Source organism: Cyrtonyx montezumae, unplaced genomic scaffold (assembly GCF_038088225.1).
Source record: "Cyrtonyx montezumae isolate F1298 unplaced genomic scaffold, pur_monq_1.0 scaffold_4, whole genome shotgun sequence".
Classification (NCBI taxonomy): Eukaryota; Metazoa; Chordata; class Aves; order Galliformes; family Odontophoridae; genus Cyrtonyx; species Cyrtonyx montezumae.
The window spans coordinates 21,971,015-22,042,568 of NW_027072045.1; the positions used below are offsets into that span (position 1 = coordinate 21,971,015).

Consider the following 71,554-nt stretch of genomic DNA (forward strand, 5'->3'; position numbering starts at 1 on the left):
AGGCAATTTCTCTTAATTTCTCTTCACTTGATGTGGCTCAGGCAATCAAAAATGTTGGACACTTGTGATCTAGTTCAATCTCTCTCCTAAGTAGCTAAATGTGCTGCAGGAAGAATTCCTGCTCCTTTCCCAAAGAAACTGCAATTTGTCTGCGAGTTGACTTAGTTTTACTTAGTGCAAGAACTTCTAAAGCGATCAGCCATTCTGAATACTTTCCTTTTGTTATCCAAATTAGGACATTTCAAGAAGGATCAAATTGTTGTCAGATGCTTGTAGTCGTCTCTCTAAGTATGTATATACTTTTGTTCTCAAGGATAAGGGACGCTATTCTTCTGTCTTTTGGGGGGAAATCAGTATCTTTCCACATCAGTTGAGTTACCTGGGGTTTTCCCACTCTGTTTACTACTGGTGTTTAGCATAACTGCTTGGTGAAATTATAATATAGAAAGGTATGTAGACAGCTGAGTACTGACTCATGCTGTTCTTTAAACTCAAACCAAACAGTTCAGTAATGCTTTCTGTGGAACCCACTAGTAATTTTTTTTCCTCTTTTATTCATCCATTTGTGAGCTGACAAAGATTTGTAAGTTTGGCCTAGATCATAGCTGCTATCTTTTGATAACTTCAATTTGAATTTAATGAGCTTGGGCAGATTATTCACAGACTGTGGCAGAGGTGAAAACTGAACTTAGACCCCATGAGTAACAGCGGAAGTATTTCTTTCAAATGTAAAAGCAGTAAACTTATTCAATTAATACTGAAATAATAACACAGTGAGAGGAAGAAAGATATGTTTATTAGCTTAAATCTTACAAGACTATAAAAAAATCCATATTGCTATAATGATTTTACATATTTCCAGTGATGGGAACAGGCTACGGAGAGGTATGTAAACTTTATAGAGCGAGTGACTTATTTGTTCTCGTAACAAGGAAGTATCAAGTTGCCACAGCATCAAGCATGTATATCTTACAGCTGGGAAGAAAACAGAGATGGTGATGGATGGTGGAGGGATGTAGAGATTCAGGCTTTGCTCAGCTGCCATCAGTCTGCTCAGGATCCAGTGCTAAGGACACTTAAGGACACTGTGCACTTCCCCATAGATTCTCTCAGCAACCAAGAGCTTTGGTGCTGTTGTAGGAAGATGGGTCACGGAAACTTCACCACTGAAAACAGTCGTCCAAAATAATCACTGCTCCTTGTTCCTAGATTTTCATCACCGTCATTTTTAGCTTCATGTTATGGATGTTGGTGGAGAGTGGTGATTTGCCCCGACCTGGGTCATTTCCTTGTCTTTTGAAGGGTAGAAACAGTGTGGCTGTGGTTGCAGCTGTGTCAGGCTCAGGGTTATTGGGGTGTCCACCTTACTGCTATGTGTCAGTGGACCATCCTCTCCTTCCTTTGCCTTCAGTGTTAAATAAGCACTCCTCTATTGCACCCATAGACTTGATAGTAGGGAGAATTTCAAGAAGAGTCTTAAAAATGATTTAGGCTCCATTTCTCTCCTTCATTGATGTTGCACCAAGAAATTCTGAGTGAATTGTTCTCTGCAGAGGCATTGGCTGATTGCTCCCACAGCTCCTCTTGATAGCTGATTTAGAGAGGGAAAGCTAGAGTGTAATTTGGGGTCTTTCTGCATGTGCTGAGGTTTATATAAAGTGAGTAGCACTGTTCGTGTTGAATTTATTTACACACACTTATAACAATTGCAGAATGTTCCGCCCCTGAGGTAGCACTTAATGTTGTATGCAGCCAGCATAGGAGGACAAGCAAGGAAGACACAAATGAGGATTTCATTACTTAGCAAAACTGTCTGGAGACTAAAACAGGTTTTAATTCAAATGGAGGCAGGCATAACATACAAAGACTCTGCAGAGTTAATATAAAGCAAAGCAGGGCGGTGGAACCTAGTCACTTTTTTCTTTAATTTTATTTTCTCCTCACTTCTCCACTCCACATGCAGTCATCTAAAACCTGGTTGAAGTGCAGCTCGGTGAGAACTTCATGTGAACGCGCTGAGTAGTTGCTGCCAGGGAGGCATCAGTGGTCCCAGGCAGAAGAGACACCTCCGTGTGAAAGTAGCGTTTATCCCCAGGTGCTCTGTTCTCAGCTCAAGGGGGGGTGGGTGCAGCTGGGTGCTTCTGGCCAAGAGGGACACTTCTATTTTGTTTCTTGCTGCTCAGTACTAAAAATATATGAGATGGAAAGTTAATTCTACCAGGTTTATTCCATAGGGAGTGGGATTCTGCCATTCCTACAAACATCACCCTCCTGAAACCCCTTCCTGCCATTTTTCTTCCCATCAACATCAGTCTGTTTCCATGAACTGTATTAGCTTTAATGCAAGAATGTTTTCTGACAGGAAATAATGTTGTGTCTGAATGCTGCTGCCCAACTGTATTACCTGGGTGTGCACAGAAACGTGTTAGCTGTGTTTTCAAACTCTGCAGGGATTAAGAGCTTAGCCTCATTGAAATTCAGAGTGAGACATTTTGCTTTCTGGAGACGCAGGCCCTGGGGATTGAGAACCCTGGGGTGCAGCCAAGAGAGCTGGCAGCTATCACCTTTGCCAGAGCTCACCCTCCCTTTTCCTAGGAAAACGCAGTAAGAAGTGTGCTAAAAACTGTGGGCTGAAGAGGCAGCGAGTAAAAGTTTAGGTGTGTTATGGTTCTTATGCTATTTGTGTTTCTTCCTGGGCACAGGGCAAGCGCATTTTGTTATTTGATCTGTGGTTTAGTATTATTGTTAACAATGATGGCGTGGTTAAATCTCTAACAGGGCTCACATTTATACCTGCTTTCTGTATGTGCATCCTCTCCCACACAGTTTTCAGCATTGGATCCCCATATTGTGAATTGAAATGCCTTGTCAATGTATGTGTTCTCCTTAGCTGCCTGCTGCAGGTTCCCCTGAGCCTTGCAGGGTGCTGCTGCAAGCAAACATTGGTTCAGTGTAGTGCTTTTCCCAGCACTGCTGTGTAAGAAGTGTCACAATGGGTCACGCTATGGGTCTCATCTCATAAGAGGGAGCTGGAAAAGGAGCAGTTTGACATAAGGCTTCCCCTGGTATACCTACAGAGCCTCTGGCAGGTGATAATATAGGGCCTCACTGAGACAGGTTTTGCTTCTGTATTGTCTTGGCTGCCGAAGCCTGACCTTCACGAGTCTGTCCTATCTGTTCTGAAGCCTTTCCAGGCTTTTTCTCTCTTTGCCACTCTCTCACATGTTCCCCTAGGGATGGTGAGTTTTCCTGATGTTTTTCACAATGCTCTTTCCTGGGAGCACTAGAGCTGATTTCTTTCATGGGCAAAGGTATTCCCACCCATTAAAAGGAGTGCAAGGGGAAACTGGTTAATTCCTCCAACATTTCTTTTACACCAATGAAAAAGCAGAACCAAAACTCCATGAATGCATGATAAAAGGACAAGTGCTTTGCCTCAGTCACGTCCAAACAGCTAACCCTCTTTGTAAGCATCACTGGCTGGAGGCATCACCAATAGGGGAGTTCTTTCCAGTTGCCAAAAACTTTGTGATCCGCTTCTCAGACTGGCTATATTTTTAGCTCTATAATTTACTGGATGATAAATATATCTTAGATTAGCACAGACAAGTTTTATGCTCAGAGAACCAAAGCAATAAATAAAACCATGTTTTTGAAGTTTTTCCATGTTTTCAGTGTCATTTAGAAATTGCTTGCTGAATGTAAGATGTTTCCAGAATGGCATCCATTTAACAATTAAATAACCATGCCAACTAAAACAAAAAAGAACAAAAAACCTTTTTATTTATGTGTTTTTAGTGTGCAATTTTGTGCATTTTCTGCCATCACCATGTGACTGTCTCCTTTACCCCAATAACAATGGGATTTACTGTTTGTTGCTTGTCTTAGATTTTCTTCCTTTATGGTTTATCTTCATTTCCAAATCTGAAACAAAGAGAAACCTCTTACAACTTTTAGAAGCGGAGGGCTTTGATGGCTTAGGGAATTAGAGACATCAGAAAGAAAGCAACCTTCAAATTCACGTTTTCTCTGAATTTCATGTTTGGACATCAAAAATACAGCAGCCAAACCTGTGAGAGGTACACTGCTTCCTCCAAATCTCGTCTGAGAAATGAGTCCCACTGCTCCCTGCAAAGTAATTGGTCTAATTAGGCGGTAGGAAGGAGCTTCTTTAAATTCCTCAGAAATTAAGCCGTGTCATCCGCTTAACATCTTAGCATCTGTTACTGCCTCTTGCACATTTCTCCACTGCGTCAGCCTGAAGGACACTTTCCTGGACCTTGCAGAGAAAAACAAAAATCCTCAAAACAGAAGAAACTATCCCTTTCTCCAGTGGGATGAAGCATGTAAGGCATTGCATCCCCTCCTTATTTCTCAGTTTGGTGCACGTTTGCCTGGGTGAGTATGATGATCCCTTTAAATAAAAATGTAGGAGGGTACGGGCATCACCTTAAATCCCATGGTAATCTTTACTGGTGTGGTAACGTTGTCCTGAAATATTTTCTGCGGCAACTGCTGACCCCCGCGTGATTGTTCCCCTCTGTGCTTACATAGATTTGTCTCAAATGGGCTGTTTTGAAGCTGACAGCCAGTCAGTAGACAGACCACTAACCTGTTTTTTGTTTTTTTGTTTTTTTAAACTTTGCTGTTGTCTGGCAGGAAGTAAGTAACAATTTAATTCTGGCTAATTGCTCATGCAGTAGGCATAGCGTTAAGGCAGAATGTGTTCGGAGTACTGGGTGAGCTGCCGAGGCACCGGGAGCGCTTCAGTCCCCGTTCAGTTAACGTTTTGCAGTGACAATGCCCAGATCTGACTGAGACATCCTAGAGAGATCCTGCTGCTTGGTTCGGTTCTGTCCACGTTTTTTTATATGCCCTTCTTCTCTGTTCGCTGCTGTGTGAATGCACAGTAGCACGTAGAAGTGATTGTACTGAAAGTGCCTGTACAGATAGAACCCTGAAAGTGCCTGCAGCAATGGGTACGTTGTGCCCTCGTAGTATTCCCCACGGAGCTCCTGTTTACCAAGTCAGGTAGCAGCTAGGTAACTGCCACTGATGACACATTTGTCTCTGGCTTCTGTTTTAATTACAGTTCAGGCAAATTATGCCCCCTACTTCTTCGATAACGGAGCCAGGAGCACAAACGGGAACATGGCACTTCTCAGCCTTTCCGAGGACACACCTGTCGGTCAGTATGCAAACTCGTGTGGTTAAAGTACAGAGCTGGAGCCGGTCGCTCTTTTGATTGGCAACGTGCATTCTGTCATAGGTGGTGTTAAGCAGTGTGGTCTCACACGGGTTTTCTTCTCAAGCTCTTGATTTACAACGGCGCGTTTGATTCGTAGCTGTAATTTAAAGCATGATATTCTGTCCCCTTTCCTTGGTGCACGAATCTGTTCCCAGCATCAGAGAGCAGACCTTTGGGATTTTCTTATTGGTGCTATGTTTATGAGCAGAAAGCACAGTCGCTGATAATTTTGTCAGCCCTGATGAAAGCAAGGTGTGCATTGAGAAGTAGGAGGCGTGGTTTTCTGTGAAGAGGTACCACATTCCTCACGTGTACAGCACAAATGGTAGAACGTTTATTTTCTTAGAGGAAAACTGCTTGGTAACAACAACTGTTTCTTTTTTAAACAAATACAGTTTTGTTTTACTGAAAATTCAAAAACTGATATATTCTTTGAACTTCTCGAGGCAGGTGGATTTAGAAATTTCTTTTTTAAACTAATTGCATTTTAAAAAATAGAATACAACTAATAGATGATTACTAATCAACATTTCCCATGGGAAAAGGAAAACTTCCTAACATCTAGAAAGGTTATGTGTAATAAAACGCCACGATGAAAACCTCCAGATGTAGCACTGAGGTTCTAGTTAGGCTTTGCTCATCTGTCTGTAAAGAAAAGCATTCAGTTATTGCCAGTGCAGCACCAGAACACCCACTTACTATTGCCCTCGTGCACAGAGGAGGGAGGGGGCTGCACACAGTCCCTCTTGTGTCTGTCAGGGGCTGCAGGCAGCCAAAGAAATGCTACAGGCTTTGGCTCTGCTGAGGTTACGTGTTGTGCATTAGTTACAATCCCCAGCACTTGTAGGTGAGGCACATGTGGTATGTCAGGGCACTGAAAGGAGCTGATGGTTTATCCACCCTGCTGTAGGAAGAAGCGCTTCAGCTGCGAGAACACACCAAGCTCAAGAAAAGCACATTATCCTGCTCGTGTCATCTTTTACCTGACCTTCTTTTCCCTTCTGGTATTTTGTCTGCTTATAGGTAGTTATAGTCTGTCAGTTATATACCCTATAGCATAAATTACCACGAAGAAAGCAACTGCTATTTCTATGTGACAGCATGGATTTGCCTATGTATCTTCAGATCCCACTTAAAGCTGTGGATCTTGAGGCTCCTTAGGGTCAGAGTGGCCAGAACATCAGTCGTTCCAGTGGCAGATATAAGAACTATGGGAAAAGTAATGAGCCAAAGTGGCAGCTGTGGTTTGTGTGACCACTCAGTGGGGCAGATAGGGATATTTGGTGAGGAGCTCTTTGCAAAAGAGTTGCCTCTGCACATACCAGATGTATGTGACCCTAATCAAGGTCTTACGGCACGCATGAGATACTATTTCAGGTTGTTTGCTTCATCTTACCTCATTAATCCTGTAAGCTCTTGTAGTGGAACGCTGAGAAGAGATGCAAAACAAGGGATTGAAGTACCCTTATAAGGGCTCTCTTCTCAACGTCCAGGCATCCTCAGTGCTTTGGAGATTTCTGAATGCCTCTTGTGCTTGCTTTTCTTTCTTTTTTTTCCCTATGTCCCAACATATAAGCTCCCTTTGGCTGAAAGCAGTTTGCAGTGGCACTTCTTTGTGCTCACAGCTCCAACTCCCCACTGCCTGCCTCCATCTGCCCGACTGCTTCAGATCTCTCCATCCTTCAACCTCCCCCATGGCTCCTGCAGCTCTTTAGCTGTTTTCTGGCGTGGCCACCTTCCCTCCTGAGTCAGCCAGGGTGCAGGTGGGAAGCAGCAGCAGTTGATAAAGAGCAGGTCTGGGGTCGTGGTTTGTGGTCCATGTTCCCCAGCAGTCCCTCTTGCTCTAGGGTGAGCTTACAGTCCATAGCCACCTGTGGACTTGTTGTCGATAGCTTGTTTCCTTTCCTGGTGGAGAGAGAGTGAATAACCTCAGTGAGGTGGCATGTCCATGCATGTCCCTCTTGATGCCTTGCTAACAGTTGTCAGCTGTGGTGGCAAAGGAAGATGGAGAGTGGATGCGAGTCCAAAGTGTTCCTGGCCTGTGTAACATGGCAGGCAGCGTATCTGTTTACAGAGCATTGCATATGAAGCAGGGAGATCGAGTCTGCAGCGAGAGGGTAAAAAGCAGCCCCAGAGCATGTGGACAGAGGCTCCCCATGAATAAATTTTTCAGAAATGAAGTAGAATTGAACAGTAGCACCAGAGGACAGCAATCCAGCCTGAGCAGCAGGAGCGAAGAGCAAATGGCTTTTCAGAGAAAATAATATATTTGAGACAAATCCTGACATGTCTCCTGGGAAGCAGCATGCAGCTCCCAGGACATCCTGTCCCCACCTGCTGCTCTGTCCCCCAAGCACCAGTGTGTCATTGAGGCCCTCATATCCACCTACTGTGTCCTCAGTCAAAGTCCCTTCCAGTCCTACATCTTTCTGACCGGGAGGTGCTGTTTACTTGGGATTCACAGATAATATTTTGAATAGGTGTTTCAGATAGGTGTTTCATTTATTTTCTTTTCAGCAAGTGGAGACAGCATGCTGAGCAGAGATTTTTAATTGGTATTAACACTGTGCTGAGAAGTGCTCCCAGAGTGTTAATGATATGGAGGGGATTGTGCAAAGAAATTACAATTCAGGCTAAATTAGGAACTGTAATGAAGTAGAAGAGAAAATCTGACACACAGTCCTACCTGAAAGGCGCACAAGTATCTTCTGTTGTGAAAAATGAGAAGTTTCAGCTTTAGCTGCAAAGCAAGTTCGATGTAAAGATTGACGATGTCTTTCATTATTTGCTCAGAAAGCTCAGCAGTCTCTGTCTGTTACAATATCAGTGTTTCTTGTCACTTGTACCTACAACAAGAAAATCCTGTTTTCTGTATAGAAAAGTTTGTAGAATATGCAGGTAGGACAGACAGTAGTATGAAACATGGAAGGAAAGAAAGTGGAGAAGGGAACCAGAAGCAGTGGAAGCTTCTAAAGACAGAAAAAGGATGTGATAAAGCACTGTATTTACAGTGATGTCAGTGGAATTGTGACAATTGTGATACCTGAATTCCTCATTTGGCACCAGCTGTGATATTTAGCAAAAGCTTTTGGAAAACAAGAGCAGTGCAGTCGATGCTGGTGCTGTAAGACCTTCAGCTGCCTTGAAATTTGCCTTTTTAGCAAGCAGCTCTATCAGGAGGTGGGTGTCCTTTTCAGACACTATGTAGAGCAATCTCAGCTTATTCCTCTCTTTTAGTAGATACAAAACACTTTGCATTCTGTACTTCTGTAACCTGTCTATTTTGGATAAGGCTCCCAAATCACAGCAGACTGCTATGAGGTAGAAGAAAACTACGCAATGGTGTTGTATATATCAGGCTCAGTTACTGATAGTCATGAAGTGTTTGCAGTTATTTGGATGAAGATGTTAATGCACAGTAGAATGACACCCAAGTTTAATCAAAATGATACCAATAAACACTCACCATCTTAAAGTTTGGGGATTGTAACTCCCCTAGAGTTTGTTGCTTCTGATAAAGTCAGTTTACTGTGAAAACTGGCGCTTAATTCTCAGGTGTGTAAAAATAGAAATGACAATCTTTCTTTCCCCAATGTGTGAAGGAAATAGATTGATGAATTTAGAGAATTTATTCATTGGTATGAGCACGAGTGGATGTGTTAAGCAGAGAGTTTAATGAGACGGAGGTAATGATTGTAGCTAAGCAGGAAGGCTTTTGCTTCTAACTAACTCTGAAAATGAAGAAGTCTACAAATGTCCCTATGTCTCCAGAGCCTGGGCCTTGTCCGGTGAGAATGCTGCCTTGAGCCCAGGCTCCTGCATCCTCTGGTTTATGTGAGGGCCTTTTGGTGCTGCCAGGATTATCTCCCAGTTCTACAGCATCATCACTTCAGACACACCTCGGTTGATAGTCAGGAACACGTTATCTGTGTGAATGCTGCGATGCAAACAGTACAGCTATACAGGAAAGGCCCCTCACCAAGGGAAAACAGCACTGGGGAATTCAGTTAAACCACTGAACTACTACATGTCTGTATTTCACAGTAGGTTTGATTCACAGAAGCTTTGCCTCCTGCAGGATGGCTAAGACCCTATGAAGCAGGCTGGTGAAATATTCACTGGCTGACATAACCACTGGGAAAGGCTCAGCAGCCACTTTTTCAGGTGCCCATGTGTATACTCTGAACGGAACTGATCCGGAAGGAGATCCCGTGACGTACGGCCTGACCTACGAGGCTGGATCAAGGCGATACTTTTCTGTTGATGGGAACCTTGGAAATGTGACGCTGATCGAGGAACTTGACAGAGAGGTAGCGTACAGCAAAATGTCATCACTCTACTTTAGTGCAATTTCCTTGACTTTCAGTTGATCTGTGTCTTGGAGGGACAATGCCAACTTGTTTGCTCCTGAGACATGTAATTTGTAATTCTTAGATGCTATAATTCATCCATCAGGTTGTTTTCCGGTTGACTTGAACCACTGACGCTACTGTCTTGGCAGCTGTGGGCTTTTTTTTTCCAGCATTTGCCAGAAGAGTTTATCTTTTATTCCTATCTACCCCCACACATGCACAATCAAGAACAGTCCTTTAATCCTCAGATGCAATTGAATTTCTTTAGAACTCTCCTGTCATAGGGCGAAGTAGAAATATACGTAAGCGGTGTCCGAGTACACTTCACTAGTTATGTCACGGTCCTTTACCCCATAACCATGTGGGTTAAAGATGTTCCCAGCAATAGTGTACTAAAGGAAACTTTACTCTGGAAGCACAGTTATCACCCATCATGTAGCCCATGCAGTGAAGACAACAATATTTAGTAAACCTTTCAAAATACTGCATACTAACAGAACAATATTAGTTCAAAATTATTCTATGAAGTATTTCTTCAAAAAGACTACTTTTATTTTCACTGGAGCTTTATAATACAATACAAATTCCCAGAGCATCCACTTCTTGTCCGTATCTCCAGAAAGCCCTTGAAACACTTCAGCTGAAGCCTCTGAGAGGCCTCCTCGGCCTCTGCTGTGGTGGTTCTGTCATATCAGTTGCTATTTACGTGTACCTGCTGAGACATGTTTAAGTCTGCAGTTCCTCCTCCAATAAGAGCAAAACCACCTAACAAATATCTGTTACTGTTTTACAGAAAGAAGATGAGATTGAAGTTATTGTCAGTATTTCAGACGGCCTGAGTACAGTAAGTGTTTAATTCTACACTAACTTGTCAAACTGTTCACCCTGCCGTTGTACATCCTTTCATTAATTTACCCTACAGGGACTATCTCATTTTATCAGAAAACATAATCTCATTAGAGTCTTAGCTCCTGATTCAAGAGCCACCAGACTGCCAGTACCTCAGGTCTCGCTCCAGCTATTAGAGGATAATTAAAGCGTAGCGTGAGCTGAAAGCTTGACAGTAGCCTGCCGAATAACAGCAGCTTCCTATGAAGTTCCACTGTCAGCTCAGTGGCACTCATAACTAAGAAAGAGTTGGCAAAAGAAGTGTAACACAACTGGAACCAGAGCCAGACATGCAAAAGCTGACTGGCCCTCCACCCCCACAATATTTCTCTAGTGCAGCATTAAGAAGATTTGCCAAGGCTAAGGTGGTTTTCTTGTCTGCTGTTGAACACAGCTTTGACTATGTCTAATCATTAAGAGTGTATATGAGGCACAAGCAGCCAGTCCTAGTTGTACAAATTTCCTTGTCATTTTCACTTTACAGATAGATGTTATCGTGGTCAGGATATTAGTCTGCCAGTAAGAGGACTTAGGTTCTGTCACTAGCAGTGCCACAAAAGTGTGACCTTCTAACTACCCGCAAAACTGGATAACTCGAACTCTTCCTGATCTCAAACAAACGGAGTGAGATTATTCTATGTTTGGGAGGCATCTATGATGCCCTTCAGGCACAACTGTTCTCACAATTTCTGCAAATATCTATTAATGGGATCACATCCATGTGTCCACTTTGCAGAAATCTGGGCAGCTCTGTTGATCAAATATATTTTGGTTTCATACTTTTAGAAAGGTAGATGGTTCAGATAGTAGATGGTTAAATATTAAAAGCATGCATTCATCCATCCAAATTATGCAGGCTATTGACCTACTGAGATGATATCAAGTGAGATATTAATTAATGCTCTTGGCTGTCAGCTACTAACTTTTACAGTCTTTTATGTATTCCCATAAAATGTATACCGGTAGCTTGAATGCTATACAGAAGAAAAATGACTTTTGAAAATTGGCCCCAGTGTAAAAAAGCACTTCATAAGTTATAAGTCTCCTTTTTTAGTCCAGAGATATCTGGGTGTTGTCCACACAGATAATTCTTCTGGCTTCTGTGGCTTTCTGGTTTTGTTTTTATATGCTCAGTTTTATTAGTGTGAATACATTGTATTACAATGCATATTTTCATTACCTTTGTCTGAACATCAGTAGGCAAATGAACAGGTTCACATTGTAAATCAGCTCAAGTCGTAATGTGTTCTTCATATTCCACTCCAGGTTTCAGAGAAAGTTAGGATCCTTGTAACAGATGCTAATGATGAGAGCCCGGAGTTCATCAATACACCATATATAGTCCAAGTCTCAGAGGTTGGTAAAGTTTCTTTGCATACTCTATTTCAGCAGAATGTGAAGAGAAGCTGTGTGTTTTCAGTAAAGTAACAAGACATGTAGGACTAACTCACTTTCTTTGGTTATGAGGTTTAGTCAAACACAGGGAGTTAAGTCCATATGGACTTAAGGCATGCTATTTAGTGGGCAAGTTCTACAGTGTGATTTTAGAATTTGTTTCAGTGGAAATAGGGTATACTCTGTTTCAGTAGGTTTCCTGTCCTGTTTATTCCAGAAAGCTTTACTTCCATATTCTGCTTCCCTCCATACCCTCTTTTTTTTCTGCTGTTTGGTTCCCTCATTCATTTACACTCTTCCTACCAGCACGCCCTTTCTCTGCCTCCTTGCGCGCTCATTTTTCACTTCTGTCTGACTCTGGTACAACTTTCTGGTCACAGAACTCTCCCTCTGGCAGCAGTATCTTTAAGATTGAGGCAGTGGACAGAGACACTGGTTCTGGAGGAAGCATCACCTACTTCTTGCAGGTAAAGTATTATCTGTACCTTCAAGAATCGTCTCTCATTTAAGATTCAGAGGATTGAGCAGTAGCATCTACAGAGCCAATTTTGCAGTCTGCACAAGAAAACAAGCTTTGGCAAAATGGATAGTCTGCTGCTGAGCAGCCAAGTGCAGCATGGCAGCCGAGGATTGGAGCTGGAGTTGCCACTGTCATTTCTGTGCCTCCTATCACAGCTCCTGGGGGCCCCTTCCTTGGGTTAACAGGAGAGCAAGTCTAACTTGTAACCCTGTGTTCATGTAGAATTTCAAATGCATGATATAGCTTTCTTCAGAAGGGAAAGCGCATGGAAACCCGATCTGTACTTGGATGCAGCAGGCTGGAGCAAAATGGAAACCTGTATCGCAGTACAGAGTACTATGCTTTCTCTCTGACACAACCAGTGCCCACGTGCAACCAGCCTTTCAGGTGTTGCCCGCTGGGGAAGAACTGAAAGGGTTTCATATTTAAAGCTGGGCAGACGTTTGCGTGCCAGAAGGGAAACTTTTTACGTGATGCCCTTTAAAGTTGTTCTTTCCGTAAGCATTTTCCTCCAGATGAGCTGTAGTTGCCCTTATTCAAAAGGCAGTGGAATAAAAACCCCAAACTGATTTATTGCAATGTTTACCTTAGAAACAATACAGAGAAAAGTTGGAATATATTTACGTAGCATGGAAGGTAATCTGGTTAAGAGCTCGGGCATACTGAGAAAGAACACCATTGCCTCATTTGTCGGCGGCATTGAGAACGACAAGCAACAGAACACCTTGTTGAGATTTAGTTTTGATTTCACCAATTATGAGCCAATCAAAATGCACTATGTGCAGGATTCAGTTTTGCACGGGGCTTCTTCCAGTAAGCCAATAGACTCTGAAGCCAGAAACAGCTATTTCAAGCTTCTGTGTCTAGTAACTTTAGTTATATCAGCTAAAGTAACTAAAAGATTACTAAATATGTTTATTGAAAACACGTTGCCACATCCTTTGGCACAATTCTTCAGTTGCTCAGAAAGAACAGTCTTGGTAACTCTGCTGTGGGCAGGTGGTGATGTCCACCAAAAGGACAATATCGTCTGCCAGTGACCACTGTGTATGGAAACCCAAAGTTATGCGTTTGTGGATCCTCTCCATAAGGGGAGGGAGACATTTTTAGGCCCTTTTGAAAATCAGGTGTCTTTTAGCTGTCTCTTGGATATCCCAAAAATTGATAAACTGTCACTCTAGAAGTCCTTGACAATATTCTGTGCATGCAGCATGCCATTGTTTTTCTTCTTCCTTTCTCCCCCCTTGCTTTTTTTTTCCTCTCCTGTTAAGCCTCTCTCCCTCATTCCAAGCAATGAACTGTTAGCCAAAGCTTAAGATTTCACAATGAAAAACATCTGTAAAATCTACATTGAAGCCAACTGATTTATTCTGAAAAATGAGAGACTCGTGGCTGGTTCATGAAATGATCATAAACACACAGAGGTGAAATTCATAAAATACGTTATGCTCCCAAACTGTATCATTATTCTGATCTTTTCCCTTAGCAGATGAAAAAAAGATCAATCCCTATGGCAAACTTATTTTCATACCTGTCATCTTCTGCTGTTTCTCCTTTCCTCTTCCTCTAGAACATCCATGCTAATAAGTTTACAATAGACCGTCACAGTGGGGTCCTGCGCATCAAAACGGGGGTCACCCTGGACTATGAGAAATCAAGAACACATTTTGTTGTTGTGGTAGCCAAGGTAAGAAGCTTTCCTCTGAAACTGCAGGAGGTGAAGGATCGCATTTGAGTGGGGCAGCTTAGATCAAACAGAAGTGTGACTTAAGAGGCTGTTGAAATAAGTAGCATGACACTAAGACAGCAGAGTCGCTCCCTCCGCCACGTCTGAAGGAACAATGGGTACCACAGAGAGGTGAGGTGGAAAGGTGGCCAGTGCCTGCTGCTGAGCAACATCTGGAGCAGCCAGGGGTGGATTTCCCACACTGAGCTGAGTCTCCAGTGCCAGGGCAGCAAGCTGCTCTGCAGAAAATCACACGTCTGCTTTGGGAGTTGCTCAGAAGCAAGTGGTTTACGCAGCCCCAGCTTTGGGATGTGTCGGGCCCCTGGGACTATCTCGTGCTGCCCGGTACTCACCTGTCACAATGGGGAAAGAGCTCTGGAAGAGTCTGTGGACGTTTCTTTTTTTCTCACATCTCTGCTGCGCTGTGGCAGGATCTTATACAAATCCTACAGACACTGCTGCACATCCTTTCTCAGCAGTACGGTGCCTGTGGCACGGTTGAGGATTCATAGGAGGCATTAAGAGTTTACAGATCCTGAAGTAAAGTCTCCCAGGATCCTGCAGAGAACTGTCAGACAGGTGGTCACATGGGTCCCTGCAGACTGTATGCTGTGGCCATCACACAGCTCCTGGGTTTGTGCTCCTCCACGTTGTTGCTTAACCCATGCAAAACCCCTGGGAGACTTTGGTCACATGCACCATGCTTAATTTCCCAGTAAATATGCACTACTTTGCTACAGCAAAGACTGTTGTCTTGATATTATGGCAAGCTAACTTTTTGCATCTGTTTCTAGCTTTCTCCTATCCCAAAATTCAAATAACCAAACAACAACAAACTTAAATTCTCCATCTTCTGCGTTGTTGGTAAGCAGCAATGCATGACTGCATATTTCATCAAAATAGATTCTTAGAAGAAATTACTTTTAAGACTTCACAAGGTGTCTCCCTAATCAGAAAGAAAATGGAACAGATGGAAAAGAGAAGGGAATAGGGCAGTAGAGTTGAGAGCGTGTTGAGAGAAATAAGAGATTCCTGGAACTGTGTTTGTGAAGGCTTGTGTGGTACGTACAGTGCCATAAATGAACTTGCCTGCCTGCTCCAGCTGAGAGACCTGACAGTGACTTCTTTTCTAGGATGGTGGTGGGAAGCTCAGAGGAGACAACAAAGTGTTCTCAGCCACAACAACTGTTACTGTCAACGTGGAGGATGTTCAGGACACTCCTCCCATGTTCATCGGGACTCCCTACTATGGATACGTCTATGAGGATACACTTGCGGTAAGCACCCCTTAGAAGGGCAGTCTTTCATGTCTCAGCCAAGGTAAACACATGCTCTAGGCTGTTGTGCTATCCTCTTGGCCGAGGTGAACCTGACATCTGTGTAGCGCAGGATGCTTTCTGCTCAGCTAGACAGGCAGAAGGGCCCAGGAAATCCCCCCAGGCCTAAATCCAACAGAACATGAAGCAAACAGAGGCATACTTAGGAGAGCCACTTAAGCTAAAAGTTCGTTGGAATGCCTACTTACGTATCATGAACAATCCAAGGAGTACAGTGATCTCTGGGCTGCGCCGTCATCTCAGAAGCTCCTCATGTCAGATTTGCCTAAAAGAGAGCATAGAGTTTAGCCAGTCAGTGTCTTTTATCTATTTTGGTGCTTTTAGCCATACAGTAGTCTTGATGTTGATGATGCTTCCAGCTGCATATTATTCCTGAAGCTGCAAACAAAACAATTTTCTCTCTATCTAAGCAGTGGCACAATACTGAATATGATCAACTTTCACCCTGGTATATGTTTGAATTAAAACTTTCTTCATACGTAGGATAAGAAATGTTATCTACTTATGAAACTACCCACCCTTAGACTACTATCAGTGCGTTAGCACCCTTCGTCTTGTTCTTCTCCTGAAACAGTAAAGTTCACGGCTTTACTTTCTGTCCAAAACTGCAAGGAAATGTGTGACAGAGTGCTGCAGTTCAGTTCACAGGCTGTTACATTTCAGCAGGGTAGAGTAATGCTCATGTTCTTTGCGGATGTTCAGAATGTATGGTACGTTGACTTATTCTGAGTAAATTCTACATAGATCTTGAAATAACTATTAGGTGCGTACATAAGTTAGTACTTACCATGGAAATAAGAATCATTAAATGTTAATTATAATCCATCCTGAGCTCATAGCTTAATGCCATTATGATGTTCTAATGATGGAAGCACAAACAGGTCCTTCCCAGCGTGAGCTTTGCTATTAAAAGGAACTCAACAGAGAGAAGTGGAATAAAAGACTTCAGTGTTGATTACATGCTCGATGTTAGTTTTCTAAACTCGCTTTTCTTCTTGGTGGAGTTGTCAGCATTAAAGCAGACTGCACTGCATTTTGCCCCATAGGCAGACTTTATTGCAGCTTCCAGTGTGAAGGGTAGTAAAAACAGTTCCAACTGCTCTAACAGAACCTTCCTCTTATTTGAAAAATTCGCTCAAGGGTTGTCACAAAAATGTTCCCTGTTGTCACTTGAGATTGTCTGACAGTTTCTTCAGTGTTTTCTATTTTTGCAGTCCAAAACAGTAGCACTTCAGTTACCTACACCGTGCAACATGTGGCAACTTGGTGAGCACTTCAATGCCAATAGGCATCATCCTTTTCAGTCAATAGAAACAGCCATTGGAACAAATGGTCTCCAGCATGTATCCATGTACATAGAGCCCAAGACCATTTCATTTACATGGAAAGACTGTGAAGGATTCATGGACAGTTAAATCATCACAGTTTTATGTCCTGAAAGTTCAGTGAGGCAAGTTGCTTTGTGATCCTTGGCTTGTTTCTGCTGCCTGTCTGCACCTAATTCAATGGTGCTGAGATCTGATTCTTAGCAGCTGTGTGGGTCTCCACATGCCACGGGGCACACAGCAACAGCAAGAGTTCCAGCAGCTACCAGAGGGCATCTTGGTAGCAAACTAAGGCAATCCTTAGGTCTCAGATTTGTCGCTCAAAATCTGAAGGAAAGGACAAGAGGCTGGGAACAGGGCAAGCAGGCGTCGTCTCTTGGCAGGAGCATTCTTCTCATTGGAAGTCAATGGACTTTAGGGGGTTCTCCATGCAGCAGGGGCAAAATGAACCGCTATTCCCTCAACACCTAACTGCAGAAAGACTTACTGAACTTCAGTTTATTAATACGCCATTGCCATGACATTGCTTTTTTATCTCAAAACACAAATGGTAATACCTCTCCCCAGGGCTCTGAGGTACTCACTGTTGTTGCACTCGATGGAGACAGAGGAAAGCCAAACAGTATTCACTACTGCATCGTGAATGGTGAGTAGACTTGGCTTATATTAAATCTGAAGGGAAGTCAATTCTAGATGTGGCATTAAATTAGAGAGGGAGTAGCCCAGAGTTAAATAAAGCTGTGACCAATGCAGCATCACAGATCTCAAACAACTCCAGGGCCCTGTCTGCCCGTAAATAAGATACATTTCACTTTGCTTTAGTATCCACTCCACAAAACCGTGCTTGGAGTTGTTAACATAGCTGATTCGTTAGGCAGTGGTAGCCTACGAGTTGCTTCAGAAAACATAAAGGGAGATGCATTCAGTGCCACTGAACATCTCTATCATTTAACCTAGGAAATGGGAAAATGCACTGGGAGACCCAGGCATGACATTATGAGGACTATTTCTATTAATACTGTCGTTGAAGTGGGTAAATGGCTACATCTCTGGCTTCTTGGAAGAAATGATACTTACTGGTGAAGAAAATCTGTCTGCCGTACTGTAAGAAAGTAACGCTTTTCATTAGCTCTCCCGAGGGTGTTTGTAGCCTGTCTTTTAATAGCATAAATACAAAACTTACCTGAACTGATGTCTCATCAGCTGGTGAAGTCAATCACTTAGCTCCAAGGTAAACCTTTGGGTTTCGTTCGGCTCTCTCTTCCACGATAACTAGGCACCCCAACTCCCAGGACCCAAAAATTTCATACAAGAAAAGTGAAGTTGAGTTGCAGAGCTGTTCAGGAAATTCTTCAGTTGGTTATGTCATCTAGAAAGCAAAATCTAGAGTGGATGGGAGAGGGTTGCAGTCAAGATTTTGCCCTGGCGTAGAATGGGACCCACGCTGATGTCCCTTCTCCCCAGATGCAAGGGAACGGGTTGAATAGGGGTTGCAGAAGAGAAAAACAGGTGAAAAATGAGAGAAGTCAAAAAGAAAGGTGGAGAATGAGAAAGAAAAACAAAGAAATGGGACAGAAAGAAGCTAAATCAGGGAGAAAACTGTTGAAGGAGAGTAAATGAAGTCAGAGGAAGCAGGGAACAAGCATGTGGTGCATTAAAAGGAGCACAGCCACCAGGTCAAGGGAGGTGATCCTCCCCCTCTACTCTGCCATGATGAGGCCACATCTGGAGTACCACGTTGAGTTCTGGGGTCCTCAGTTTAAGACAGAATGCTTCTAGTGAGAGTCCATCGGTGGGCCACAAATCAGGGGCAATGGAATCAGAGCAATCAGACAATCAGGGGCCTAGAACGCATCCCTTACGAGGAAAGGCTGAGAGACTTGGGACTGTTCAACCTGGAGAAGAAAAGACTGAGGTGGGATCAGAAAACAGGAAATTTTTAATTCTTCATAAGGCTTTTGTATCCAGCTTGTGTAGGACTACTTTAGAAAGTAACTAATCCTCTAGAAACTCCAAATGGAGGAACATGTGCAGTGCTACGTACCCTGAGTTACCAGTTTCCCTGTGGTACACAAACAATAACATGAGGTAGTGTGGATTGAAACTGCTCCTTCTTCAGCTCTTCCACTGACTTCAGCTCCTTCTCAGGCAGGACGGCGTAGAAAGCACAAGGTATCTTAATAACCGACCACGGTCGGAGTCAATATCTGTTCAAGGTTGTGTCTAATGTACTTTATAGAAGTTGCAGGCATTAGCAAAATGGGACACTATCAAATGGTTTAAAAATTAGCACTGGAACTGAGAGAGAATTAAAAATGACTGGGCTTTTTTCTAAAATCCTCAAGAGCCTTCATTTTAAGAGTTCTTCCCTCATCCCCTTTCAATGGCAGGCTCTGTCACAAAACAGAGAACAGAACCAATCCTCTGGCCAATTCTATATGTGGGACAGGATGCAGGGATGCATAGTGTGGGACAGGTGCCTCAGCTGCTGGCTGTCCCTTCCCTGAGCAGCACAAGTTCACCAATTTTAAAGGGATCAAAGCCCCTTAACTGTTCCATTCAGAAAGATGGAAGTCACACTGCATGGACCAAAGTCAGCCTGCAGCCCTGTCCTACCTGTAGGGCAGCCTCAACCTCTATGAAAAAAGCCTGGGCTTTACTCTAGATTCTCCAAAATCCCTTTTCACGCAGGCCAGCCTTGTGAGAGGCCAAGAGTTTTCTTAACCAACTGGGTGCCTAAAGCCAGAAGACGCTTCTCCCAAGATGCTGTTTCCAGAAAGAGTGACTGTGCTTCTTTAGGATAAGTTGTCAAACATCTCACCTTAGCTGATATTAGTGAGAGAGATGTTCCTGTTGTTCAGACGCAACTACATAGACATTGGCTAATTCAGATGAGAACTGCTTTTTTTGTTTTTGTCTAAACCAGCATTCAAAAAAGGCAGTATAGTGGAAATGAATACCAATTGTGCATGCCTGATTGCTCAGGCTCAAAGGGAACCTTACCAAGGTGGGAGAGAGGACAGTGAGGGCAACTGCCTGCAGGGGCAGAACTCCACCGAGCTGCTCCCTAGGGGAGCAAATTCTTGTCGCCCCTTGTCTGTGCTTTCACCCACTATGACCAGGCATAGAAATAATTCTTTTCTTAAAAGGAGTGACAGATCTACTGATAGGAGTGGATGGACATACAGACTAAGATATACTTAATGAAGTGTATGGTTAGTATATCGCGCTTGTACAAGAAGCAGAAAGAGTGGCATATAACTAGAGTGTCTCGGTTTATTGCAGGAAGCGAAAGGTCATTTGAAATCAGCAACACAACTGGAGCCATTTCCGTTATAAAAAGTCCAAATCAGCTCAGGAAAGAAGTGTATGAACTAAGAGTTCAGGTATGTACTGATGGAACCAGCTGTGCTTGGTTTACCCTGCTACCACCCTTTCCTGGCAGACTCCTTAAGGGGAAATCGCCCAATAGTCGCTGTTGTTGATGTGGTTCCTTAGCTTATTGAGGCCAGATGCATTGCAATGCATTCAGTGATACATATGGGAGTTTAGAAATAATCTACAAGGTTCCCCTGTGATCTAGTCAAATTAGTATTGCACCTTGCCTTTTGCTATCAGTTGTAACTGCACCTACTTCAAGAAGACCATTTTTTTCAGGGAAATCAATCACATTGCAGAGCTGTAGTACCAAATCAGTGATCACCCCGATTGTTCTTAAGTGAAACAACAAGAGTTGTAAGTAATTTGATTTTGCACTGCTAAATTAATTTAGGCTATTTTACCAACTTAATTGAATGATAATTCTTCAGAAAGGCACAGCAGACTAGCACTGCTGTTTTTGAGCACACTTGACAGATGTGTTTTGTCACAGCAGACTTTCTGTTCTGACAGAATAAACGTCTTAGCATCAAGGAGGTGAATTAGTCCTCATGTTGGAATCATTTAACTTAGATTCCATCTTTCAGTTCATAAAAATGCCAGCTAGATTTGCTCATCTGTACAACCCATACCCAGTTTAAATTATGCTAATCTGGACAGCAAAGAGGAATTGTAAATCAGAGAATAAATCTGTCATTTGGCACTTTGAAACTTCAAGCAACCTAAGTACAGCAAGTACAGTTTTCCCTCACAGAGTTCCAAAGCTGTTGCCCTTCCAGGACCGTGACAATCAAATACCTGTGGTACCCAGCGCATTTCAAGTTCATCTTCCTTTCCTATTTTGTCAACGCTTTGGATGAGCAATTATCTCATCTCTACTGAGTTTTCTGTCTTTAGAGAATTGGTTTTACCTAGGGTAAAATACAAAGCTCACAAAATGAGAACTCTTCCATTAAAGCTTTGTTGGGGCTGGATTATTACCAAACTTCCTCATCATCATAAACTCCAGCGCAAAGTGGACCGAGACCGCTACAGAAATGCAAGGCTGTGAATGCTTGTCCAAAACTGCTGTGTCAGGGTGACTTGTGCATGCAGAACAATACCCAAACATGGAACTGAGGAATGAGCCAGCTGCAGCTAAGAAGGGAATACTCCCTCATCATTGTTCTCACTCTTCTACTTTCCGCAGGCATCCGAAGTCAGCCCAGGAGGCAATGTCTCAGCACATGCCTTTGCCACGGTGACTATAAGGGTGGTGGATCTCAACAACCATCCGCCGACATTCTACGGAGAAAGCGGTCCCCAGAACAGATTTGAACTGACCATGTATGAGCATCCCCCAGAGGGAGAAATCTTGAGAGGACTGAAGATTACAGTCAACGATTCAGATCAGGTACATGGAAACTGCATGAGTTTCCCTGCCCTATTTTTCCAAAGATAGAAAGGGATATCAGAGTGGCAAACATAAACCTTGGCTTTTTTTGGAACTCCATTGTTTCACACACGTTCCCAGAAAGCTTAGGGCAGGCAGAATATCCATGGGGTCCATTACCACAGACAGTTTGGATTCTAAGGCATATTTAGTCTGTCAGATGTCATTTATTCTGAGCATTATGTCAAAGAGAAGAGCGGTGGCCCTGATTCTGCAGCCCAACTCTTGAAGCAACTGAAATTGAAGAGCCCTCATGTATTCTTTCTGTCTATGGATTATGTTCAATTGCTGTCAGCCTCATGTCTGGGAACATATTCCCTTTACATATCTACTAAGAGATCCCAGTGGCTTTAGTAGCTTCAAGAGCTTTCAGTTTTTGTCTCTATCTTCTCAAAGCCCTCCAGAAACCATACAGTCCATACCCTCATGTTGCTTTTAAAACTGCATATTATCCCTCTAGAGCTTATGTTACGACCCAAGTCTGTAACTCTTGCTTTGATATATCATTCCCATTGATGTATTTAGTGCTATTTTTAGGTTATCCTAAAAATTTCACTGGACCCAAACTAACTGTAACCAAATAGAGCAAAAGAAAAGACGACTCCATCCATCTCGGCCTGACATCTAGCTGACCTCTGATACCCACAAATACTGTAGCAGTGGTTGCTATAGGGATCCCTAGTGCTTGAATGGCATCCATCTGAGTTGCCTCAGGTTAGGTAGTGACAAGAGAAAGATTAATGCATCTGAGAACTGTACTGCTATCAGAAAGAGCACCCTTATATAACTGCTCAGTATCGTGCTTTTTTGACTGTATTGTACTCTATCAAACCCACTAGCTTCTTCCCCCTCCCTCCCACTGCTCCACAGCATCTGGATAAATGACTGCCTTCAAAGCAGCACTATGTCTATCCTGCTATCGTCACAGAGGATGTTGCTGCAGAAGAAAGAAAACAAAACCCATCTTATCTATTTGGAAACCAAATATATGTATCACCTAGATTTACAAAATATTCAGGGCTGCAAGTTAGGTTATAAAATAAGCAGAAAACATGGGCAGTTATTCTGGCTTGGGCAGGTCTGTTGCCTCCCCTTAGCAGGAAACAGGAGAAGGCAGAACTTCCCTGCCCATGTGCAAGCGATGCCATCCCTCTCACCCACACTGGCTGTCAGTGCGAGGCACGCAGCTAAAAATTTCTTGCCAAAAGAGTGCTTCTGCTAGCCAGTCCTGCTGCAGGGTCCTTCCATTATGACTGGAAGAATAACCAAGCTTGTCAGTCTATTTACAGAAGGGCTATGTCTGTCTTGTGACCAGGCCTGGACAGATTATGTAGCTAAGCTTCTTAGCAGTCTCCTCCCTTGGGGGCGGGGAACAAAGGGCTCTAAGCAGTAAGACTGATTCTAATTTTATACAGCTTGAAGAAACAGAGCCAATGTAAGCTGTAAGAAACGCATCACCCACCAAAGACAACACAGTGTCTGCTTTTCTTCACAGGGTGCCAACGCTAAATTCAACCTCCGCCTTGTCGGACCCGGCGGCATCTTCCGAGTTGTTCCCCAGACAGTCCTGAATGAGGCTCAGGTTACAGTAATAGTGGAAAGCTCTGCTGCTATTGACTACGAAAAACTCAAGGTGTTAACCTTCAAGGTACTTCTGCTTTCTGGATCCTCTCTGCCCACATGTCTGATACCTGTATGACCGCTTACATATCTGATGGGTTTTATCTCCTCAGTCCACCTGGAGCTATCTGATGACTTGTCACTGACTTGATATTCCATAGAAAGGAAGTTCATTTCCTCCAATGTTTCATCAACTTCCAAAAGGTTTAATGGAGCCATCAGTGGGATAATTTACTCTGGACAGTACAAACTGTGCAGTATTACATCTCAGTGGAAACTGTATACGGTCTGAGTCATTCTAGAATGAAATCTAAGGGTGTTACTTCTGTTCTCACAGTGCTTAGTTCATAGGGAGACATTCTAATTTCACTGGAGCCAGAAATTCACCTGCTTAGTCAGAAACAATTTAGTTGGCTATAATACTTTGAATGACTTTTGAAGTAAAAAAAAAAAACCTGTCAAAACTAAACAGCTGAGTACAAACACATGCTAACTTCCATTTTTTATACCATGATAATATGAAAGAAAAAAGCTGCTTACCTTTAGAAAGTCTCACACAGGCAGAGAGCTCCAGCAAAAAGCCCCCTTCTTGCCACTGCTGACCCTTAAATGAGGTCTGGGAAGGGGTGGATCCTGGCTCCACCCCTTGCTGTTTCTCAGGTACATTGTGTGCACCTGAGCTCCCGTGGGCCGTCCCTGCCTTCCCACCACGTGTTCCATCACTGTTTGAGGCAGTGACAGCATTTCTGCTACGTATACAAACTGGCATTGTTACTCCAGAAGCCAGTCTTCCTGGGTTTTATTCTCCTCCTTGCCACACGATTTGTATAGCATCTTTAGCGAGTCATTGCACTGCAAAATGATTCATGTTTCTTCTTGTAATGCTCCTTAGCCATTTTGAGCTACATGGGTTGTAGATACTACAAAAGTATGGTGCATCGTTATTGTATTAAAATGGAAGGTTCAGAAAAGGCTCTGAAGTGCTACCAAATCTAATTACAATAAGCATACATTTATTCAGGTTAAACTACCAACAGACCAGTAAAGACATTACAAAGTCACCTCATGAATACTAATAGAAATCAAAGTACTTAATGTGGTTGCCTTGAACACTGGAAGAACTAATTACTTGGAAAAATGATATACGTGTATGTGTATGTATATACGTATATATTTAACATGAGCAGTTACTAGGTTTGAGGTTTGCTTTGTTTTATTTTTTTTTCTACAGAAGAAATATTGTATGATTTTGCCAAAAGCTCAGAGCCTTTGTCTTAATTCCCAATGTGAAGGTGCAGTTGGACGATCTGGTAACATTGTATTTGAGTGAATACTTCATAAAGACTTCCTTACTTTCTCCGTTTCCCTGAGAAGTTAAAATTGCTTTCTACCCAGTTATAGTTGCTAATGTAGTCTAGTCATTCTCGATAGACTGTAGGGTGAAATCGGTTCTTATTTGTATTCCACATGTATCCCTCAGCAGCTTTGAGAAGCTATTATCTTCTTTTTTTTTCCCGTTTCTCTGGTTTGTTGTTAAACAGCCAAATGCCAGAGAGGTATGACAGCTGACTTGATGGGGAGGTGCACCGACGTACTACCCGAGACAAAGGCTGCTTGAGAAAATACATCTTCTGTTCAGGGATGGCTTTTAAATGCCATTGGTTTTTGGGACCTCCCTCATTTTCAGAGCACACCTCTCCTCATCAGGAGCCTGAAGCTGCCCCACGCCATCTGCAGACACATCTCCTGCAGACTGGGACCACACGCAGTTGCCAAAATCAAAGTCTTTTTTAAAGAATCTCCTGCCAGCTTTAAGATTCCATCTGTCTGCCTTTCTGGCACTTGTATTAATTGCTGCTGTGCAGTCCTGTGGAGTAACACTCTCAGCTATTTTTTTCTCTCCCTGCTTCTAATGAACAATATAGCACTGCATAATGCATTGCAGATCAGAAATCTGACAAAAATCTCGCCCCGCGGGAAGATGTTGCCGGCATGCTGACGTAGCTGGACCGTGGCTGCGGAAAGAGGGAACAAAACTGAACGTGAAAACAAACTGAAAACATTAAGCTGTCACAGGGTGTTTTAGGATGGGCGGGTTCTAGCACCGAAGATGATTTCCCTGCAGATGCTATGTTACAGCACCACGTGCATCTTAAGCGGTGAGATTTTATCTGTGTGCTGTTCAGGGAACCGAATGCTCACAAGCAGGTTTGGTGATGTCTCACTGTACCTCCAAAAATTTATTTTGCAAAAGCACCCTCTGAGTCTCCCGAACACATGAGTTAGCACAGGCACAGCAACAAACTTCCCTCTTAGAACACACGTGCACTGTGGTAATTAGAGCACTCCTTCAGGTTGTATGTCTTCTGGAATCCTGTTGCTCTTTATTCCCTGCCTATTTTAAACTGCTCGCTCCCAGCCTCATCACCTGTGGGTGATGCAGCCTTCCTCTGACCTAGCGGCACATGGGGAAGAGGAGCACTCGCAGCCCTCAGCTCCAGTGCTGCACCGAGCAGGCAGGAGTGCCACTGCACCATCTGAAGCTCAAACTTTCCACTAGGACGTTCCTTTAAAAAGTAATAATATGTACTTCAGAGTCATTTTCTGTTTCTTTTTCTGTAGCTTCTTGCAATCGAGGTGAACACACCAGAGAAATTCAGCTCGACAGCTGACGTAGCGATACGCCTGCTGGATACTAATGACAACGTCCCAAAGTTCTCCTCTGACTACTACATTGCCAGGATACCTGAGAACTCTCCAGGTGGCTCAAACGTAGTTGCTGTAACTGTAAGTTTTATTTGCTTGTAAATAAATGTTCTCTTCTCTAGCTATTTGTGCAGACAGCTCAAATGCCTGAAACATCATCGAATCATGGAATTGTTTGAGTTGGAAGGGACCCTAAAGGGCCATCTTGCCATTTAACTTCTGGATTTAGCTTCAGTTCCTTTCCAAAATCAAGATAAGAAATAATTAAAAATATATATATTTATTATGTTGTGGGCAACTCTTTTTAAGAACAACAAATATACTTTTTTAGATTTTTTTTTTTTGTTTTTTACATTAAAGTCCATCTGCTTTTAGGACAAAACACATGATCTGTGACTACTAAGAAAGCTCCAGTCAAATCCGTGTCCGGCAGAGACTTTTCAGTTATGACTGAGTGGAATTGGATTTATTGGATTTTTTTTTGCTTAAGTACAAGTAAAAAGAAAACAAGGTGGCTGGTTAGTGTGCATTAGTCTCCTCCTCCTGGGAAGAACCTGACTGCTCCGTGCCTAATTAGGCAGTTACTGAAGGCAAGAATCCAACACTGAAATGCTTAGAGCTGGGAAAGAAAGATTCCTGAAAGTACTTCCTTCCAGAGGGAAGAATATTCTCATAAATTGTCTTGCATCTCGCATTTTCATAGAAAGGTAATCAAGGTCTTACAAGGGCGCTGTGCTGGAGAAGCTCTTCCAGCCATTAGATGCAAGGTGTACCTCAGGTGTACCTCTTTAACGCAGCTGCTGGGAAACACATCTCGTGTCCCAGCACTCCTGGCCGCACAGGGAACGGCAGGCGATACGAGTCACCTCACCTCCAAACACCACTGTATTTGCAGCAAGAAGAGTAAGCAGTTCCACAGGGTGCATAACAAAATAAAATAAAACAAAAAAATATGGTAAGTTTGTAAAAAAAGCAGAACTAACTGAGGCAAAGTGAGCAGGACAGCGTGGCTGAAGAATCCACGTGAAGCTTATTTTCCAGTGGCAGAAACTTAGTGCTTGACCTGTATTCATCAATATAGTTCACAAAGTGAGACTCTCTGGGTGCCCAGGATGACAATTCCTGCAGAAATCCTGCTTATGCAGAATGTTTCAGGAAAAGGTAGGACGTGCCGAAATAGACTGTGAGGTGAGAGAAGCTTAAGACATTTACCAGCAAGACTGTTAGGTGGGAATCAAATACTTTGTTCAAAAGAAGTAACAAAGATTAAAAACAGGAATGAGCTGCCCCAGGAATCCTGATGGCTGGGAACAGTGGTTTAACACCTCTTCAGAGCTGTCAAAGAAAAGGAGCTTACGGAAATCACTGTCACAAAATGGGTAGCTTCCCTAATCTTGAGAAGGGAGAGCAACAAGTGTCCCGAACAGACATCATCTGATGCGTAGTATCTGCCTTATTAAAAGTGATTAATGTACAAATAAAGCAAAAACACTAAGTATAGCTTGAAATGTTTGTTAAGCATTGCTTTACACTGATTCATTTAAACAAACAGGCTTAAAAAAATATTTTGGTAGGGTAAATAATTTTCACCAGAGAATGTGCATTGATATAAGCGATAATTGGGAAGGCTTGAGAGCGGGCAGCTTGTTCGTGTCATTGAGAGCGGCTTCGTCGCTTTGGAAGGGAGGACGGGTTAAATGTCAGTACGCAGGGCCATCTAGTGGCTTTCTACCTGCCGGAGCCTCCGGCACCAGCCTGGCCGGCAGACCGCTGACGTCTTCGCAGTCTCCCTGGGAACGTCCAGGGGCATTTCTTCGTGCTAACGGAGAACATTTCCCTGCATTAAAATAAATACATAAATAAATCACGGCAGTTTTCTAGGTGCACGACTGTTAATGCGGATTCCCCCTGAAAATGTTTTGGCGTAAGGAGGGAAAAATCTTTTCATTAAGTGATTTCATTCAAAGGGAAAAGGAACGTTTCTTTTTGCAATTAAAAAAAAAAAAAAAGCTGTCTCTTCTATTTTTAAGGCTACAGATCCAGATTCGGGCCTTTGGGGAGAAGTCAAGTACTCTATCTATGGAACAGGAGCAGATCTGTAAGTAAGAAAACAAAAACTAAATAACATACAAGCAGACTATTGCAATAATTATATTAAAAATAAAAATAAAATGAGGCAGTGAGAGCAGGCTCATTTTTGATCTGATAATTTCCAAGGACATTCATGCCATGTTCTTTATGAGTTCTGTGAAAAAAAAAATCAACATAAATACTGTGGTGGTCATTAAACATCTGCTTCATTAGCCCATGGAATTTTACCCACAAACCCCCAAAGAGACATGCAGATAATCAAGTATGAATACTGAGGATCTCTCTCCATTTGAATTTCAATCTCCATTTGAACTGAAACATGGAACAGAAATGAGAGATGCTGGTCTAGCTGTGAAAAGTCTTTTTTTTTTGGAGGGGTGGAAGAAATACTGCTTGTTCTCTAGCTTCCCTTCGCATGTAGCAAATACAAATAGTTGAGTTTCAACTTCTGTCCAAATAAATCAAAGTCAAGACTTTCAAAGATGTAAACCTTAACTTTGAAGGCCAACTGTACTGAGTGTTTAAGCACCTTGTGTATTTAAACCTTAAATACTCTACATCATCTTGATGCTCTACATCAGGGAAGAATTGAATTTGAGGCTTATTGATACTGTAATGAACTCTGGTTCCCTCTCTCTGCTTTTAGGAAGTATGGGGGTAAGAACATCCTCATAAATTGCTCCCATTCCAGATTTGAAATTTTCAATTAGGAACATGTTTCTTTCTGTCTCAGTGTTACAGCAGCAGATATGCAGTTATGTTTGCAGAAAAATGAATTTTACTTTAGTAAGAGGAATGCTGGTGGCTGTAGTATTCCCTCCAAACTGACTCTGGGAGTGGGGTATGTTGCTGCAATATCTTCACTCTCTGTGCTTCTGTTCTTCCAGTAAAATGTGGGTGGTGAGAGTCCTTTCTACACGTTTCATTGGGTTGGGCATTAAGAAGGCAAGAAATGGAAACAATTGATGAATCTGTTATTAAGTACTTGTTTGATAATCACTGTAAATTGTGCTCACATTTGCAGTACAGAAAACATTTTGTCATTCCTTACGTTAATTAAAGGGTGTATAAAACCTTCTATTTGTTAAAAACCCTGCTGGTTTTTTTTCAGCCTACATTGGCAGCCCATTTACTGAAGACAGCGTATTAGTATCTTCTCTATAAATACAAGCTTTTGCCTGTCACTGTTGACAGTGCCTCAGTAATTACAATTGTATAGAGTTGAACTTGCTTCAGATAAATCTGAGCACCCACTCCATCCCAGGGCCAGCCTGTGGAAAAGTGATTATTTTTGGAAGAAATAATATAGCCTGCAGTTTTGGGTGCTTGAGAACAACTATTTTTCTTATGCACTCTAAGAAGAAAAGAGCTTAAAAATGATATGCAGAAAACTTCCCTTAGCTATCAAGGATATATCAATTAATTTATTCAGAACATGATCTAATACTTTACACTTCTTATAAACTGAAGGAATAGGTGGTTCCTTTATGTTTCATTGCAAAAAAAATAAATTCTGGGAGAAAGCCAACATGGTAAGTGTTTATTCAGAACAAAGCCTATAAAGGAAAATGCAGCTGAAATGACATGAACAGTGAATAGAAAAATACCAGACACTGGTTGATTTGTGATTTACAGACCTGAAAATAGGCAGAATGAATGATTTGGAAACATCAGCCTGGTGTGAGGTTGGTGAACAAAAGCAATCTTTGGAGAAAAGCATTTCAGTGTTTAGAACCCACCTTTACTCTAGACTACAAACACATACTAAGCAACCAAAAAGGAAAAAGAAAAAAGCACCCATAAATCTCTCAGTGCTTCTTTTCCAGGTTCCTAATCCACCCATCAACAGGTATAATTTACACCCAGCCCTGGGCTCTACTAGACGCTGAAGTGAACTCAAAGTATAATTTCTACGTGAAAGCGGAGGACACAGATGGAAAATACAGCTTGGCTGAAGTGTTTATCACTGTGCTAGATGTCAATGACCATTCTCCAGAGTTCAATGAAAACATCCAGGAAAAGACGATGATCATTGGGTCACCAGTGAGGATAGAGGTGAGAAACAACACAGTGTGTCACAAAGCAGAGTGCTTTGGCAAAGCCCCAGCTATGCAGTTTATTGCTCAGGGATCTTCATGATGAATGCCTTAAAGCTGCCTTTTCCTGAGGCTTTATTCTTCACATCCATTTGTATGTAACAAATGCATTACAGCATGGAATAATAGTATTGACAGACTTCTGAGAAGGAGAAATAACATTATATAGGCAAAAGATACAGTTCTGTTACAGCATTTGAATCATTAGGTGGTAGAGAATCTTGGATTACACAGTGATCATAAGAAACCCATACACAATGAGTGAATACTTAACATTCCTGTGATGCCATTGCACTCTTTCCCTTGGTTTTGCAGCATTGCACATCGTGATGCAGTGTGGAACAGAGTTAAAAATAATTCCAGTAGCAATTCACAGGCAAAGGAGGAGAACATACAGTGTTACTAATCTTTGAACTCATATGGTCAAACCTGAGTATGCAACACCTAGCATGAGTAGAATAAATACTACGGCACAAAACTTAAAGCACCTGTAATTGAAGTTCTCTATTCATTTCAACTTTTGCCCACAACACTGCATGAGATAATCCCTAGCAATGGACCGCCTGCATTCTAGTTTCCCTTCTTCTTTCCTCTAATCTCAGATAGATATTATTTACAGAGTGCTACAATACTAGTGCTGATGTTTTTCACTAGAAAAAATAAAGCATAGCTGATATCAGGAAAGGGTAATTTGTTTCCAGAGCCAACCTTAAACAGACCAGTAATTTTACTGCATAGATATTACCAAAAGTGAATGCTTTGAAACTTCTGAAGTTCTGTCCTTGGGCAAAGACATAAGCGACGACATGTTTGTTGTCCACACTTTCCCTATCAGGCTATTGATCAAGATGCAGAAGAACCAAACAACATTGTGGATTATTCCATCATGCAAGCAGATCCAGCCAATGTGTTTGATATAGACCAAAGCACAGGGGAAATCAAGCTGAAGTCCTACATCCGTTCCCTGGACATCATACACAACATTACAAAGAACAAAGACTGCATATGGTCATTGGTGGTGCAGGCCAAAGATAGAGGCTCCCCATCCTTCAGTACCACAGCAGTTTTGAAGATTGATATCACGGAGGAGGTAAGAAAATATTTTAGAAAAATTCTTAGATGGGCAGATTCTTGACAGGTACCAAAGTGTAGCTATTGCTTGTTCCATTTCCAAGATAACTTCAAAATCATTTCAGGAATTGAAATCAACAGGAAAAATGTTGCCTGCCACTACTTCTCCTTTCTTGGTAGCTCTGTAGCACAGGACATTCTACAACCACAAATGTAGAAGGTATTTTGGTCAGGAAAATGTCAAAGTTACAAAGGTACGAGTATAATGGGATTGGGAGCTAGAACAGAATAGTTTCAGTTGGAAAGGACCACAAAGATCACTGAGTCTAACTGTCTGTCACAGTACTTTGAGACTGACCCAAAGTTAAAGCAGATCCTTGAGGGCATTATTGAAATACCTCCTAAACACACTCAGGCATATGGGGCATCAACAGTCTTCTAGGAAGCCTGTTTCAGTGTCTAACTACTCTCTTGGTAAGTAAGTTTTTCCTAATGTCCAATCTGAGCCTCCCCTGATGCAGCTTTGAGCCATTCACATGCATCCCACTGCTAGATAGCTGGGAGGAAAGAACACCTCCCTTTCCACTTCCCCTCCTCAGAAAGTTGTAGAGAGCTTTAGGTTCACCTCTCAGCTTCCCCTTCTTCAAGTTTAACAATCTAGTGTCGTCAGCTCTTGTTATGGGACATGCCTTCCAGCCTTTCAAAGATGAGTTTCTTGCAAAAATATTTTTCTCCTACACAAAGTGAGTGGAAAGTGGCTGGGGCCAGAGTGAGATATGTCAGAACAATTTTTAATCAAAATTAGTGCTGCAAGAGAAGTGAGGGAATTGTATAGAATTTATTTAAATATATAGAAATTTGAATATGAGTTTTATAATTGCAGTATTATTTGCAGACAAAAGAAGATGATTCTAAAAGATAACACACGCAGGTTGACTTTCTCATTAGTCCAATGTTACTGTCTATCCAAGAACAGGCAGTGATTTATGGTGAGCAGTATGTGATTCCTATTACTGCCTTGCCATGTCTTTAAGTAGGCACCAGCAGGGAGGAAATGGGCTTTTATGTAGATGAGAACCACACCATTAGCCACTGATCAGGCAGACGCTGGGTAAACATACAAGTTTTTTCCTACACACAGTGCCTTCTCTTTTTTCTTCGGTCAAAATGCAACCAGATAAATTTTTCTGTTTTCTCTGCCTCCTTTTTTCCACTGATATTCCTTAACAGGTGGATTTAGAGTCCTTATTTATACTATAGAATGTGCTGGAAGTTAAAAAAGTTTCAGCAGGCAGCACTTGTGCTCATCAACAAGGTAAACTAAGTACCAAGTGCACAGGAGGAGCTCCCCATCCCTGCTCTTGGCACCAACCCACCAAGTCTGCGGCACTGGGGCTCCTTGGGGGCGAAGGGGTGTCAAGGGGAGTGAGAGAGCCCCACGTTTCCTCTGCTGGGAGGAGATGATATGTACCTGAGTTGAGGTTTTCACTCTCTATCTACACTGGCTCATGATGGATATATCTGGAAGGATAAAAAAGAGTATCTAGTGCTTTGGGATGAAGAGTTTCTTGGATTTCTTTTTAAGGTGTGAAGCAACATAAGCATCTGATGTAAAGAAGGGGCCTCCTACAACAGCCCCTCTCTGCTTCCTTTCATCCCAGGAATACAAATCTGGCACAAAGTGAGGGAGACTCTGTCCCAGTAGTGTAAAGGAGAAGCAGAGAGGGCTCTGAAGACATGGACTCTTCTCAAACACAGCTACTACTTCTGCCCATGCTCTTCTTCCTCCCAAGTCCTAATGCGTAAGCTGAAATAGTAACAGCATTCTCTTTCTTCACTTGAGTTGTCTCTTCAGCAGGATCTGCAGTACTAATTTGATGTAACATCTGTCCTCTGCAAGCTTCTGTACGTTTCTCCACTGCTTCTTTCATTGCTTGTAGTAATTTGACAAAGCACTTACAAATTTCAACTTCCATATCAGCGATGTATGGTGGCAGTGTAGAAGGCTCCTGCTCACTCCCTATGCCCCAGAGATTTCATGGTTACTGCTAGCACTTGGTGAAGAAAGCAGGTACTTTCTATGCTCCAGCTGAAAAAAGGTTCTTTTAGTTAGCTGTTTGGTGGGCATTTATGTATTAATGATTTTGGATAAGGAAGATATTTTGAGTGCATTCTCTAAGGGGTTTCTTGCAGTGTTAATCACATCAAGCAATTAAACAGGCACATTTTCTGATTAACATTTACCATTGCAATTAATGCAAGGCTGTGCCCTTCAAGATAGGTGCCTTGTGGCTAAGTTCAACGATATTACACATCAAGAGGAGTTTTTGCTCTTGAAACAATACAGCAATAAAAAAATTCCAAAGGTCTTTTAATTTAACTGAGTTTCATATTATGGAAATTGGTATTGAATAGCATCTGTTAACCTATCCTTTCTCAACAGAATAAGAATCATATGCTGAAAAAGCTATGCTTTTTTCACCCTTACATCACACCAAAATATATTCCTGCTGCCCAAGATTTTCACTGGTAGCAGCTGATCCTGAAGGTTGGCCTGATGGGGGATCCCATTGCCTCTTTCTTGCAGTCCTGCAAGGATATGGGGGTATTTGTTTACAGCTATCTGGGGACTGAAGCTTAAGTCCACATTTAGACAGCATAATCTGTGATACCTTTGGACCTTAATAGATATGGCCACTGGTTTAGACTTCTAAACATAGCTAGTGAGTCTTAGTTTTAGAGGCCTCTAATTGAAAGTTTCAACAAAATATCGACTTTGAATTAATGTATTTCCTCCTCTCCCATACTCTGTGACAGTCCCTGACACAAGGGTAGGTCTAATCTGAGGGAAAACTCAAGGGATGTCGAAAAGGTGGGAGTGGAGTCCTCAGAACCAGGTGGCTGGTTTTGCATTCCCACTTGCTCAAGTTGACACAACCTGACTTGGGTTCTTAACAGCTTTGACTGCTTACGTAAGCTTCTAAATATATCCAATGAGCCGTAACAGCTCTCTTGGCTGAAAACTTAACCACATGCTTCTCCTGCTGGGTCCTGCTTCTGGATGTGCTGCCCACTCACTCTGCTCACAGCAACCCATGCAATATGACAGGCTTTTGAGATGCTGCCAGGCATGTACACATTGTGATGTCTGCACGCTGCAGACTTTTGTGGCAGAAGAGTGAAAAACAAAGGAAATAAGTCACAAGTTCAGTAACAAAAAGAGACATAGGCATCCTCTTTGGTTATTTCAGGTTTTGAACTGTAATTCACAATAATTCAAATTGTAAAAGAGCAGAATTCTGATCTCTCAAAACCGATATACAGCTAATTCCAGACTTCTGTCACAATTTAGTAGCTGTCCAGCCATTCTCACCTTTTCTCTGGGCCAGTTCTCATTATAGCCATCTGATGGAATTTATGTACACAATATCCATGTAATACAGAATGGCAAAGCTCTGACAGCCATGGGCTGCTCTGCTTTTGTTTTCTAGCTAGGATTTGTTGCTGATTAAATAATGGAAAACCTCTTTGCACAGCAAAACAATGAAAATTTCTCCCTACAGTTAATATAAGATGGTCCATGACTTTCGATAGCATTTATTTGCTCATTTCTTAAGGAATTGAAAATATTTAGTGTATGGCAACAGTGGTCTCAGAGGTAGTTTGTGAAAATACAGAAGTAAAGTGAAGACACTTAGCTTTCTTTATTTTCCATGTTCTATACATGTTTTACCATACTTCCATAGTTCTATTTATAAAAGGTGCTCACCTTTCAAATATAACTGTGCTTGGGTTGACCGTTTTTCTTATTTTTGACATTTCCAGATCAAGTCCAGGGTAAAAACCTATATTTTAGGCCTCAAGAAGCGTCCATGGACGATATTTGGAATTTGCATGAGTGGCGTCCTTTCCACCATTTCTGTAACAATGGTGATCTCCACCATCATGTACTGGAAAAGTGTGAAAAGATCCAAGCTGCACCCACAGGGCAAAATCCGCAAAATTATACGGGGACCTCCAAGACGCACATTGTGCTAAGCTGCAAAGTGAACTGGTCATTCATTTGTCCTTAATATGCCATATGTAGCTTATGTTTTTGCTCATTTCTTTTACTTCTAAAAACAAAGCTCTTTAGTACTACTCATGTCCCCTACCTCAAAGAGTTTTGTTATGTCTGTAAAAGAGTACTTGAAAACAGAATACAACACATATCTGCTGATTACTCATTTGCATACTAAAACTTTATAAAGCAAAGCTTTCTCATACTCTTTTTTATGCCATATTCCTTAATACTCCTGTAAAGTAAATCACTGTATCACCTGTGGCTGTTTTTGAAAGATCATTTTCTAATCATAAACCTGTATCTGGTTTAGCACTATTATTCCTAGGAAATTAATTCTGCAATGTAGTGCAACAATACTGCTGTAGTTCCCAGAGCCAATAGTTTTCTTGCTCAGTTCTTGCGAGTTAAGCAAATGCTGAGTGATACACATGAGCCCACCCTAATCTGGCGGTACTACTCCTGTACACACATTCGGTGGCCATCCTTCTCGCAGTACTGCAGGGCTTGCCCAGCCTCTAAATTGCCCTTTGACTCCATCTTTTCTTTAGAGACATCTTGCAATAGTAATCCCTGCTCAATACATATTTTGGACAAATGAAATTTCTAGGTCACTGTCTGTCCCACAGTGTAAGTCATGTGTTTTCTTTGTACTCTTTTACAGACTCTTCACAAAGGGCCTATGGCCGCCTTTTTGATGCAAACTAAAGATAATCCCATGAAAGCCTTAGGAGTGCTAGCTGGTGTCATGGGCATAATGGTGCTGATAACTATCATGATCTCTACTGCCATGTTCTGGCGCAATAAGCGGTCCAACAAAATCATGCCGGTAAGAAGGATCATAAAAAAGAGACAGACCCAGCAGTCCCGCACGGTGAGGATGGAGTGGCTGAAGTTCAAGAGGCCTAGTAACGCCGCAGAGAAGTTTGTCGTCGAGGATGATGCTAAAAGCCTGCAGAATGAGAACAGCAACAACAATGTCCAGGCAGCCCCTGTGCCCCCAGCTGCACCCTTGCCCCCACCGCCCCCAACCCTGGCCGCCAGTGGGAACCCCGCAGTGTGGCGGGTGCCAACTGTGTCCGGCTCCCTCACTCCCAAGTTCATCAACAAGCAGCTGAAGAAGAGAGGTCATAGCAGTGCCCACAACGCCCTGGTGTCGGAGCTCAAAATGAAGTTTGAGAAGAGGAACGCAGCTATGGGTGAGCCACACATCTAGGCCACGTCTACGTGCTCCTGGCAGCCCCAGAGACTGCAGACTGTGACTGCATGGGCACGTTACATGCCGTGGTCTTCCCCGTGTCTCTCAATATCCGTGAACTGAGAGCAGCTTCTCACTGTGATAGCCGTCCCTTAACTTCCAGAAGAATTACGTGCTGTGGAGTTGCCCCGCTTGTATAAAATGCCGTGGTCTGTGCCCAGTTAGGTCTGCAGTTCCTTCATCCCATGTCCCAGTGCTGGTTCTACCCTGCAGCTGTCTGACCAGGGTGCTCCATATGCCCTCGTATCAACCAGAGCCTCCCTAAGTGAGCAGGGCTTTGGGCTGCCCCTAGCCAGTGCTCGGGTTTTCAAAGTAGGAGCTCTGCAGATGCCACTTCTGATCTGGTCAGGCAGGTGGAAAACAAGCATCCAAAAACCCATCACTTCAAACCCCATAACCAGTTCAGAAGGTGTTGTTCTGGCTGCAGCACGAGGGGTAGTGTGCAGGTCTCCTTCTGCAGCAGCTCACAGAACACCAAGAACAAGTTGTGTGTGGGTGAGACCTGTCCTCAGGCATGATGTGCAGTGCAGATGCACAGCTGGTGGAATGATGTGCTGATGGCAATAGTACCTTTCACCCTGCAGGTAAGCATGCAGGCTTGGAAAAGTTATTCATTTTCCAGCAGCTTATGCTGGATTTTGCCAGAGCACATCGGCACGATGCTGTGCTTCCCTTCTGCCCTGAGCTTGCCAGCTAACCTGGGGACAGGAGGACAGCTGGAACAGGATGCAAGCACAGGAATTCAGTAGCAATGCTCACCTGATACTGCCTCCTTCTGACACCACATCCCCTAATGAGAGGCAAGCCAGCAAAAGGATGTGATTCAAGTAGTGGGGAAGATAAGGCAAAACCAAGATAAAAATGATAAGTGAAAAATAGAAACTAAGGGCTGGAAAGTTATGTATTTTGGTCAGGGATGTGTCTGGAAAGATTATTTGGCTCTGTACAATGCTAGCAGGGGGGTTCAGAAAACAGATTTCATTACCTCTACTGGCTTGCTCTAGGGACTGGTGAGTGCAAAAGGAGGTTTCCATAAATATTATTGCTTGTAATAGCAGCACATTGCCTGAATTATGCATCAGTTAACTGGAATACGGTTTTTTCCTGTTATGTGACAGTAAAAAAGGCACTGAAGGCAGAGCAGATTTTTACTGGATCTACCCTAGTTTCTAGGTCACACTTGTCTCTGAAGAGGTTTTTTTAAGCTGGGCCAAGGGAGAAGCCAGAGTGTGCTGGTCTCACCTGGGAGAAGCAACCTGTCTTAAGCCTTAGGTCTGCTGTCATAAATGGACACCATGAACTTCAAGATGGGGAGCAAACCCTAAATGACAGAAACCTGTGTTAATCCAAAGGGGCTGTGAGACTTCTCAAACAACTGCGTTGAGTCCTTTCAGCTGGACCAGCAGCCTGGCCCCTCAGGGGTTCCTCTTCCCTCACTCCATTAGCTGATCTATTCCTTCCGTTTGCACCAGGACTTCATCACCTGAGGAGCTAATGTGTTGAATGGGAAGTTACTCACTTAGAGGAAACAGTCCCATGTTTTTTAACTTCTATTCAGTCCAGTTCACCGTACCATTTACTTCCCCTCATTGGGCTGATCTAGGAGCAGTGGAGTTGTGATGCCCAGTGCTGTTCTGCCAGTGGGCCCAAGCTCACGTGGAGAGTGCAGGGGTCTGGGCTGCTTCTCTGCACCAGGCTCCGGCAGCACCAGGAGCACAACACAGTGGGCCTAGCTCCCAGATTGTGCTGGGGAGGCACAGTGGCTCAGGCCCCATGTAGATCAAGGGACTGAAAGCTGCAGAGCAGCAAGGAGCAACAGTCTGCCTGGTTTTGTGGGGGATCACAAAATAATATACATTCACTCATGAACGCACTTCTCTGAGGCAGTTCCCAGGTTTAGGACTGCACAAGGAGCTGTGTGAGGAGCCATGTGGCTGCAAATCTCTATCAGGAGTTCTCTAAGAACAGTTTAATCTGAGTGCAAAGCCTGAAGCCAGAAAAAGCCACAGACCTTCAGTGGAGCGATGAATGCTCAGCAGGGAGGAGTGGCATCGCAACAGCCCTTGCTGGTACCACACCACCTTTCCCACTGTGCCCTTCATCACTCTACCATTTTCTGTCCTTCCCTCAGGACCCACTGCTCACCCTTCCTCCTGGCATCAGGCCCTTGCATCATGCATTACATCTTCATCCTCTGGCCACAGCCAGTTGAGAGGGGCAATATAGCCTCATCACCACTGCTCAGCCCTGGTCCCACATCCACGGCTCCACACGTGCTCCTTTCTTTGGCTTGTGTCTCTTCCAGGCTCTGCTTCATATGCTTCATGGGGCATCAAAACCTTGTGATGTATCCCACTTTCCACTTTTTCCCAGTGTTGTGTTGAAGCCATTATTCAATGTTCATTCTCCATGAGGAAAGCCTATAAAGACCATTCAATTAAGTGAGATTTAATTAAGTGAGATTTAGCAGGAATTATAGGCTTATAGTCTTAGAGGTTATATTTAAGAGGGAATAAAGATATTTTATTACTATGTTGTGAGAATTTTCCAGTTACTCTGTATTTCAACTTCGGATAGTTTTTTTATAAATACAAAAAATATATATATAGAAAACTTCTCGTGGTGTGTTTCTTTGTGATTTGTAATGACAAAAGAACAGATATGAAGCAGAGAACACTGCACATTCTGAAAACCAGTTATGTTTATTACATTAACACTAAGACAAGACTACGAAGCCCTTTCAGGTATGACAGTAAAAGGCAGCATTGACAAAGCATGTCTGTGTTCAGAAGCCATGCAGGTGGGGGTGCAGGTAGGGCCCAAGTTTAGACAGCACAGAACTTTCACAGGAAAGCTTAGCTTTGGTCACCCAAGCACAACTAGAAGCCAAATCACTACATTCTAAAGCTCACCTTTTTTTTTTTTTTTTTTTTTTTTTTTAGCTCTGGCTATAGCCAAGGTCTCTATTCTGATTTGTTAAACTGTTTTGTGTGGGGTTTTTTTTGTTGTTTTTTTTTTTCCTTCTACAAATAATACATAGAATGAGGGGTATGGGTCTGTCTGCCACATGATTTGATTGGGCTGGAAATCCTAAAGACAAAACAATAAAGAAAGAAAGAAAGATGAGTTCTGTGTCCTCAAACCCTCCCCAAAAAAATGCAACTGCACTGCAAGTTTGGGCCAGTTGCTCCCACATGAATATTTGGGTGTTTTTTTGTTTGGTTGGTTTTTTTTTTGCAAGAAGGCAAGTATTGTCTGTGAAGCATCAGGAAAAGCTGGTGGTGCCTCCTTGTCTGGGGTGGGGGACTTGCTGCTGCCCATACTCACAACATTCACAGCAACCAAAGCCTCACAGCCAAGGCCGTGCCCACACAGTGTTGGCAGCCAATGTCCCCATCACCTTCCCACATTACCCCCACAGCCACTGCCACAAGACTTCCTGGGGAAGGTGAGAGAAGTGGTTGGGAGAATACAAAGGAAAACAGTGGTTGAGTAGTTGTCCACAAAAGCCAAGATGTTCATTCACCAGCTCTCATTCTTAGCATTAAGATATAAACTAATTAACAAAAAAATTGTGTAACAAAAGGTATTAGATGTGCAGCTTTTTGTTACACAAAAGCATGGCTACGCAGGAAAATAAACTGCACATCTAAGACACGTTTCAGACACAAGTAAATGTTCCTTCCCTCTGTATTACATACAGCATTCCCATCAGAAAACAAACAAAACACTGCACTGCCACCACATTATGTCGATTCTCAGAAGTAAGAAAATAAACAAAGGAAAATTAAAAACAAACAAAAAAGCACCCCCAAAACACAACCGCACCTTCTTATTTTTCCACTTAGCATCCAACAGGAGAAGTCCACACCTGGCGCAGGGCAGAGCTGAAACCAGCCTCCATGCCTATCACCCTTCTGGGTGGGAAAAATAAAGAAATAATAATAATAATACTTAAAAAAACCCCAAACATGTTTATGTGGAGATGAGCAGGCAGCTCTGGCCTGTCACTGCGCATGATTTTACTGAGCTGCTGGATCTGTGGTTTCATTAATGTTTGTTTCTTTGCATGCCAGATCGAAGCAGTCACACCAAGGCTTTAAAACTCTCCTTAAGGAATGACTGCAAAATATTTTTCCTATATTGTTTGTTAGGTTGATGGAGTGCATCTCAATGTGTGTGTGTGCCAATGGATGTTGCTCTGTGGCAGTGCTGGTCAGCCTGAGGTGCTATGGTGAGTGCTCCACAGTCCTGGGGCACTGAGTCCGCTGGAGATCCTGGCTGTACACCCCACCACACCCCACATCTGTGCCGTGTGGGGATTTTCACTGCTCCTTTTCAAGAAAGCCAGCAAGTTGGAGACCATTCACCAGGCATGGGGCGGGGGCTGTGCTAATAGAGGTCAGCACTGTTCCTGTGGGGCAGCCGGGCCTTACCGGGGCGCTCGGGCTCTTCGCGGGCTGGGGGCCGCCGGGCACCACGGCCACCATCAGGGCGGCAGAGTCCATCCTGGCTGCCACCGGGCAGGCTGTCCAGCGTGCTCTCCTTGCTGCCAGGACCCGGCAGCTTGTCCCCACGGCGGCGGCGGGGCCAGGCGGCAGGACAGCGGGCCAGGCAGCCAGGACGGGCCTCGGCAGTGCAGGCGTACATACCAGCGGGCACAGCCAGCACCATGGCGCAGACAATGACAACTATATGGATGAGCTTCTCACGTTGCTCCAGCTGGCTGACATCACTGCCTGTGACAAAGACAACGCACTGGCCCTTGCGGGGCGCTTGGTTGCGGACAGCCACGCAGACTTCATACTTGGTGGCGGGCAGCAGGTCAGTCACCGAATAGGTGTTGACACCAGGGCCAATATAGATGGCATCCTTCTGCGCAGTGTCATAGCGGCCCACTAGCAGCGTGTACCAGATCTCCCCCGGCTCTGCTACTGCTGCCGCTGCAAACCACTCCAGGGTGATGCCGTAGACAGTCTGCTTGGCTATGCGCACCTCCACGTGGGCACCTGGCTCGACAGGGGCAGCGGCAGCCCAGCCCGGCTGTGTGGCAAAGGCTGGCGGGATACCCACATGGAGCGTGATGGCCACCGAGGCATTGCCCAAGAAGTTGGTGGCGGTGCAGGTGTAGTTGCCTGCATCTGCCGGCCGCACAGCCGGGATCAGCAGGTCTGAGCGGACGGTCTCCTCACTGACAGGCTGGGTGGAAACTGCGGGACAGAAGGAAGACATGTCAGTGGCTTGGGTGGCCATATTGTAACCCTGAGACCATCTCAGCACAGGGTGAGGGTTAGAGGGCCAAGCAGTTCCTGCCCATCCTGGAGAAAAGGGTACAGGAGTGCGGCCTTTGCAGCCGAAAGAGCCAACTCTGTCCTGGGGCCATCGGTCACAGCACAGCTAACCGGACACAAGAACTGACTGGCCCACTGTACTCAGCACTGATGCAACCTCACCTCAAGTACTACCTGCAGCTTAGGGCTCTACAATACAAGAAAGATATAATACTGTTATGTTGTGTCCAAAGTAAGGCAACAAAGACACTCAAAGAACTGAAGGGCATGACTTCTGTGGAGCAGCTGAGGTCCCGTGGGTTGCTCAGTGTAAAGAGGAGGAGCCCTATGGGTGCCCCCACTGGCCTCACAAGGGAAACAGAGAGGCCAGCTCTCATCTCAGCACTTTGGTGACAACAAGATGCAAGGTAAGGTTCTCCATTGGGACTGGTCAAGCACTGAAGCAGTCTCTTGAGGCAGTGGTCAGAGCACCAAGTATGCTGGAACTCAGCAACTGCTGGGACAACACTCTAAGTTATGTGGTTGAACTCTTAGCTTGCCCTGTGTAGAGTCAGAAGATGATATTTGTGGGAGCCTTCCAGCTCAAAATATTCAGTTAACCTAACCTGAGAAGGACTTTTCACTGAGCAGATCCTAAGTGCCTGAGAACACTCAAACACTGGAGACAGGAAGGGCTAAGTCACCAATATGCTATTTGCCCTCCATGTCTCCAGGCTGTAAGAAAGCAGGGAAGGATCTCCAGTTTGGACATGTGCTGCATCCTCCACTAGACTGGAAACTGAAAAATTCCACTACCAGGTGGCTCTGGACCAAAAAAAAAAAAAAAAGAGGCACATGAGACCAATGAAGGGTTGAGCTGGACAAAAATGGCAATCTTAGTAACTCTGTGAAATAACCCACCATCTACACGAACATGGGCATGTGGGTAAGGAAAACCTGCAAAATTAATCCAGCAGGTGCTCCCAGAAATGCACAAGTGCTGCTAAAACAGAAGTAAATCAAACATCAGACCAAGATTAAGGGCTAATGCTGCCTTTCTTATGTAGCAGGATCACTAGGGCTACACATAACCTGCACAGTGGCTGTGTCTCTTTTTAGCTTGGAATGTATTAAAATAGCAACTTACCCTGTTGAAGGCTGACAGCAAAAATAGCTGTGAGAGAGGGCTTGTAGGAAGCTAAGAGGCAAGCTGGACAGAGAGGAAGGGAAAAGGCCTCACAGCATGAGGTCCTCAGCAAAACATAAATTAGTGGGGCTTATGCAGAACAACAGCATTCATTTTGGTTACAGAGTGCAAGTGGTTAGTGTCTAGTGATGTGGCTTCAAGGGTTTGTGGATTGCATGGATATTTCTTGAGAAAACATATGGGAACAACCTACAGGTGTATATGTGTTCACATGTGCTCCTTAACAAATATATAAATATATGATTATATACAGAATGATATATGTATACAGAATGTGTACATAGAGGCTATATATGAGAGCCATATCTAGTCATACACACCTATGTACTTATATAATTATATATTACGTAGTATAGATTACATATGTATCTAGATAACTGCATATTTAATATATATGCATGGCTGAGGTATTATTTATAGTTCTTATATCATTTGTCATGATGGAAGAACTACTAATAAAAATCCACACATCATAAAGTAACTGTGGAAAAATTAAGACCTGTTCCTTTTATCTTTGACCAATTTCCTACACAAAGTGCAATAATTAAGATCATGTGGATTCTTTTGCAACCACAATGACGATGATGAACCAAAGGGGCAGAGAACTGATATGGTGATTAGATGGCCTAAAGATCCGCATCGGCAGATGTAGCAAAACATAAATAAATACAAAAAAATATAATAATAATAAAGAAAAAAAAAGAAAACAGCTTTGCTTTGCTTACCATTAAATGCCCTTAGAAGTTTGAGTGCATAGGTCCACCAGATGGCTGGGGCAGGGCTAGCTTGCACAAAGCAGGTCAGGGTGATGTTCAGCCCCACTGGGACTGTCAGGTTGGTGTCAAGGGCTGAGGTTTGTGGCTTCATGCAGCTGTTGAGCTCCACTTCATGAAAAAACTTCCCTGACCTGAATTTTGGGCTTGAGCAAGTTAAATAGGAATTCATCAGAATAATAGGAGGGCCAACCGACTTGATAAACTGGACAAATCCCCTCAGGCGGCAGTCACAGATCCACGGGTTGTCATGGAGGGCCAGGACGACGTTGGAAATAGCTTCTCCCTGCCCTGCCGCCCTCTGGCTTCTCTGGTAGATAGGCCAGCTGTAGAAGACATCCCTGGATATGACAGTAAGCTGATTTGAGGATAGATCTAAATAGGTCAGGTTGGATAGATAGCGGAGCGCATGTTCTGGAAGGACATCCAGCCGGTTGTGCTTCAGATCCAGAATTTTCAGAGCTGGGGTGTCTTGAAATGCTGTCCATGGCACTGAACTTAATTTGTTCCCTTGCAAGCGCAGCTCCTTCAGGGCCGGCAGGTACTCCAGGCTCTTGATGTGCATCACCGTGATGTTGTTGAAATTGAGCCAGAGATACTCCAAGGCACTAATGTTCGCAAATGACCCACGAGGCAGTTCTGTTAGGTGAGAGTTTTCTATTCTAATTTTTCTAATGTCTTGAGGGATGCTTTCGGGAATCTTCCTCAGCAGTGCAGACATGCAGAGTAAACTCCTGAGGAGGAAACAAGAAAATTCTCTAAGTTACGTACTGCTTTCATGGCTAACAAATCAATTCCCTACATAGGTCTACAAGCACCCAAAGAATTATAGTGTTGCTTTCATGGCATGCAGAAGCAGCACATCCATCCTTAGGTTTGGTTTTGCACCCATTTTTCCCATAAGGAATACTATCAAAATGATTTTAAAAAGCATTAAAAAGATGCTACACATGCAACTACGCATCTCAAGGAAATAAAAGATATCTCATCATTATATCTTCAAGCTAGTAATGTGCAACATCAGTTTTTGCAAAGGCATACCATTAGGCCACTTGTTTTTGATCCTCATCACAACAGCAAATATATATCGGAATACATAAATAGGATTCTCTGAGCTGCTTCACTGATGCTACAGCTAAGGTAACCAGCTTTCTTACCTTCCAAAACTGTCTTGAGAACAAGAGCATCCTGTGACACAGGTTGAAAAAGAAGGATTTATCTTGTGGAAGGCCAGAAGAAGAAGAAAAATGTGATGAATAGTAGGGTCCATGTTCTCCTTTAAGACAGCACTGTGCAGGGTGTTCACCAAGCATGCCAACAGCCTCCAAGAAGCAAATCCTATTACCTGTAATCTTCCTTGACGCAGAAATAAATCCTGCTGGGGACCCAAGCCTAAAGAAGACATGTAGTATGGTTCACAGCCTATGTCAAAGGGTTAAAAATCACCCCTGGGCTCACTCCTGGCCACCCCTAATTTAGCCATGGAGATGATAGATTTATTTGGATGGTAAGATAAAGCTCAATAGATTTCTAAAGCCCAAAACTCTTCTGATTCCAAGTAGTTAACTAGGCCTGTTTACCTTTCTATTATTTATTTGCTTGTTTGCTTGTTTGTTTTCAAACCACTCTGCTTCCGTCTCCTATGTTCTAATGGCATTCATCAAGGCAGAAAACCACAGTAAGGGCCAGACCTCCAGGTTGTGGTTTGGAAGCACATAGTGCAAACTGCACAAAGCATCAGGCTCCAAAACCTGCTCAGAGCTCATTGCAGGGTGCACCATTACACGCTGTGGACAAGAAAGCTACTAAAATATTACTGAAACTGGGCGCTGGTTCTTCAGTGAAACAACTACTTTTAAATAAATAAATAAATGTTTTTCCCCCTCGTTATCTTCATTCTTACAGATCTGTAATGAAAACAGCAACACAAGTACAGTCAGTCCATGGACTTCTCTGAGAAAAAGACTGATTTTAACATCCATCAAGATTGTATAAATATTAAATTTCACTGCTGTTGCACTATTTTAAGTTCTTGGGCAATGCAAGACGTGCGCCAATTGCTCTTTGGTCCCCTTGCAAAATTCTGTCTAAATAATTTCATGATAAGAGCTTTGTTTTTGTTTTTAATCCAAACCCAGCAGTTTTCAGTGCTAATTTCCAAGCAGTACCGTGTTCTCTTGGGGCCATCTAGTGTGCTTGGGCATCATTACAGCCCGCTGAATGCAGCAGCCGCCAGGAAAGGGCTTAACCTCGGTACCAATACATGTGAAGCTGGGTCACAAATCAAGATTAGCCTGAACCTACTTAACCTCTAACCTGCGGACCAGGATAGAAAAATATTTATAGCACAAAAGCTTAGATCCATACATATCTGTTGGGGCACGCGCACTAGTGTAGCTGCTGTAAGTCTCCAGAAGATGTAGGGCTGATTCTATAGATTTTAAAAGAGCAGGCACTTTGATTCCAAGGCTAATCAGAAAAACAAACCAGTGGAGAAGGTTGCTGCTGGGTTTTGTTACTGCTTCCAGCGCCCAAGGAGCAGGTTGCGATTAATGAGCCCATTGGGCTGCCATTGCTGTCTATGCCTAGCAGCTAACCACAGCCATATGGACACATTTTCACCACGAATGCTTACCACGATGCTGTACTTGATATTTCAGAGAGTGCCCTGCACTCTTATAGGTCATTAGCAAGCCATTACACGAAAGAGAAAGGTTACTGGTCTGTAGTGCAGCAGGGACAGCAGCTACTAGCCCCTACCTGGTGGCTGCAGGGACGTCACTGAGATATTCTTGCAGTGTGGAACCAGCACAGATCCCATAAATCAGTATAGGTGTTCCTTATCCCCTATTAATGTAGCTTAACTGGAAAAGTACATCCCATTGCCTGGTGTCCTGGAATGCAACAAGTGAAATTTCACACAGGCTTCTATGGTCACAACAAATACATAATTTAAACATAATGGTTAGCAATAATTAACAGGTAACAATTGTGGTTGTTTTCTTGGTTCCACTTCTCCCAGTCCCACTGATCTTCTACAAGGCTGAAAAATGACCTTCAGAGAGCTGTCTGTTAATACCATGAGCCAATACACAGGCTGTTTTCAAGTTGGTATTTATTTGCTACTTGAGAGGCTATTTAAATAATTCCCAAATAATTCCCAGAATTCCCAAGTGTACTCATAAGATTCAGTATTAACCTGAGGAACTACTGAGTAATTATATATCAAAATAAAATGAACTGATGGGTAGGAAGTACTCCTTTTATAGGGTTGAAATTTGGAAGGTAGGAAAGTGTATACATCTTCCAAACAGTTTTAGCCACAGCCTATATGTTTCTGCTCCGTACTGGAGTAGGATTTTTTTGCCTCTTCAATTCAGCTGAGTTTATGTCTGCCTGTAAATTTAATGGTTGCTTTTGTGACAGCAGATGTCCACTCAGTTTAGCTGCTCTTTACTGTCATGCAGCACCATGATTGAAGCCAAACTGCAGAACAAGCTGTCTAAAACCCAAGCTGTCAAAATAAATTTCCATAGTGATATTGTATGCCAATCCATGGGAAGTGGAGTTTAAGAGATCACACTCATTGCCAAAGCAAACGTCAAAGGGAAGTCCCTTGCATGCCTACAAGCAATGGCAAGGGATCCGAACTCTTTCTTTAAATGATGGGCATATGCATCTGTAAGAAATCAAGGCCAATCCTTTACAATTAAAGTCCCTCTGCCAAGGTTATCACAGCTAGAAATCCCTGCTAGATAAGGCAGATGAGGTAAAGGCTGCAGTTGGGTATTTCAGACACAGTGCATCTAACACCAAACAGCACAGGACTGAAAAAGCAGGTGTCGAAAAGAGGACAATGATGTGAAAGGGAAGAGGTAAATTCTTTTGCAAACCTTCTACAATAGCTATACAAACATGCAAAGCTTTCCCAAATTTATCAGTAACTCAACACCCCTGGCAGCATCCCTCTGGGATTCCTGGCACAGAGCTGACCTTAGCACAGAGAGAGGACAAGGTGGCCACTGGCCCTTACCACCCCAGGGGGAGGCAGGGCTCCATCTCCTTGGGGAAATGCAGATACTGCTCCATGCTCACCTGGTCTGGCTCTCTGGGCTGTACACATTTATTTCACAGTTTGAATCTTGATCAACAGTTTCTAACTTCTTTCTTTTTAGTTTAGAATAACAGGGAAGTAAGCTAGATGCAATTGTTTTGCTCTGCTTTTGGAAATGACTTGCATTTTCTACTCAGGAACTCAGAAACTAGTGAAGCTGCTAAGCCACCTTACTGTCGCCCTGAATGTTGATTCAGTACATCCCAAAAACATCTCCAAAACACTGCTGAAACTGTGGGATTCTGATGCCACATTCCTCAGGAACATTTTAGCCTTTAGATTCTGCTTTAGTGCAAGAATACTTTCACAATCATTCTTCGAGAGCAATTTTTTTTTTTAATATCTTGAAATATGCTTTTTTGTCCTTCCTCACATTCTCACATTTTTGGGTTCCTCTTTTTTTTTTTTTTTTTTCCCCACAAGTCTGTACATATACAGATGCACACTTCCAGGTATGATCTATGGGTTTTAATCATTCAGAAACCTTCCTGTCTAGTTCTTCTGGGCACACAGAAATAGGCGTGTAGGTGACCACATTTATCACAGTTCTAGACTTTCCAAAACCTTTAGATTGCTTAATGAAAATGATGTGGGTTTTGGCCAGGACATTATCTTGCATCTGTGGAATTTTTATACATATGTTCCATTAAAAATATTTCCAGAGACTTCATAGTTCAGAGCCCATACTATTCTTTGGATCTGTACATCAGACATCCTGGGCACTTCTGAACATGTTTGCAAAATCATTTTTCAAAGCCTTAACCTACTTTTTTACCTTTCTTCTTGGACTTTAACTACTTACAGTACTTCTTTTTAATCACTTTTTTCATACTATTTCCTTTATATTTTGCTCAATTATTTTGATAGCCGTTTTTCTCAAGGTTCTTTTGATAAACAGTTTCTGTACAATTCAGAACTATTGGGATCCATTTTTAGAGCGCTATTACCTTCTTTTCTACACCTTATCTTTAATATTTCTCTTTTGCACCAGTAGAATTTGCAGAATAAGTATTGAAAGATCCTGTAGGAAGAAAAGCTTGTCTGGGCTACGTAACCCATGGAATGCCCCTCGAGGAGGGCCTTATACTGCAGCCAGCACAGTCTCCAGTTTAATGCAGGTGACAGTAACTGCTTTCCTAAGTAGCAGTAAAGTGGTCCAAAGCTAATTGGAGAAGAAATTGTAAGAAGGTTTAACGGTAACAGTAGGGAAATACTGACCTCCAAGATGCAACAAACTGGTCAATTTGACACAAAGAGATTATAAACAAATGAAACATTTTCTAAGGAAAAAGAAAACCAAAGTGAGGGGCAGGAGAAACTATCCTTACAGCACTTCTGTCCATGGACTGAACTTAACAAAGTGAGAAACTCTTCCCAGGGATGAGCTCTGAGCCAGCTCTGCTTGTGTGTGCTGTGACCAGAGGGCATCACTTCCCTGTGCTGACCCTGCTGAAAGGAGGTTTCCTAACATCCATAGGTTAAGGAAACAGAAAAGTGCAATGAGGTTTTTATCCACAGATAAAAACAGAGCCTACAGATGTTTCAATCTGTTGCCTACCTTATGCGAAACACCAGTCTGGTACATATATTCTGGTTTTGGAGTAGTAGCTGAGCTGCTAAAACATTTTGCCTAACCTGCAGGACAGTGAGAATCACCATAGGAAATAGAAACGGATAATCACATTTATTCCACTTGTGAGTGTTATTTATTCAAGTGCAAAAATATCCAATAGTCTAAAGCTGAACACACCCACAAGGAAGGCTATGAGATGACCTGTCCTTCCCCTCCCCACAGGTAAGGAGTTATAGGGCCAATTCAGCCAGTGCCCTTCCCACTCTGTGGTTGCGGACCGTGTGTTGGAGAGGATGAGTGCTGTTCCTTGCCAGGACTAGGTGTGGCAACTTATCCTGCTCCTGCCTCCAGGCAGCTGAAAGGTAAACACATCTTACTCCCAGACAGCTGCAAACCTCACTTGTGGGAAAGTCCTTGGGCAGCAGGGTCACACCATTCACTGCAGGAGAGCTTCAGGACAGCCTTGATTCTTTATTATTAAAAATAGCCACCCATGCTAGGTTGGACTTCTGTTGCTGATTTCTGCACAACCCAAAGCAACACCGCGACAGATGAGGGCAGGAATTGGGTTCAAGAAAATAACAGTCCTTTCAACCCGTACCAAAACCTGCTACTGGAGCACTGTTTTTATTCCACCTTGAAGAGGGAGACTTAAAATCAATCCTGGGAAACAAATGTACAAATAAACAATAGCTCTATTACATACTACCTATTTCATCAATAAATCTATCATGTTAAAATACATTTTGAAAAATGTTATTTGTAAACCTAAAAATCTATGCAGTACCATGAATTGCTTTATAGAGGGACTGAAAAGTTTTCCCAATACAAGAGAAGTTCCTTATCATGAATGTCAGGAGGACAGGGAGTCCTATCAGAAATGATAGTAGTGCACTTGCTATTGCTAGCATTTATGCTGGGATCAAATGATTTGGATATTTTTTTTCCAGCAGGTCAAGTAGTCTGACATTTCATAAATCCTGCAGGACAAGGACTTGCAAAATACAGAGTGGCATTCCAAGTACTGAGTATTGTAGATCCACATTGTACGTACACATCCAGAATGTGAGTGGAGATCTTTCCAAGACATTTACAAACATACATTTCAAAACAATTCCAAAAGACCGAGGCTTCATCAATTATCACTTCAGCTTGGCTGGATTCCTCCCATTCAACATTTGACAGGTCATACAGCATTTTCTTCACTAAGAATATTTATTACATACAGAAAGCCATTATATTCAGTATTACAACTGATGGGACAAGAGTGGAAAATTACACAGCTGGGAAGTGCTTTGTGATAAGAACTTAGATTCAAATTCCCAAAGAATTGCAGGCCTGAAATAACAAATAACTCATCAGAAAACTGGTAAGAAAAGCACATTTAGATGAATATTAGTCTTTTTTTCTTCTTTTTTTCCAGAGTTCTCAAACTTGCAAAATGTTTGAAACCCAAATATCAGCATGGAGCTTTTGTCACCACTGCTGCCACGGCAAAAGTACAACTGAAGCATACCTGGTCAGCAGTGCTACCATTGCAGCACACACCTCTGCTCTACAGAGAGCAAGAGATTTTCACAGCCAAAATGCAAGTGCCCAGCTAAGCCCTGTGATTTTCACTGCCAGTTTTACCAACGCAGCCAGCAGCAATGACAGAAAAAATCTCACAGATTTTTGCAGAACTAACTAATAGAGGTTTTGCATAATGGTTACAAAATGTTATAATGCCATGCATCATCTGAAGAATAGGTTACTGTGTGATTTTTAAGTAGCATAGCTGATATAAAGCATACTGTACTAATTACAACACCTCTAGAAAATGTCAGCTAGGTCTGGTACTGGAAGATCTGCGTGATACTGTTCTTACATGTTCTTAGGAGTCGATTGCTTGTCTCTTGAGTCATATCTCTTTGCACATTTCTTTGAACTGAGAATATAAAGCTGTTGTTAGATGTACTATAAACAGTTGCTGTACATCTGTATTTAGCTATGTATTAAGCATGAATTTGGCTGTTTCATGCAAGTATGCAGTGCAGAAAAGGTAAGACTATCTTCCCATTCATAAATATTTGTATTAAAATTAACAAGTACTCCCCAATTTGTAAACCAAAGAACCATAAAAGAGTTGAAAATAAAATACTTAGCATATTGCAGAGCAGGTACTAAACAGCACTGAGCAGAGCATGCTCAAAAGTGTTGCTTAATGTCCTCACACTCAGTGTGCATGCATCATTTTATGAAAATAAGAATGGTCCAAGAGAATGAGACCATTAGCTCAGAAGCTTTTGAATGAGTACAAAACATCAAACCCCAGCAGGTCAAACAACACATTTCTATATAGTCTGAACAACTTCTACCTTCTTGCATCCTCCTCCAGAGTATGTCCAAGACACGCACACTGACATAATGGCATGCAGTGTTAGAGCACAGTCATATATACAGCCACACGTTTTCCACCTAGCAAGCCAAAGACCAGCCTATTAACTATCAGCAAAAGTATTCATTAGGTTGCCCCTCTATCTTTGGTATTGCTTCTGAGTCCACACTGGATCGGGCAGAGAGGAGCCTGTTAGACTCATCAGGGGTATGCCTAGTCAAGTATTCTCCTTCCACTCCTTTCACCTTGGCCCCAGGAGAAAGACTTTCAAAGGTGACGTAGGACTCCTGAATTTCCTTGGGTTTCCTCACGAAGAATTTTTTGCAGCGTCTTTTGAGTGCTCCACAGCAGACCACTAGTGTCAGAGGAACGGCAATGACACAAGCTACACTGATGACAACCACGTTGATGAGTTTCTGGGTCCCTCCTGCACTAGCAACTTCATCTGTGGAAAATATGATGCACTGCTCCTTCCTAGGAATTAGCCCTTTCACACAGACGCACACAATGTATTTGGTCTTTGGTAGCAGCCCATAAATGTTGACCTTAGTCTTCCCCGGTTCCACATTTATACGACGCATATCTCTCTCTCCAAAGACAGCGTAGAGGACACTGAACACTGTTGTGTTCTTCGCCAGAGGCGCCTTCCACACCAGGGTGACACTCTGATCAGTGTCTCCTATCACCCTGACAGATCTCACAATTCGTTCTGGCTCCTGCTGACCAGTAGGTGGGCTCACCAGGAGGTTTTGGGGGTTGCTATCTTGTGCTCCAGCTGGGATGAGGAGATCCTCTCCGGTGCCTTCTCCAGCCCCTAGGGTGGGCACGGTGGAGGTAGTGATAACATACCTTGCCACTAGCTTGTCATTGTAGGCAGCTGCCTCCATCCCACTCGCCTTCCCACTCCACGTGCCTTTGGCATTGGAGTTGGGGTCGTCCGTGCTTTCTGAATCCATGATGATGAGGGATATGAATGCTTCTGTTGCCCCCAGGAAATTCTTTGCTTTACAAATGTACTCTCCAGAGTCAAGGTAAGAAACTACAGGTAGGCCCAGGATAGACCAGCTCATCCCATCACTAGAGATCTCTTGGTGCACTGCGGAGAAGGAAAAATGTAAAACAGTCAGTGGCCACCAGAATTAATAATGGTTTGTGAACTATTAGGATTCAGTCAACAGAATATCTGCCTGATACAGCAAAATCATCATTTATTTTGGCCACCAAGTATGTTACAATTCCAAGAAAATGTCATGAACACTAAAATTTTGTTAGGATTTAGTCTGCTTCAGAACAAACGGATGCCAAGCATTGCATGCTATTTCCATTTGACATACATCATGAAACCTAAACAGAAAAGTTTCCTCCATTTAAAAAAAAAACAAACACTGAAATTTCACATATGCAAGTATAATATTTAAAGCAGTAGAGGGAGTGGGCTGTAACATAACCTAGTTGAATATTAAATGCACTTCTTTGAGACACAGAAAACAAAAACATTGGAGATTTTCTTCAAGAATAACACATAGATTAATCTAGAATATATAGAGCAAAGCAGCTGAAAAACAATTTTCATTTTATTGTGAAATTAGGGCTGTTTTTTTTAACACAGGGAAGTCTGATCAAAGCAGACAGCTCCACTAAGCAGTATGTAAGCAGCTGAATGTTGATTTTCTCATTTCTTTTACCAAGAGGCTAAAAACTAGCATTTTTAGCCATTTTCTATTTATACAGAAAAAAAAGGGGGGATAAAGCAGTTTCACTATTATTTAACCAGCCTCCTTAGGATGAGAATACAGTCTCTCTCCTTCCCCATCAAAAGATAAACAAAAGAGATATTTGAAAGGAAAAGGTAAGACAGGATGAAAATCTCTCAAGTCCACATGGTTCAGGATCCAGCCTTAGCAACCAAGGCATGTTCCAATGGCAATGAAATAGAATAGCAGCAAAATTTACCTTTTCCATTTCATTTTTTTCTGAATGGGAATACTAGAAAACAAAGGTACTGGTCTTTCTATGGCTCTTCCCCATTCATGTAGATACTGAGTATTTCTCACTCCTTTGTACTCAGGACGCCACTGTTCCACTGATATAGCAACACTGGCACAGGAGATGCCATTGCTGAGAAATAACCTGTTTTCAGCCAACTTTTTACTAGATGGAGTAGTGAGCTTATAGACAGTAGACAAATCAATTTGGTATGTGGGAAAATAGTGAAAGGACAAAGGGAAATGGTTTTAAACTATAAGAGGGGAGATCTAGATTAGATGTTAGTGAGAAATTTTTCATTCAGAGGAAGGTGAGGCACTGGCACCTGCTGCCAAGAGGTAGTGGATGCTCCATCCCTGGAGGTGTTCAAGGCTAAGCTGGACAATGCAGATCTGGGTGAGCTGATCTAGTGCCCAATTTAGTGACTGGCAACTCTACCATGGCAGAGGAGCTGGAACTAGATGATCTCTGAGGTCTCTTTCTAACCCAAGCCATTCTATGATTCTAGAGTGAGTTATAGTGAGTTGGTTGCACCCATTCCTTTCTTCCTTTTTTTTTTTTTTTTTCTGGGTCTTTTGTCAGTGGGAAGTTGCTATTGTAAGTTTCTATATGCTTTGCAGCCCACAGAAAATAAAGGTGTAGGACTCGCTCGCTCAGTCCACACTGAGGAAAAAAAGCTTAAGCTTAAATGTACCTGTGCCATTTAGTGGAGCACCATCAGCCCTTCTCCAGCTGAGCTCAGGAATGGGCACCCCCGTTGTCCCACATCGCAGTAGCACGGTGCTGCCCAAGATGGTCTTTACTTTGGCTACAGACGTATGTACGACAGGGCTTTGACACTTCCTTAGCTCAACTTGGCTGAAGAAGACTCCTGCAAGGCTGCGAGGGGTGAAACATTTCAGCCTGGGCTCAATGAATGCTATGTTAGGAGACTGGAAATTCAGGAAATGGACCATTTCGTACAGGCTGCAGTCACACACCCAAGGATTGTCTTGCAACCCTGCCAAAACAAACAAACAAACAAACACAGGACTAAGTCACTTCAAAAGTACTTTTAGCTTCTGCCAATTTTGATTCTGTTTTTCAGCAGAACAAACTGATGATTCCCAGGCTGTCCGTAGAAAAGAATATTTATGGGGATCATCATCATAACAGGCCTCTGCTGCTGTTCGTTGAGGCTGAAGGATCTCACAGTAGATGGGAGCAAATAGGGTTTGCTAAGGTATCCCAAAACCTGGAGATTAAATCACACTCGTGAAGCTCAAAGCAAGGTAAATTGTACTATGAATATGTAAAAATTTATGCATGAAATAAAGCAAAACAAGTATTTTGTTACAAAAACTTTGGAAAAAATAGTCATGGGAGTGAGTAGGTTATTTGTTTTCATTTTCCTAATAAGACACATGCTATGAAATTCTTCTTACCAGTGATCTTTAAAATATTATCCAGCTATAGTCAGGCTAACTATCAGGCCTACAACAGGCTTATATGCATATATTAAAAAGAATCTACATTAAGATATTACACATTGAAGGAATATATTAAATAAAACACTCCTGCTTCACTGCCCCAGAATGTTGATTTTTTTCTGTTTTTCTGCTCTTTCAGTATGTGCATATTGAACTCAAATTCTAAAAAAAAAAGGAAAGAGATATTACCTCATTAAAAATAGATTTGTGAAGATGGTACTGAAAGAGCAAAATCAGATCTGGAGCAATGCACGACAGCCATATACAGAAGCCACTGGATTCGAATTAAATCTGTACATCAACATTTTTTAATATGTTCACATTTCCCTGTCCTATGGACAACGTTTGATCTTTAACACCTTTAGCTAGCAGCGCTGGCATTGGGGATTTTAGTCCAAATCCAGGCATGCATTTGATGCCTAAGACAGGAGCTCAGCATCCCAGGCCTCTCTCCAAGTAAGCTTCATGCTCTCTTTTCAGCAGTCAGCCCAAGGACAGGCTCACGGCCAGCAGCAGCCTGAAAGTAAGGAGCACTACTATCCCCACAATTCCCAGCAAGCAGAAACATCTGCCCACACAGCAGTGCTGCTATTGTTGGCCCTTGGGGCATGGCAGCAGCAGTCACACAAGCTGTGGCTTTTCAGCAAGAAGCAACACTTGGCACAAGCACAGTGTGTGCAGCACAAGGCTCCATGAGCATCAAGGGGATGTTCAAATTTGCTAGAGTCAGCAGAAACACAGGGTACATCAAAAGACCCTGATGCCTAAACAAACTGTTTTAATGATTCTGCTGAAAAATGTTGTGCTGAGAACATTGCACACCATCCTCCATGACCTGAACTAGAGTCTGCAATTGGTGGCAGGAGTGCACCACTAATCAATTAATATATTTAAAAGCAGACCAAAGAAAGAATGAGAATTAAGATTTTATTCCAGATATTCTGGCAAAATTACAGCTTTAACTTTCTGTACTGGCACTTTGGTTCCTGTGCAGACTCATCGTAGCATAAATAATCAATAGAGTCATCCTTTGTGACATTTCACATTATAAACTCTGAGATCTGCTTTTCCTCTTTCACAGGCAGTTCACACGGGCAATCCTCACACACAGAACCTTGCAGCCTTGGCAAAGAGTATCAGACAGCAAGCTAACACGGAAACCTCTTTTTCTTGAAGCAAAGGGGCCTGAAGAGGATTCACAATGATACAGTGTAGACAAGGGAAGGGACTGAGCAAATTCTTTGCTGTTCGTGGATTTTTCTACGCCTCCTTATAAAACAGTCATGAGCAGAGGAAAATAGAGATGTGCAGCTGTGTACTCTCATTTTGCTTCTGCAAAGGGACACATGTTTCTCCATGGGTGTCAGTAGAATAGGACCTAGGAGGTGGCATGTCTACACATTACTGTATGAATGCTAGCAACATACTCATTTGCTCACATGAATTTTTTACCATCCTAGGACAGGCAACCTGTGTGCAGCTGCTTCTGCAAACACTCAGGTTGGCCACGAGCAGCAACATGATCTGTTCTTCCTGACAAAACACTCTCTTACATATCGAGTGGAAGGATGCTTTTACAGGCAACTTTACTCTGAAAAAAGTAAATAAAGGAAAGAAAACGATCTCAGCTGTGTCTTGTCTTGTTTGTGTCAAGACACAAACAAAATGGGCAATCCCAAACATTGGGCTTCAAGAACTTGATGTCACACTTGATGTCAAAACATGATGGAGAAACACCTGCTCTATTCCGGATGCTAATCAAACCTTAACATCTGCTAAGGACCCTAGAGAAGTTTTTAGGTAGAAGGTTAGATTATTTTTAAAGTTCAGTGTAGCTTTCTGCTGCAACCTGGTTTTAAAAATTGTATCTCTCCTAAATCTATTGAGAGAACAAGAGCAGATTTTTGCCAAACACTTCCCAGAGTGAGAGGAAAAGTTTCTGATGAGATTATCAGCAAGTACCTGAACTCACACTCACGGTTTTAGAGGCAATTCCTGCAGATGCACACATCCCATGGATTAAACAGTCAGTGGAGCTACATCAGCTCATAACTAATGAAGACAGCAGATGGCAACAGCTCCGAAACATCATCAACCTCCTGAGGATTTGAACCAGCGTACTACAGATAAAAGGCTAAGCAGTAATCCCTCGAACTAGTAAAGTACATTTTGAGTAAATGTACTCAAAACCTCATTTGAGTATACACAATTTGGAGGAATTAAGACAGTTGTCTGTAAAATATTTGCTGACACAAAGTGTACTGCTGATCTGGACCATACTTCTGAGGAGACTAGAAATGCCACCAAAAATAGATTCTCAACCTTTGAGGCAACATTATATTAACAGCTCTGGGGAATCTGAAGTTTTAATTCTATGTGGAGAGATAAATGAGACTCTTAAGACACACACACTAGGATAAACTGACTGTTCTGACACAGACTTTATGCTCAGCAGCAGGTTTATTCCTTTTTAGCTTGGACATAAGTATCCATCTTCTTATCTAATGCTGCTTAAAGCTGATCAATTCCATGTTAGCTTTTAGTAGAAAAAAGCACTTGAAAATAGAGCTCTTATCACCTTTGTATGTTTGTTAAAAGTGACAGTATTCATAAACAGAAAGCTCTTGAAGAGGAGTAACTGGTTTTGTATAAGAAAACTTGAGTCTGTGATAATGGTTAGGGTGCAATAAGCTAGATGTGGAAAGACGAAAGGTTCATCTTTCACCTACCGCAAAATCACAGTCTTTCTTACCTAAAATGATCTTGGAGTTATCATTGGGAAAGTAAGGGACTGCCTGCAGGTTGGCCCAGGTAGAAATAAGAGCCTGAGGAAGAGTCATCAGTTTGTTGCTAGACAGGTCCAGGTAGGTGATATTCTTGATGTATCGAGCAGCATCTGGTGGGATTGAGGTAAGTTCATTGTTGTGTAAATCCAGAAGCCTTAGCTGTGGCATATCAGACAAGGTTTCCCAGGGAAATGATATTAAGTCATTTCCATCTAGCCTCAGCTCCAGCAAGCGACGAAGGCCCTTGAAGGTGATCCCACTGAGGCTGGCCAGGGAGTTATAGGGCATCCAGAGGTACTCCAGGTTATGAAGTGCATGGAAAGCCTCCCCCGGCACTCTGCGGATGGCTGTCTTTTCTATTCGAAGCTTGAATGTATCTACAGGGATGTTTACGGGGGTGAGGGTCATCTCTGGGTCATTACACAGCACTGTCCTGGAGGGAAAGAAACACAGATGCAACTTTCTTGCATTTTGAGACATTTTAGAATCATAGAATTGCTCAGGTTGGAAAAGACCTTCAAGATCATCAAGTCCAAATGCAACTAAACCATAATTCTAACCACCCACCACTAAATCATTTTGAAAATTTCAGTGCAGTATTTCATCTGCCTTACTTTATTCAAAAGCTTTATTCTTGTCATTTCTTACTTGCTGCTGAATCCTACACCATCACTGTAAGAACATCAGTTGGCAATAATTTATATGTACACACAGATTTTGGCTGCAGTGATTGCACTCTCCCGAAGCGGCATGAATCTGAGTCTGGCTCATATTGCATTCCTGCTTTTTTTCTCTTTCAGGTTTTCAGGGTCCTTATGGCAGACAGCAGTGCCGACACACTACAGAAGATGCTAATGCATGTTAGAATAAAAGGATCAACAAACATAACATTAAAGGACATATAAAAAGAGGCCTTAACTGTCTGATAAAGTTTAGTGTGGGTGAAAGTAATACAGACCAAATACAGCACAGGTTCTTTGCTCAGGAAGTGAGGAGAAGAAGGTCAACTGGTAGTACTCTACAACAACCTCTGATTTATTGTGAAACTGGAAGGCTTATAGGGATGCACTGAACACTTCACCACAGGGATGTACCATTTATGAGAGCAAAAGGGTAGAAAACTAACCCTTTGGAAAATGCTTTACCAAAAGAAAGGTAGATTCATGTGTCCTAATCATTCTTTTCTATTTCTTATTTCTGAGGCTCAAATCCTGAAAATCCCATGCTGCATTTTGCAGACGTTGTATAAAAAAAGCTGTATCTCTGTCTTTGACAAGATGAAAATAAAAGGCAAGTTCTTAAATTGCAAAGCCACCTCAAAAAACATAACAGGTTAGATTGACATGTCCCACTTCACACATTAAACCAAATACATCAAGAAATGAATGTGAACAGTCAAGTACCATTTTCTTATCACTCTGCTTGACTGATAAATAGAATATTACAAAGCTGCCAAAATCAGATTGATGTTGGCTGAAAGCAATTATTCCTCTACTGTCTGCAACAATAAATAACATGGCTAAACTGCTCAAGTTGTTTTCCTGGAGTTAAATGTTATTTGAACCTCCAGTTTATTTATAACAGCAACAAAAAAAATGTATTTCTGTCATCCAGCGCTTCTATCGTGGCATTAAGTCCTGCCCACTCTCAGCTGAGGGTTGAGATATTGTGGAAGAAAAGAAAGATGTCAAATAAGAAAAAATCAGAGATCATCTCTCAATACAACATTTGGTTTTGTGTAAACATGACACAAAGCATTCAATAGTAGAGATATTATCACAGTAAGACTGTGCTCTGATGCTTCTCACAGCATCCCTAAACTATGTTGCTAAGCAATAAACAATCTACAGGGTAATCTTCTACTAGTGAGAAATACAAATCCTAGTGCAGTGAAACATAACATGCTCTTTAGGAAACTAGCTTTACTATGCATCATCCCATAACACACTGCAGCTTTTTCCAGTCACTGAAAGGAAGTTCTACCAGGAACCACGACACTTACAAAGCAATAATAGGTTCTCCTGCTATCTTGCTCCCTTTTAAAAATTCTAAACTATTTGTGACTCTACTGTGCTTCCCACTGGGACAGTTTCTGGGTTTAAAAGTATGCCGCCATAAGAGAGACGAAGAAGATGCACTTGATAGAGATCCAAGTATAGATGACAGCCTTTCACTGCTGTATTGACATCTTGTCTAGAAAAAAACCTTTTCTTATAAAGGAGTTATCAAAGGTACTGTGTCACAAACCTCCTCTACTGTGAACTACACCTAGCAAAAAAGTAGCAAGTATTCCATTAGGTCATATCATTAATTTCTGATTATCCTTCAGAAAAATTTCTTTTCTTACTGTAGTCCTCCAGTGAAGCCTCTGTATAATAGTGCTGTTTTCCACAGCAGATACCCTTCTGGCCTTACATACCTTTTCAACTGAAAGTTTCCAGTCTGAGAATTTTATTTTTATTACCTTCTTTTTTGTTCATTGTTATCCAGAGTTGATTATTTCACCTAACATCTCCAACCCAAGGATTTTTTAAGTAAAAGGAATAGATTGAAGGCTTTGGTACCACAAAATAAACCTGCTTACACTTTAAAATCAGACCAACAGAACAGAATAAAACCAGTATATTCAGCATGAAGACAAAAAAAGGAAAACATTGTTTTAATTGTATTCCTTTTTGCCATTGCCCCAGCAGTAATTATGTTGCTTCTGTTTGCACAGAGGAGATGCCCAAACGCTTTCTCTGAAATCAGCTTACTGTGTTTTCAGAAGCTAATCCTCTGCAAATAAAGCTGGAGTGCAAAGTGACTGGAAAAAATAACAAACATGAAGCCTGGACACAATATTTTCTTCTGTGAGCATCCTTAGAGAGAAGAAATAAACCCCCCAACCCCCCGGAGGGTACCAGCATACCTGGCTTTCGTCCCTTCGTTGAGGCTGTGGAAGGCACAGCTGCACTGCGATGGGCATGAGGTGTCTGCCCATGGCAGCCCCCCGAGCAGCAAGCAGCAGAGCAAACTCACCACGATCCACATGGCTACCTGTGCATGGGAAGGACACCTTGGCAGTAGGCAATGTGCAGGGTCTTGCCTATTGTTTTAGCCATTGACTGGTCACATCTTGTTAACTCCCTTTCGTTTTCAGCCGCACTGTGATCTTCCAGCCCTCGCTGAGTCCATCAGATAAAAAAGGATAGGCAGGGATTAAGGATGGGGACTTGAGTTATTTTCATGTAGGTGCTTATTGCTTCCTGGAACTGTATGGACAGCGTCGCTTCCCTTGGGGAGCCCCAAACTCTGCTCCTCAGGAAATCTGTGATTCTAACATGAGGAAAAAGTAAACATATTTTACAGGGATATACATCAGAAAGAAGATAACTATTATCTGACAAGGAATTAGTAATAGAGTGCTTCCTCAGAGTGACTTTGGGAATAATCAAAAAACAGTTTCTTGTGCTATTGGAATGTAAGCCTCCTTTAGAAGAATGTTAAAAATACATAGCAGTACTGTTAAAATTTTTAGTTTCTTGAAAATACTCTGACTTGTTTACTGGTTTTTTTTTCCCCTCAACAATTATTGAGCTTTTGGAATCATGCCCGATATTAACAAGCACTGAATAACCCAGAAAATGCACAGAAGTTTCTAGCAGGACTGCAGCACTGAGCATTGTGCTCTCACTTGCTGACACAGCACAGTCTGGATAAGGGGCCGTCTGAGGAAAGCATCACCTGAAGCAGAGCTATGGCAGAGCTTCAGTATCACTAAGAAAAACTACTTTTATCCACTCCCCCTGAAGACAGTAGTTTCCCATCTATTCTCAAGGGCAGCCGTATTGCAAAGCTGATGGAGATAACTCATGTTTTCAGCCCTCCAAAGAACTGATGATGAGAGAAAAGTGGAGACCATATATGCGCAAATTAAGCTTAAGCAGTTACTCTTAGAGATGGAAGCAAAATTTAATTCATGTGAGCCAGGATATCTCACTCTTATAAGGGCAACTATTTTCTGGTGAGAGTGAAAGTATGCAAATCAATTACACCACAAATGTGAAACACTTTCAAAAGTAAAAAATATTTGTCAGAACTAGTAGGTGATTACATTCAGCCTGATCTGATTGCTACTCTCACACTTAACCAGTACAGCTGCATGCTGCATAATAGTTGTGGCTCGCCTGTGTCAAACACGAAACATAAAGTACAGGTTAAAAATGTTAACATAAGCGAGGAGTGATTGAACAGAGCTGAAAAGCTAGCAATAGAGCACTTACCAGGCACAATTTCTTCTTCAATGCTTTAGGAAAATATTTCTCATATTTCCGGAGTTCATCATCCGATATTTTTATACAGAGGAGAGTCCCAAATGCCTCACTTCAGCACAAAACAAATGGAATTCTACCAAAATCCCAGACCTTATTAAATCAATAGGAACTCTGAAGTCAGATTCTCACAATGAAATGGAGAGAATTTCATGTATCTGGCTGAGGCAGAAATGAACTGGCATCCTATTGACTTTTCAGCACCAGTCACTTCATCTTCACTGTTCTTTAGCTGAGATCAGAGGAGAAAGAGAAAGAAATTAAAATCATCAAGATTTCTATAAAAACTGGGTTTTGTTGGACCTTAATTATGGTCACATTGTTCAGAAAAAATGCCCGAGACCAACTTTTCTGTTCTCTTCTTATAGGTTAATACCTAAATTTGTATATCCCAGGGAGAGAACTACAGCTTTAAACCTTTTGAAAAGCACAGTTCTACCTACAACTGCCCTTCTGCAGAGTATACGAGTGTCAAATCATATGAACTACCATCACACCAAGGAGGAAATAGAAACAATCTCACCCAAAAGACATTTTGGAGTTTAGAAGGAAAATAAATAAATAAGTACATAAATTTAAAATAAATTAAAAAAAAAAACACAAACAAACAAAAAATACAGATAGCACAGGTGTTTCAACATGTAATGCTTCTGCCTGGGAGTGCTATGAGATACAGATGTATTTTGAAGAGCTGCTGTGGATGTTATTTTTAAAAACTCTAATCTCTTCCACGCTTTCCTGCAGGTAGAAAAAGCATGAAAGACCACAGCCAGACAGATTTCTATAGATCTTTTCTAGTCTTCAAACCTTTGCAATCTCATGGAAGGAAAGCAATCTAACTTTGTGCAACTAGCTTGGATCCCTAACTAGACTAAACGTAGGTAGTTGTCAAGATGACCTGGATCTTCCAGAGCAAGTGCAACATGGATAGCCAGTTTCTGAAGCTGATCTCAGCTCCCATTGGAAACAGGAAATGTAGGAAGCATAGCTCCTCAGCTAAGCTTGGAGCAAAAGGCTACATGGTGTTACTGCCTTCATGTCTCCACTGCTTCCCCACTGTCACCTTGCTCTTCTAGTTGTCATGGACATATTGATTCTGGTTTTTCTTTCAGGTATAAAGATAGCAGTTACTAGTCAAAAGTGAAGCAATAGCATACTTATTCCTATGTGAAACTACCTGAAAGTTGATGAGTATGTTACAGCAGCAGAGCAAGACATCATTCTTAAATAAGATTGCCTAGTAGTTTTTGGTATATAGTTATTTTCATGCAGAATTCATCCCGCGTTCTTGTGATAGTGTTCCCCTCCAACCTCCTCTCTCCAGCATGATTATTCACCATCAACATTGCTTGAGTGGGTGGTGAACACAATATTATTTGTTGCTTTCCAGCCTAGGCTAGAGAGTGGAGAAACTGGCACCTTACTCAAAAGCTGATGGCTAACTGAGCCAGCCCAACTTCAGCCTAAGCACATTGCTGGACCTCCTGGTCTAAAGCAGACTTTGGAGGAGCTAACATCTAGCTTGAAACTGCAGTCCATATACAATATGGGTATGTGTCAATTACCTTACTCCAGGAATCATAAACAGCCCAAGACTATTGTGAACTCTCCTGCATGGCAGTGGGATGCACAATAGGACCTCCTCTTCAGGGATGCCCATAAAAGTGGGTCTACCAGGAAAGAAACCTTTTGCTGTGAAAGACCTTTGAAAAATGATTAATACCTAGATTCTTGAAAATTTGCAAGTAATTTGTTAAGGATGTTTTAGTGGGAAAACCTAGGTAAGCCACTCACTGATCAAGACTGGGGTAAATTGGAGACTGAGTGGATTTGGCTGCACACAGACTCCTTCGTGGAAGGGTCTGAAAAAAGCAGAGTGTTTGCTCTCAAGTCCAGGAATGGAATAGGATCCAATGACTTTTAGACTCTTCAGAGTCCAGAAGACAAAAGGAACTCCATTTCAAATCTCTCAGACTCAACAGGAGGCTATTCTCAATAAAATGTCATCAGTTCTAAAGTGTATCCTTGGTGTAATGCTGTATGAATGGGTTTTCTTAGCAGTTTTTTGTAATATGTAATCTCTTTCATGCAATGCCCTTTATGTAATTTACAATTAAATGTTCCTTGATGCTTTAATAAATAATCAAGTGCACCCTGCTATCTCAAATCTTTTTAAGTTTGTCTTGTTTATAATTAAGTTTTGTTAGATCACCATATTACATCAATAAATATATTGCCATTTCTCTCTTAAGAGTGAAGTGTATAATTCTATACGCTTCCTCTTCAGCAGAATGAAAATATGCTGACAATTTTTCAATAAATCTCGGTTTCAAGTTGATCTAGATGTGTTTTGGGGCTATTAAACAGACATTTTATGGTGCCATAGTTTTGCATAAACTTGTTCCACAAGTAACTCTGATAATTAATTAAGGCTTGTAGAAATCACTTACTGAGAGGATGGCCGCAGGGATTATTTTTCCCCATGCTATTTCCACATACTGTTTCCTGCTCTTTGAAAAGAAATTCAAGTACTTAATTATCTATTTCTGAAGAGATGAAAACATGATACAGTGCACATTAAATATCCATAGTTGTTTTCTCATCAACTTCCATTATGTCCCATTTTAAGATTTAATGATTTATCAGTTCTCTTAATAGCCAAGATCAAGCTCATTTGCTTTTTTAGTGCACTCATTGGTCAACAGGCCTTGCTTCCCAGGCACTGCCTCAGGTCAATATTGGCAACACTGACTAAAACTCCTCTCTACTCACTGAAGTTAAATTCTACTTGAAAAGGCAATCCAATATAATTAACCTTCTGTCTCTAATGTCTTCAGTGCATTGGACAAAGTGGTTTCCCTCCACTGGAGCTCTGGAATAATAACCTTGTAAATAGTAGCCAGTGACTGTATGGTAAGATTTGCTTTCAAGAGCCTCAGTTTTGCCTCACTAGTGAAACATCTTAAATTACAACTAAATACCAGGAGTGGTAGAAATAAAATAAATGCGTAATAAAAAAGGGAAAGAAATAAAGCATACATTTTAGCAGATTCTAATGCTATACACTTCGCCAATTTCGTTGACACAACTGACTTGCTTCTAAACGAGAGAAGGACTTCATACATACACCTCCAGTGAAAATGGTGGGTTAAGCTTCAACTCATGAATACAACCATGTTAGGTTTGATCTGAGTGGTAAAGAGAGTACAGTGGGCACTACCATGAGTAAAGTCTCGAGGAATTCATCAGAAATTGAAGAAACTAACCTGGGCAAGCTCTAGACACAAAGATCTGGGTAAGATGTTGGTGCCAAGAGAGCAGAAGCTTTTCCCTGGTGAACAGGCTTCATAGCTGCAATAGAAAGGAGCAGAAAGGTGAGAGGTGGTAGAGGAAAAAAGGAACTAAATGAGATGCCTAGAAGTGCAGTTTCACATGCCAGAACTTGCACGTTAGCAACAGCATGACATGAGGCAGAAGCAGCAAGTTGACTGCAGAAAACATAGAATCATAATCATGAAGATTGGAAAAGACCACTAAGATCATATTACCTAACCATCAGCCCATCCCCACCGTGCCCACTAAAACAAAAAGTTGTTCCTGATAACATCCATGCTCCCTCTCAAAAAGATGGCAGAGATAAAAATGGAAGTAAAATCTCGCAGTGGTGTTCAACTAATCATGCTAATGTATATGCATGTCTCCACTCAGTTCTGGTTTGCTTAAATGACTCGAGTACAGTGCAGCAGCTTTCAAGATATTCATGGCATTTTTAAGGCTTAATTGCAATGCCTCCTCCTGACTACTGCAGAGACATTCACAAATTATGCTAGAAAATTTAAGATTAATGTTCTTTAGCTAATAAACTTGTGGTTGCAGATGATATTTATATGAATTTTTTCTAAATCAGTATGAAATTTTTCCAATTCCAAGGGTATAAATGTAAAGTAATAACATTTTTTTCCACAATGGACAATTGCTGCCCATAATGAAGACAATGAATGTTAGGCCCCTCACTTCCAAGAACGCAATTCTGCACTCCAAATGACAAAAGTCATTCTCCTTGCTGCTACCTAAAAAGATTCTTCACTGCTTTCAAACGTACAAGATTTAATTTAGAAAATATTTTTTGTTTTGTTCCTAATAAGATTAATTACTTGATATTACAGTCTCACTCAAGTGACCATGCACTTCTGACTCATTCTTTTTCAATATCGTCCCTGGACAGAATTTATTTTTATTTCTTTTCCCCATATGCTTAGAGAAAGATGGCATAAAGCAAATAAAACAGAATACTTTATAATAAAAGAAGGCTATAAGATATATTATTGCAATGATTTTGACTGAAAGGTTTTAGTAGCGGGCAATACGGACCAGACACTACATCAATTTCATTAAGTAAATGCACCTCCAAGAAGCTTCTGGCAAGGCATATCTCGTAAAGTGGAAAATCCTTCCCACTGATGTAAGTCAGAGCACATTAATGCATTACGTCATTCTAAATTGGATCTTGCACTTAATGCCAATGAAGGCAGCTCCTCCAGACCCACAGGACTGAAGTCATTAATAGACCTCTAGGCCTTCTAAAGAAATAAAAGAAACCTAAACAATTTTTGGCATCAGGCAATACAACTCTACCAGTGGTATTTCTTTTATGTACATTCATCTTGATTGTTATAGCTAGCATAGAATAGTAGAGAAGAGCACAGACCTGAGGGGGGATCATAAATGCATACACCTTCCTCACAAATGCAGCACTTGACCCATTTCTTTCTGCACAGCAGAAGCCAATTCACAATGCCATGTGACAACCAGCAGCGCTTAAAATGAATTCCAGCAGAAGATGGAGGTGCACACAAAGCCACTTTGCCTCTCTTCACCTTGGGCTCACGCACCCAGGCAGGTCTCACCATGACTGATGTAGATTTACAATGCTGCATGTCCCTGGTATTATCACACACAGGACCTCTGGGAACAGGAAAATGTTCCTTCAAGCCCTCATGCCTGGACCCAGTGTGGAATTGGTGCCAGCAACTCCTGCCCTATGACCTGAAGGGAGAAGAGGGCCAGTCACCACAGACATGGTTTTCTTACTTCTCCAAAGGCCCCACAGCAACAGGCAGATGCTTCTGGTGTCAGGACTCTGGAGCAAACCACTCTGAGACAGACTCTCTGAGCTCCTCCACTGAGGAAAACCTCCAGATGAACCAAGCATTTCTTTCTTAAAAGCCCTCGCTAAGGGTGTCTTCAAAGCTATTAGTCTTGAGAACTGATGAGAGAGTAAACACGTTGCATTGCCCACTAGATAGGAGCAGGAAGATGGTTTTGCAAACAAGAAATAAACATCCAGAAACTATGTATAATTCCATAACAGCAAAAGCTATAACCACCATAAAAGCCTCCATAAAGCTACCGAAAAGCAATCAGATTGCCATATATGTGAAAAAAACAATTGAGATCAACAGGGTGAATCTCTCTAAGGGTATTGATATTTCTGATTCATTTGTTACACTTATGCAAAGACATTAAGTTCAAAATAAGTATCATCCACACACGCTAAAGTCATCTATCAGCTTTATTCAATGCTGACTTTCTTGACATTACACTGGAAGAAGGGGACAAAGAAAAACAGGAAAGGAGAAACATTGCAGCAAACACTCACTGCTGGAATGCATGGCTTACAAAGCACTTAGTATTTCACATTTATGAAACAATGCCCAGGAGCTCCATTAAGGCGCATGCACTCAAAAAGTATTTTTTGAAGATCTATGCCTGTACCTCTGCTGAAACACAATCAAAGAAAACAAATTGAGATACAAATTAAGTGTATCCCTGTACATGTAGATATATATACACACACACACACACATGCATAAATATCCAGTCTTAAATCTTCTTTCTAGTTATTACAAGAGAAAAAACAATAGATATGCTCTGATGGCTATCTTCTATTGGCAAATTTCACAACATACAGTAGCAAAACTGGAGTTATTACAAGTCCTTGAAAGAGGAAAACTAACTAATTAAGACTGAAGAGATATTTCAGCACCTGTGCATACACACAGACACCTACAGAGTTACCAAAACACTCCATAAATTTGATGTCTAACTGTATCAACCTCTCACTCATTAAAATTAACTCTTCTCCCTCAAAGTACTGCAATGTATATCACTCCACAGTGATTTGTCTACTCTGATGACTGGACATACTATAATCATATCTGACACACCTATTTAAAATGACTAAAATTGTGTTAGTTTTATACTCCAGGCCCCCCTTCCCTAGCTTGTATCTTCATTCCCTAGAAAATGGTAAGGTTTCTGTTTCTGCAGTGTAACAGAATCCTCTAACTTTGGGCTTAGTAGCCTTAGCTGTATGACAGAGTAGGCCATGCAATAATGTTGCTGACTGCAACAACCTTTTCTAATTTGGATCTTAATAGCATTAGTCTAAGCTCTGCAGAGTCACCTCTGCGTAGGAAACAGTGCCTGTTTTATTTTGATTCTTCAGGCATGCAAAAAGAATTAAACTTCCTGCACTGTTTATGTGGCTCCTAAAAGTAGATGGAGCATTATGTTTTTCACAGCAGCTTTCTGACCTCTTTCCAGGCTGATAATACCCCATTTTCCTACTTTGATTTGCCTGCCTTCAGCCTCAAGAATTCACAGGCTGATTACATGCCCTTGTGGCAGCTGCAGTAAACTTCTTGAAGCTGCAAGTCTTACAAACAGGGATCAAGAAAAATAGAAGGAAGAAAAGAGAAGGAGGGGAAAAAAGGTAGGAGGAAAAGGAAAGCTTCTGCTGCCCTGATGTATCTATTTTCTTAACATTATTTTTCTCAAAAAGCTTCTCTCAATCTACTCAGAGATGCAGGGTACTTATACATATGTATATGTATGCATTTGTTGGGGTCATAACATGAAAATTAAATTGCTCTTGTAATTAAACTATTCTGATTATTCTTGGATTAAATGCTTCATTATATATACTTTTTTTTTTTTTACCCAGAGATGTTGATTTTACAGCTTACAATAGTAGCGTGAAATGAGCGGGGGAGTCTTCAGTGGTAACAACCAAAAATCAGGAGGGCATGCCTCGGGAAGCCCCTCTTCACCACAGCTGTTCTGCTGACCCACAAAGGGAGATACCATCCCAGAAGGGAATGTGCCATGTTTCACTTCTTATTTGTATTACAACTCATCCTACATTTTTTCAGCCCTCTTAAGGTATGTGACTGGCCCTATTTTGATTATCCATCCTTATCAAAGTAAGAGTAAGGAAGAGAGGTGAGAAGATGGGGGAAGCCTACCTGGATGGGGAGCTTCCTCTAAGCTTTGACTTTCTCACCCTGACGTCACCCCTAGGTGCAGTAACACTAAATCTATGCAGACTCACCTTTTGAAGAAATCAATTCACTCTCAAGCATCTTCACTTGGGCAAATATGGCCCTACAGTCCCACTCAGACCAGGACAAATGTGGAAGACTTATGCTCCAAGGGCAGCAACAGGAAGTAGCACTAAGTGTGCCAGCCTGCAGAAAAATGTATGATGAAATGTATGAAGTTTAGCACTTTCTCTGAGGAGTTCCCACAAGAGTGAAGGTGTGGACTTTGGGAGATGCTTATCCTCTGGAGAGAGCTCAATCATCTGTAACAATGGACAACAAGCTTTTTTTACCAGTATGTTGAGAAAAGGATACAAATAATCATTTATTGCCTTCTTGATTGTTTACTTTTCAGTGCCTGTATTTTAACCTCAATGATCCCAAGCAATTCTATGCTACTAAGTAAACACATCCATTAAATTAAATCCAAAGCATTAAAACAAATATAGAAGTGGTTGGCAGGTTACTGATTATGATGGAGGCATATGAGAAAAATAATTTGTTCTTTTTCTCTCTTGCTCCAACTTGATAGATTGCCTGTAAAAAATCCATGTAACATATGGTTCATATTCTTTTCTCTCTGAAAAGCAGTTCCACAGTCAAGATTTCCCCTTCATGGAAAGATTCTGCCTACCAAAAATTCTGTTCAAGTATTGTCTTTTTCAGCAAAAAGAACAATTATCAAGAGTAAACTAAAGAAAATCTGAATGAGAGAGCCTGGAACAATCATTTACAAATGACATGCTTTTGAAATACCTCTTCTTTTACACTAGCTAGCCAAAAACAATAATAATAATTCAGCAATGCTTTTGCATTAGAGATGAGAAGAGCACAATTGATCCTGCAAAGACTTTGCTTTCATCATGATTATTGCTGTCTCACAGAACTGAAGTAGAGTTTTTACAAGTCTCATCTCACCATATTATAAAAGGCAAGAGCTTCAAGAAATTGCTTATTACGCTGACCTTAAAGAACTTGGTAACAGAAACTAAAAAAAAATAAGGGTAATTTTTTTTTACAACATTTGTTTTATGGAATAAGATTTGGGTAACACGTATGATTTATAAATAGTTCTATTGATTGTTTCTAATGTACACTAAAAAGTGCTCTCAGATAACACAAAAGGCCTTGATACCTGCATTATAAACAATGCATATTTGGACAGGTTTCTATACGAGCCTTCAGGAGAAAAAAGAGGCCTAAAGAAGAGAGGAGCTGGCAATGGCTGAAGTTAATCCCATGCTTCAAAAGAAGTGGAAAGCCTCAACATTTTTATGGTCTCCTAGAAATGATTGGACTGCTCTTTAATATAGCCACCTGCAAGGTAGGTACCAATCTGAACTAGTGTCTGGGCTCCCTCAAAGATCACAGTAGAGGAAGAAGTCTCCTGAGCACATTTTGTCCTGCCCTAAGTCTGGTGACACCTGGTAACGGGAGAGCAAGTGATGATGAATCCCATGATGTAGATGGGGTATTTCCTTATGTCAAGGAAAGCGATTCAGAATTCAGGTTTAATTTATGAGGGTGTTATCAGCAGAACATCTAGATGCATTCCTCCTGGTAGAAGACTAAGACAAGCAAGATAGACAAGGTTACCGTGACAGGAAAAATGAGATAGTTTTGTCACTAATGGCCATACTGCCATACCTGGTCAGTAGCATAAACTCATTGAGGAGCAGTCCAGACAGACACCGTTTTTTTTGTTGGCACAACCAAATGTAAACAAAAGGAGAGCTGGTGCACTAAATCCTCTCTTAATTCAATTAAAGCCTCTCCTGAAAGCTGAATTTCTTCTGAGAGA

The 71,554-nt window shown here is 42.0% G+C and overlaps 3 protein-coding genes across 3 annotated transcripts; 1 reads left to right on the plus strand and 2 right to left on the minus strand.

Moving 5' to 3' along the window:
* The first annotated feature begins 4,337 nt into the window (after positions 1-4,337).
* Positions 4,338-36,461, plus strand: CDHR1 (cadherin related family member 1). The gene is made up of 17 exons (XM_065746584.1): positions 4,338-4,398; positions 5,093-5,188; positions 9,413-9,558; positions 10,394-10,444; positions 11,755-11,844; positions 12,264-12,350; positions 13,974-14,090; positions 15,263-15,406; positions 17,359-17,437; positions 20,077-20,177; positions 21,359-21,562; positions 23,097-23,249; positions 25,844-26,008; positions 27,958-28,025; positions 29,845-30,073; positions 30,950-31,204; positions 35,910-36,461. Exons 1-17 carry the CDS (start codon positions 4,338-4,340, stop codon positions 36,459-36,461), a joined length of 2,598 nt encoding a protein of 865 aa, XP_065602656.1.
* Positions 36,462-40,895: 4,434 nt separating this feature from the next.
* LRIT2 (leucine rich repeat, Ig-like and transmembrane domains 2) lies at positions 40,896-45,023 on the minus strand. The gene is made up of 3 exons (XM_065746958.1): positions 44,911-45,023; positions 43,706-44,487; positions 40,896-41,713 (listed from the first exon to the last, which is right to left on the minus strand). Exons 1-3 carry the CDS (start codon positions 45,021-45,023, stop codon positions 40,896-40,898), a joined length of 1,713 nt encoding a protein of 570 aa, XP_065603030.1.
* Positions 45,024-51,927: 6,904 nt separating this feature from the next.
* LRIT1 (leucine rich repeat, Ig-like and transmembrane domains 1) lies at positions 51,928-61,091 on the minus strand. Its single transcript, XM_065746890.1, has 4 exons — positions 60,970-61,091; positions 58,025-58,491; positions 54,498-54,803; positions 51,928-52,913 (listed from the first exon to the last, which is right to left on the minus strand). The coding sequence occupies exons 1-4, from the start codon at positions 61,089-61,091 to the stop codon at positions 51,928-51,930; spliced, it is 1,881 nt and encodes a 626-aa protein (XP_065602962.1).
* Positions 61,092-71,554: the final 10,463 nt, after the last annotated feature.

Bases quoted from the DNA above. Each gene is read 5' to 3' on its own strand.
- LRIT1 (XM_065746890.1), bottom strand. From the start codon at position 61,091: ATGTGGATCGTGGTGAGTTTGCTCTGCTGCTTGCTGCTCGGGGGGCTG. The intron at 58,492-60,969 runs GTATGCTGGTAC...CTTTCCCTCCAG, and splicing joins AACGAAGGGACGAAAGCCAG to GACAGTGCTGTGTAATGACC. The intron at 54,804-58,024 runs GTAAGAAAGACT...TTGTTTTGGCAG, and splicing joins TAACTCCAAGATCATTTTAG to GGTTGCAAGACAATCCTTGG.
- LRIT2 (XM_065746958.1), bottom strand. From the start codon at position 45,023: ATGGACCCTACTATTCATCACATTTTTCTTCTTCTTCTGGCCTTCCAC. The intron at 44,488-44,910 runs GTAAGAAAGCTG...TTTCCTCCTCAG, and splicing joins TCTCAAGACAGTTTTGGAAG to GAGTTTACTCTGCATGTCTG. The intron at 41,714-43,705 runs GTAAGCAAAGCA...TCTGTCCCGCAG, and splicing joins ACTTCTAAGGGCATTTAATG to TTTCCACCCAGCCTGTCAGT.
- CDHR1 (XM_065746584.1), top strand. From the start codon at position 4,338: ATGAAGCATGTAAGGCATTGCATCCCCTCCTTATTTCTCAGTTTGGTG. The intron at 17,438-20,076 runs GTGAGTAGACTT...GGTTTATTGCAG, and splicing joins TCACTACTGCATCGTGAATG to GAAGCGAAAGGTCATTTGAA. The intron at 31,205-35,909 runs GTAAGAAAATAT...ACTCTTTTACAG, and splicing joins AGATTGATATCACGGAGGAG to ACTCTTCACAAAGGGCCTAT.